At 39.6% G+C, this 62,892-nt stretch overlaps 3 protein-coding genes across 7 annotated transcripts; 1 reads left to right on the top strand and 2 right to left on the bottom strand.

Annotated features, from left to right (window-relative positions):
* The first annotated feature begins 846 nt into the window (after positions 1–846).
* Positions 847–15,211, top strand: LOC131235543 (phosphatidylinositol/phosphatidylcholine transfer protein SFH3-like). Its single transcript, XM_058232735.1, has 15 exons — positions 847–1,016; positions 2,972–3,092; positions 3,515–3,764; positions 4,055–4,154; positions 4,978–5,244; positions 5,555–5,632; positions 5,742–5,843; positions 5,925–5,974; positions 6,410–6,509; positions 6,636–6,725; positions 6,932–7,045; positions 9,903–10,029; positions 12,252–12,640; positions 13,610–13,687; positions 15,045–15,211. The coding sequence occupies exons 2-15, from the start codon at positions 3,047–3,049 to the stop codon at positions 15,060–15,062; spliced, it is 1,809 nt and encodes a 602-aa protein (XP_058088718.1). The 5' UTR covers positions 847–1,016; positions 2,972–3,046; the 3' UTR covers positions 15,063–15,211.
* Positions 15,212–17,434: 2,223 nt separating this feature from the next.
* Positions 17,435–26,681, bottom strand: LOC131235542 (phosphatidylinositol/phosphatidylcholine transfer protein SFH6-like). Of its 2 annotated transcripts, none has more exons than XM_058232733.1 (14): positions 26,389–26,681; positions 24,561–24,861; positions 22,912–23,011; positions 22,516–22,782; positions 22,316–22,393; positions 22,080–22,181; positions 21,908–21,957; positions 21,690–21,789; positions 21,448–21,543; positions 21,216–21,365; positions 20,612–20,732; positions 19,502–19,902; positions 17,700–17,774; positions 17,435–17,573 (listed from the first exon to the last, which is right to left on the bottom strand). In XM_058232733.1, the coding sequence occupies exons 1-14, from the start codon at positions 26,420–26,422 to the stop codon at positions 17,553–17,555; spliced, it is 1,896 nt and encodes a 631-aa protein (XP_058088716.1). In that variant the 5' UTR covers positions 26,423–26,681; the 3' UTR covers positions 17,435–17,552. The 2 variants fall into 2 exon arrangements, with proteins under 2 accessions (XP_058088716.1, XP_058088717.1); XM_058232734.1 differs by having other exon boundaries at positions 21,216–21,332; positions 26,389–26,678.
* A 9,051-nt stretch (positions 26,682–35,732) lies between these two features.
* Positions 35,733–48,842, bottom strand: LOC131235681 (bifunctional nuclease 1-like). 4 transcript variants are annotated; one of them, XM_058232967.1, is made up of 11 exons: positions 48,380–48,841; positions 46,546–46,857; positions 46,066–46,236; positions 45,889–45,938; positions 45,701–45,757; positions 45,552–45,617; positions 43,410–43,484; positions 39,533–39,651; positions 37,730–37,821; positions 36,694–36,752; positions 35,733–35,952 (listed from the first exon to the last, which is right to left on the bottom strand). In XM_058232967.1, the coding sequence occupies exons 2-10, from the start codon at positions 46,844–46,846 to the stop codon at positions 36,697–36,699; spliced, it is 987 nt and encodes a 328-aa protein (XP_058088950.1). In that variant the 5' UTR covers positions 46,847–46,857; positions 48,380–48,841; the 3' UTR covers positions 35,733–35,952; positions 36,694–36,696. The 4 variants fall into 4 exon arrangements, with proteins under 4 accessions (XP_058088950.1, XP_058088949.1, XP_058088952.1 ...); XM_058232966.1 differs by having other exon boundaries at positions 46,546–46,854; positions 48,380–48,840; XM_058232969.1 differs by lacking the exon at positions 43,410–43,484 and having other exon boundaries at positions 46,546–46,854; positions 48,380–48,842.
* Between the last annotated feature and the right edge of the window lie 14,050 nt (positions 48,843–62,892).

Raw genomic sequence — 62,892 nt, forward strand, 5'->3', positions numbered from 1 at the left:
GTTGGGCAGTTGGGCTGGACACTTCTCGGGGAAAGAATGCTAATTCCAGGCGCCTCATTTCCAAGCGCGAAATACAAACGCACAACACATGTCAACCTGACACGTGTACAGCACACTTGATATTGATAGGGTGGGTCCAATTGGTTTATGCGTTACATCCCCAAAATCCTGATGGCTCGTTCATTTAGGCGAGTCACGTATTGCACACTGAGTTTGAAAGTTGTTTATAACCGTCCATTTATTTGTTCATACGTGGCCATTTAAACCAACAGATCGACCCTTTTTTGGGTTAAATGATAGCAAACCATGGGGTCCAGCTTATCAACGTATCCGATCCCATACAAGAAAGCCTCATAGGCACATGTGGACGTTCGTTTTTGGCGCGAGGTTGAGGCGTCTGTTACTGTTACCAGGATTTTCTCGTCTGTGATTTGTGCTGGATCAAACCGCATGTGTAGCACACACGTGTTTTTAATTCCAAGAAATAGATCCCATATTTAGATAATCAAGACCGTTGATCAGTTTTCTCGAACATTGACGGGACCATATACCAAATCTAGTTCAAATTAGAATTTTCTACCGATCAACCTTGAAACTTTTGTGAACCATTCCGTAGAATTCATCTAAAACGTCTAAATGCCGAAACAAATTAATTTTTGGTAATTAATCCATATAAAGTGGGCCTCAGCAGACCAATGGACTAGATCATCTAGTAATGGGCCCCACTCATCAAAATTCAACGAAGACGCGCGCGTCGCACATCACTAAAATTTGATAGGTGGCATATTCTAATTTTTGAATGGAGTGGCCTGCATAACGGGCTTCCCCTTCTCTCTCTCTCTTCCCTCCGAATAGAAAGGAAAGTGAAGAAGAGCCCATGGCCAGACCCCGTCAAATCTCTCTGTCTCTCTCTCTTATTTCTCTCTCACTTGCTTTGCATTATTTTCTCCTCTCGAGAGAGGATTATTCGGTCACTTATACTCCTCCATCTCTCAAACCCCACATTTTTTTTTTCAGTGGTATGTTTCCCTCTTTCTCAGATTCCATGGTTTCTGCTTCCGATCTAGATTGCAATTGCATGCATTCCATCAAATCCGAAGCTCTTCTGTTCCAATCCCGAGCTGCTGATGGAAATGCAGAGGAATTGCCTCTTTCTGAGATTTTTAGCATTTCTGTTTTCGATCTAGATTGTAATTGCATTCATTTCATCGAATCCGAAGCTTGTTAGTTTCAATCTGTAGCTACTGATGGAAATGCGGAGGAATTTTCTCTTTCTTTTCGTGCTTTGGCTTCTGTATTTTTGGTTTTTTGTTCTCGATTCGGAATGCATGAGTTCTTTTGAATTATAGAGGTTTAAGTTTTAATCTTTTTCTGATTTCGAGGATACTAGAGCTTTATAAAAAAAAAAAAAACCTTTCTGACCATATGAAAATGTTTTTTAGGGCGTGCTTGGATACAAGGAATCCACATGGAAATGGCATTTCCACTGACCAGCAGCGTGACAAATATCACCAAGAATTTGAAAATCCCACGCGAAAAATGCACTAAATGATATTATCACGAGAATTTCAAAAAAATAGGCAGATATTAAAATTTATTGCAATATTTTGGCGATATTATTAAAAAAATAGTAAAAACCTTAGGAATTTGTTATATGATATAATATAAAGATTTTAAATATATTTATTAATACAATAAAAATATTTTTTCCCAATAATATCCCAATTAAAACCTTAAAATTTGAAAATCTCCGGAGATTTCCGGGCCAAGAAATTGCTGAGAATGAGATTACTCACTGGGCTGGCAAGCCGGTTGGGCGTTTGGATACATAGATTCCATATAGTAATCATTACTCTTATCAATGGTCAGAATTCTTTGGCACAAGAAACAAGATGGTGGTCATTTACAGGTTGTTTGGTTGATGGTAAACGGTTGTAATAGGTGGTAAATGGATGCACATGGCAAAATGGGTCGTTTGGTTGATGATAAGCAGTGGTAATTGGAGTAAATGTGAAATGGAATGCGGCCAAATTATTTGAAATGGAATCCTCTCGAAAGGCTGAGAATCAGATGATGCCAGAAACGATTGGTTTTTCGAAAGTGGGCCCATTTTTATGATCCACCCGAAGCTCAAAATTTGCTTATTTTTGGCCAAGTATATATTTTAATGGGCTTATTACAATTATTATGTCAAATGCCACGTATACTAATTTGGGATATTAAAATTGATTTACTTAATGCATTCCAATTACAGGCATTCAAATGCAATTTTTGGATTCCAGTGTATTCTAATTACAACTCTTCAAAAAATAAAAAAGAGTGTATTCTAATTACAGGCATCCAAACACAACTGAAGAGTCCAATTCACATTGATTCCATTTACCATGTGCTTTGGATTCCAGTGTATACCAATTACAAGCATCCAAATGAGCCCTTCATGAATTCGAGGATTCCCTTGCTATCCAAACATGCATCGCTTTTTTGGATCCTATTTTCTATGGTGACCATGGAAATTATCATTGGCTAATAATTACTTTATCTACAGAATCCATGTGATACACACGCTTATTGTATTGTACTATTTCCACTATGGAAATGCAAAGAATTTTTTTTTCTTTTTTTGAAATTTTCTTCTATCTTAGTTTGTCTTGTTTATTTCTTCCTTTTCGATCTCAAGCTGAAATGCATGTATTCTGTTGATTTCTGTTTGAATCTTGACCCAAAACTCATGCATTTGTTTGAATTCCATGTATTGTTTTTCTGTGAAAGATATTTGAATATATCTTCTTCTTCTTTTTCATTATATCTCTACTGCTGGAATGCAAATTGCAGAACAAAAATGCATTGATGCCATGGAACTCTGTGATTATGATATTTATATGGAATGCTTGAATAGGAATGTAGAGATAGGTAAGTTTTGTGGAATTCCCATGCCACTTGGGTTTCTGATGTTGAGCTGGTGAAAACCTAGGTGTTTGGAGCGGGCTCCTGTCCTGGTATTTTTGATATGCGAGCTTGAATCTCCTGCCCTTTGTAGTCACAGACCATGAGCGACCACATGTCAGGACCTCTCGATCGGTCCACAAGACCTGGTAATTAAATGGTCCCTTGATTTCATCTGTTTTATTTAAGCTTTTTGTTTTCCCCCTAAAAATCAGGTGAACTGTCATACTCCTTTTTTTTGTACATTTATTGAATCTTATAAGAATGCGGACGAGATCCTGTGAAGTCATTTCGTCCAATTTGTATGAAACTAAACAACTGATTAGAAAAGGTGTGTTTATTCTTGAGACTCACCAGAATCATGTGAAAGATAGAAAACATAATGGATAAGGTACAGTAAAAAGAGGTAAGTTCTGGGCTATTGGATTATCAACTTGAAAAGATTTAAGAAAAAAAAATTATGAATGCTTTCTCATTTTTCCGAAAGTACTTGTTCATCATCGGGGTAAACCAAAACATTCTTGCTTTGGTAGCTAGAGTTTAAATGACCTTTTCTATTATTTGTTTACAGGCCTCGATGGAGAGTCTGACGATGAGAGGAAGACTAAGATGGGGTGTTTGAAGAAGAAAGCAATCAATGCCTCCACAAAGTTCAGGCACTCCTTGACAAAGAAGGGTAGGAGAAACAGTAGAGTTATGTCTGTTTCCATTGATGACGTCCATGATGCCGAGGAATCACAGGCAGTCGATGCATTCCGTCAGGCACTTATTTTGGAAGAATTGCTTCCCTCAAGACATGATGATTATCATATGATGCTGAGGTTAATTTCTTTTTTCCTTTGCCGTATGATTATTTTGTATATGAACAAGGACAGAGATGTAGATGTAGGTATGGGGCAAATGGGGAATTATATGTAGATCAACTTCATTTGGCAGTCAATTGAAGTAACATGTTTGTGCAGAAAGATGTGTGCATTAGTTTGTAGCCGCTTCCATACGAGCGGATGTAAAACACCACTTCTATACATTTCCATATTGAAAACATCTATAAATGCCGTTGCTGTTGTTGTTTACCACTGGCGCCCATATTAACTTGTATCAGATGATGCAGGTTTTTGAAGGCTAGGAAATTTGATCCTGAGAAAACAAAGCAAATGTGGTCTGATATGCTTCAGTGGAGGAAGGAATTCGGTGCTGACACGATTTTGGCGGTAATAATGGTTCCTGGGGCTTGAGATCTCTGATTTTGGATTTGTTATTAGTTAATTATATCTTGTTTGCATCTGTAGCATCATACTTTTCTCATAACAGACAACTAGCCTCCTCTAGATTTTACTTTGTCTCTTTGAGGAGTCATGTAGTGATCAAACTTATGTGAACTTTTGTTGCTTTACCTGTATGTGTTTAAGATCAAAGCATGTTTGCACTTAGTACAGATTATACAGCACAACTATGCACACCAAATTTGAGTATGAACTGATATATTTTTTCTCATGTTGGTGATGGGTGCTTTAGAATAAGCAATCAGCATCACCACCAATGCAAGTTCAGGAATTAAAGGGAAGAGCTGGCATGTATTTGGAAACCTGAGTGCGATGATTTTAAACCCTAAAAAGAATGTATTGCATCCAATGCCTGTAGACATAGAAAAGGCTAAAATACCTAGATACACTATGGACTGCAAGAAATCATCATAATCATCATCATCATCATAGCCTTGTCCCAAAAATTTGTTGTTGGCTTTACTGATCTTGTTTCGCTAATGATATTTAAAACAATAACTTTGATGGTTGCTTTGCTAAACTTCTACGACCAGCTTCCCACTTGATATCAACCTTTCTCCTTTTAGCTGTTCTTTGCCTTCTCCATTTGGTTCTTAGTTTATAACTTGTAATTCTGGTATTCGGTTAAGAAGTTGGGTGTTCTTAGTTTATAACTTGTAATTCTGGTATTCGGTTAAGAAGTTGGGTCCTCTCAGTTTCTCGTGTTATTTATATGGCTGAGTTTTTATACTATTTTGTCATTGCTTTCAAGGATTTTGAATTCCAAGAAATTGATGAAGTCCGGCAACATTACCCTCAAGGCCATCATGGTGTAGATAAGGATGGAAGACCCGTTTACATCGAGACGCTAGGCAAAGTTGACGCTGTCAAATTGATGCAAGCTACAACCATGGATCGCTATGTTAAATACCATGTGCAGGAGTTCGAGAGGAACTTTGCCGTCAAGTTCCCAGCTTGTTCAATTGCAGCGAAACGACAAATTGACCAAAGCACAACAATTCTGGATGTACAAGGAGTGGTATGTGAGAACAGTTGTATTTATCATAGGGCAAATTTCCTTAAACATTAAAAAAAATTAAAAATAAATAAATAAATAGAGACATGCCCCACCATGCTTCTACTGAACTGACTAAATTTCCTCATTTGCCTTTCTAAATGGATGTGCTGGCTCCACTTTTGTCACACACATGGATGGGTGATGATCATCTAAGGGTTGTTTTGACCAATTTGAAATTTTTGGAGCAGTTTTTGTCAGTTCTCTTCCTCTTTATTATATGGCTTTTGTCTGTCCTGCTCTACTATTCATGGGATACAAAATGCTGCTTCAGGGACTTAAAAACTTCAGTAAGGCTGCAAGGGACCTTATCACACATCTTCAGAAGATTGATGGTGACAATTATCCTGAGGTATTTCTTTTCTCTTTGTTGAGTTGAATTAGCTCACACATAAATTCTTGCTTTGGTCACTTACTAGGGGTCATGGTTGTTATGATGTCATTTTCTGCTTGTACCGCAGACCTTGTGCCGCATGTTCATCATCAATGCAGGCCCTGGGTTTAGAATGCTGTGGAACACCGTAAAGTCTTTCCTTGATCCAAAAACGGCTGCAAAGATCAACGTATGCAGAAACTTTCATGTTGTCTTTGAAGTACCGTTTTAGACCAAGTCCAAATAACCACTAATAGGTTTTGTCGTTCAGGTTCTTGGGAACAAGTACCAGAGCAAGTTGCTTGAAGTAATTGATGCTAGGTGAGGTTGTGAGAAAAATATGGTTTGAGTTTGTGGTCTTATATCAATCCACAAATCAGCAGCACATTTTTTTATGGATTTAACTGTTCAAAGAAATAAGCGAAACTTAGATGAAGAAATTAGTTTTCTATTCTGAGTCTGTTTCCATTGAGTTGGTTAAAAAAAGAATATCTGATTTTATGAAAAATCGGTAAACTTGACCATTAACTCAGCCACAAAACTAAATGCCGGACTTGTACTCAGAGCTTGGTCAAAATTAAGTGGATTTGGCTGAGTTTTTGGTCGATCAACAAGTTATTTGAAACTTGATGAAGAATACTTGTGCAATGAAATTCTAATTTTCTTTAATTCAGTTAAATGCAAAAGAAATTTCTACTGTTTTTAAACCTGTATTTGAGCCTCATAACAAATGCTATTTATGTTGGGTTTTACTAGTGAATTGCCTGCATTCTTGGGAGGTACTTGTGCATGTGCAAATGAAGGTGGTTGTATGAATTCTGATAAAGGTCCTTGGAAGGATCAGGACATATTGAAGGTTTTGTATTTTTTCTCCCAGACTTCTTTTTTGTTCAATACTTCTTTTTAAGAATTGCATTTCTAGTTCACTTGCAATGTTTAGGGATTTAAATATTAATCCTTAGTTGACATTTTTAACATCCAGATGGTTCAAAATGGCGAGGCAAAATGTGTAAGGACAATCACGACTATTGATGAGAAGATGATTTCCGAGGATGAGGTAGTGCACTCAAAGGTATCATCTGGCTTGACCATATTTCCCCCCCTTTCTTCCCTTAAATCTAAGCTTTCTAAATGCCAATGTCCAGTTTTCTCAAATCAAATGCACAAGTCTGTAGAGTTTTTTTTTTTTTTTTTTTTAAATTTTTTTAAATTTTAATATTGGTGAATGACGAGCACTGTTTTCTTTTTCTTTTCTTCCATATTATGCCCAACTTAAAGGGCTGTGACTCATTCAAAGGGGAGAAGATTCTGGCACATGGCATGCATTCTCATTCACGCAAAATCCAACGGGATTACATAGAGCATCCACAAATGTCTCCTGTTCGTGAGGAAGTAGGTGCCCCTGACTTATTGAGTATTTTAGTAGTAACTGGATGATATGAATGATGATTGAAAGGCTTGGACTCAGCTTCTCACCAAGTATCTAGGCCTGGAAAGACCTTTGATAGTGCAACAACTTGACTTTGATCAGCCAGCTATTATTTGTCAAATATTTTCTTGCCTCTTTGAGTTTCAACTTGGACCACGAGTCTCCTTGAGCACACTGTCTTGGTTGATTTGCTAGCTCAGTTATATTCTAGAAATTAGAGTATGGATTAATGTTTTTTTATTTTTTTATTTTTTATTTTTTATAATCATGTTACTCTATGGACTTGTTCCTTTTTTTTTTCTTTTGATAATTAACTGTCACTTTATTACAATTTCATGGAAAGAGAAGAGTCTTCTAGATAAAAGAAAGGTAGAGGGAAGGGAAGGCATCCCTGGTACAACCTTTCAAAAAGTTAGCAATATATATATATATATATATATATATATATATATATATATATAGAGAGAGAGAGAGAGAGAGAGAGAGAGAGAGAGAGAGAGAGAGAGAGAGAGAGAGAGAGAGAGAGAGAGAGAGAGGAAGAAGAAAAAGATATCCCCAATGCACAAGGAGGTGATCTCCTCACACCATTTCTTGCTATTGCCTTGCTTCGATGTGAACAGAAGGAGATGTTGGCACTAGAACGTAGAACTTGGATGTTATGAAAAAATAAATGGAAGGAACATAGATTTTTACCATTGAAAAAGAAAAGAGAAAAAAAAAAAGGCTCACTGATTTTGTACATGATATGACATTTTTAAAGTCATTACATCATTTAAGATCAGGGAATTTGGTAAGAAACCAACCCAAAAAAATCCAGCCAATCCTTCGTTTTATTTCAAAATTCAGATTTAAAAACTAATTACTATGATAGGTAATAGGTTAAGTGGGTTTTATATAATCCCAACTAATCAAGGCGATTGGGACCTAAAGATTACCCCATTAGCACTAAATTTTAACTAAGCATAAGAAAATTACAAACTACCCTTCAAATCATGCCCAAAATATTTTTTAAAAAATCTTGCACCATCAAGACAAGGGGTTTCCTGTCTGGCGGAAATGGGATTTCCACTAGACATGGACATTCCAGAAATAACAAAAGAGACCACTGGTTGGTGGAATTGGAAATGGGATTTGCACCAACAGAGACTGTTGGTCGGCAGAAATTTGTTCTTGCTAACCAAAAACTACACCTTCTCATTTATTTATTTGTGTGGTCCACCAATCGATCGCCCCAACCACTCTATCTTGATATTCGAGGTATTGCAGGGCCGTTGCTTTGGCATCACTAATCTCATGTAGAAATCCATGAATTCCTTCTTTTGGACAACCTCGTTCCTACATAAATCAAGTCCCATTATTTTGAACAAGGAAGGCATGTTTACAACTCTAAAATAGACTGTACTTCTTTAACATCATCGACATATGATCATCACCTAAGCCTTATCCCAACTAATTGGCTACACATCCTGTTCTGGCATTCAACTCTATCAAGGTTTAAATGTTGAATTATTAGGATTCAAGAGAAAAATTTGTATCCAATTAGCCAAAGTTTGATGCCGTCTGCCAACCTGACACAACCCTCCTTGGGGCTTGGGACCGGCAATGAGTGCGCATAACTCCCACTGGCAGATTTGCCATTTCTTTGACATAATTACAAGAAATGACCCTTCTATTTAGATGCTTCATGAACTTTATAACAACTTGCAGAAACCTATTATAAAGAATTTTTTGGAAATAACTAAAATTGGAAGAATGTAAAAAAACTGGTTGAATGACCAATTGACGCCTTTGTACTTTCTAAATTAAGAAGGTTCATTTACGCCCTGATGGATGGTAATACACCAACTGCCTCTAGCACTCATACCAAGAGGTCACATTTACACAACATCTGATGTCACGCCCCAAACTCGGAAACCGGGCTCACAAAATTTCCGATCGCTGAATTCGGCGCCGACAGCCTCCGTAATACCTCATTCTCGGCTCCCGACACTCATATACCAGGTTCTGATCCTGGGATCCTACAGTGAGGATTTTCAAAATAAATTTGTTTCATAATGAGCATAACCACAAGCATAACCCACGAACAATAACCAGAACACCATCACAAAATCCACTATTATCAAAAATTTTAAGTACAAAGCATAAAAGGAAATACAAAACAAAATTCCCGATTGCCGAATCCGGTATCGACAACCTCCATAGTGCCCCATTCTTGGCTCCCAGCATCCATACGCCAGATTCCGATCCTGGGATCTTATAAGGAGGATTCGGTGATCAGGAATTTTGTGAGCCTGGTTTCCGAGTTTGGAGCGTGACATCTGAGCCATTCAAAAGGTAAGTCCTGCCTTGAAGATCACCTTGCACAAAAGTTGGAAAAAAAAAAAGATGGCTTGAATCAGACCTAACACCTTTCAGTACAGGTTTGAGCCTGTATCTTAATGGTAGATAGATTGCATATCAACATTACGGACTTGGGCTTAAGCCTAGCTTACCTATGAAAAGAAAAAGGTGGGGGCTACCTTTGTCAATTTTATTGAGTTGTTTATTTCTCAGTTATAGCCTTTTGCAATTTCTGAGGAATCTGTGGAAAATTGAAGGTGCTTCTTGTTCTGAGCTATCTTGGGGATAGTATGATTATTCTCTGATTTGTATTTGGTTAAGCTCTAGCTTTCTTTCTTTCTTTGTTGGCAAGTAATAAAATCATACAGTATTGGGGACATAAAAGCTTATCGTCTTATTCCATCTTGTACCCTATCGAGGAAATTTGCTATAAATTTTAATAATTTTCTTGTTGCATGGTTCTTTATGAATTATCTGCAGGTTCCAATTAGAAATGCAGAATCGCTTGGTTATGCGTACGATGATTATATTCCAATGGTTGATAAGGTTGTGGATGCAAGTTGGAAGAAACAAGTACAAGATGAAAAGCTTCAAGCCATCTGTAAAGGTATGCAGCTTGTTGTTTTTTTACGTTACCCCATAAAGTCTTTTTTTAGGGTTAATGGAAACTTTATTTCAGGACCGCTAGCAAAGCTATGCGGTACAAGAATATAATAGAGAAAAAGATTCGCATCCTGAGGAATTGCAAATATACCTTCAGAATTTATTAGCATGACCAAGACATTTTTTCCTAATTGTAAAACTGCTTTCCCTCTTCAGCTTTACTTTTCAAATTTTAAAACTAACATTGTTAGCAACAACATGAAGTCTACTTGAGAAACGAAGGGATTTGAACTTTCATCTATTTTGGGTAAACTTTGGTTTAATTTTTGTCATATGCAAGAAGATGCAACAAGATTATTTGTATTTGCACTTGGACTTTAAAGTGCCATTCTAATTTCCATAGGGGCGCGCTCTAGCAGTACTAGTACCAACATATGCTATGGTGTTACTAGGTAGATATGGGGTCCACGTGATTCATGCATGAAATCCAACCCATCCATCAGATGCAACAGCGAATGTTACCACCACATCCCGTAAATCAGGCTGATCCATGAATTAGGTGGGACAGTACACAGGGAACAACTTGGAAGGGAACGTCCACCCTTGATTTGCGTGGAGGTCCCATCATCTTGTTCATATGTAATCCATGCCATTCAGAACATCTGGCCTGCATGAAGGGTCAGGACCATGGTATTCTGTATCGGTCATGGTGGTTGTAACAGTCACCACCATTACCAATATGGGGCAAAACGATTGTTACGATTCCTATAACGGTTGATTTTTTTCTTGCCCGAAAAAATCTGAAAAAAATATCTAGAAGATCCAGAATAATATAAATATTACGAATATTTATTCCTTTTTTTTTTTTTTTTAAAGCATGTTTATGGTAGCATAATGGTCCACTCTTCAATGAGAGTGTGTATCGGGCTATCTGGTGAATTTATGAACATGGTTATATGTATCTAATGTTTACACATCACAATCACACATTCAAACTAAAAATCGGAAATTTTTTTTGCATAAATACCACTTTTTTCAATTTTTTTTTGAAAAAATGGCCTTCGGATATTCTATTTGCTCAAATTGCTTCCATCTATGGTTTCAATCCTAAAAACTATAGTAAGAGTGGTTGAAATCTGCTGTAGAATGATTCAGGAGAGTTTCTAGAATAAGAAAAGTAGAAAAATAAGGAGAAAGTGGATTTAAATTATAAAAAAAAAATTGTAGTTTTTGACCATTACGAGGTTAACTGTCAATACAGTCCAAAAAAACCAGCTACCCTATTTCACCCCCATATAATGAAATGGTCACGGCCGTTACCTACATGTATCTGCCTTTATGGTTGTATCATATAAAATGCCTTGGTTAGGACAAACATCCAGCTGTTTTGCAATTCAGGTGGGCCCTTGTGCAAATCGAAGTTGGGCATCTCCTCTGTGTTGTGGTTCACTTGAGTGTTGGATCGAACTGATGTTTTGCTTCTGGGGGTGATATGAGGTGATGAAACCGATGGACAGGTTGGATGGCCTGCAAACATTGCGTGGGGCCCACTTCTCCCTTGTACCACCCTAAGCTTACTGTGGTACCAGTACCATTGGATTGCACCTCATTTCCATACACCATTGAAAAGAGTACTTTGAAATCTTTGAAAACAAATGGACCGTTACACATCACATTGCACAATGAAAAGAAAAGGATAACTTGGACAGAGGTAATTTTCAGCAAATTTAAAAAACGTCCCGCTATTTTGGCCAACTCTCCAAAATAAATCCTTTCTATCCATCAGGCCATCACTCATAGATTGGATTAGATATCTCCCTTTAAGCTCTTTCAGATTTTTTTAAAAAAGAATTGAGAATTTTATTAAAAGTAAAAAAGCAAAAGACAACAAGACGAAAAAGGAAAAAGAACAACAGAAACAAAAACAGGAAAAGAAGAAACTAAAATACAACACCAGAACCCTGACCGGCAGCAAAACCCAATACCCAAAACCCCGACTGAGATTTTTTATGCTGGGAAAAGGTTAATGAATTCATTAAGAAACATCAATAAGGAGGTATCAAAGTTCTAATACTGAGGATCAGCCCGGTGAGATGATATTTGGCAATTGTTTCTAGTGTTTGAAAGATCAAAAGATGTCTCTTTCTATTAATGTGATGTTTTAAACATTTTAGCATGCCTATGAAGCTGTAATATCTTGCAAAATTTAATTCCTGGGTGGTGCAGGCATGATATCTATGCCAGAAACTTACAAGGCTTCAGAAGGGGCTTCAGAAGGGGCTAAGTTTGGTGGAGTCATGGCCTTCGTCATGGGCATTGTCACTATGTTGCGGGTAACGCGCAGCATGCCAAAGAAGGATTCTGCCATGGATTGTGCTTATCCTGCTTATTCTGTTGACAAGATGATTAAAGGCCAGACACTTCATCACCAGTTCCCCATCACGACAATTTCCACCACTGATTACGCCTCTGTTATGAAGCGCCTCGGTGAGTTGGAAGAGAAGGTGACTGTTCTCAGCATGCAACCTCAGATGCCAATTGAGAAGGAGGAAATGTTGAATGCTGCTGTAAGCCGTGTTGATGCATTGGAAGCAGAGCTGGAGTCAACAAAGAAGGTAAGTCTGCTGATGCTCAGTGTCCTGTGAATGCAGTTGGCACTTCTAGTGAAACTGAGTAAATTTTGTTTATGCATGTGTGCTGGAGATCTTATTGAGGATACAGGTGTATGTTCATGTGCTTCAGTATTCTGGCGTGTTCATGCACTTGTACATGTTTGTGTGTGTGGTTTAAACTATCAGTAGGAGCATTTATCATCCATCTCCAAACCATTACATGTATGATCAAATATCTAACTTTTGACCCATTTTAGTATCATATCGGTGTACAGTGTCATGACAAAGAAAAAGAAAAAGAAAAAGAAAAGTGTGTATTGAGTGATATGATATGTAGTGGATGGTAATGTTAAATCATGGAGCGAGGGTGCACGCACATGTTGTTTGCATGTGTAAAGTCACTTTTCTAGACACGTCCTAAACCTCACAGACACATCATTGCTCTCTCTCTCTCTCTCTCTCTCTCTCTCTCTCTCTCTCTCATTAAAAAAATGTGCTGTTGAAAATTTGTAGTTGAAATGCCCAACTGTGCACATTGAAGTCAAGTCATGTCCTTGTTTTTAATATTGTCCAATAACTCTACAAATAGCTGCGAAAAGGCTATAATAATGATTCCACAGGCATGTTCAGTGCGGTATATCGGGTTCTCCATACTGTCTAATGCCTCGCATTTGTATGAAATGAAGACACCAACCCTTGTATAGGTCACCCACGTGTTAAAATCTCCAGTTAAACTATTTGTTTTTTTGCAGTTATAATAGGCAAATATATTCTTGAGCATCCTGTATTATAATGTTCGGTTCTCCCGTTACGCGACTATAGTCTTTTTTAGCTTCTTTCAAAACCAGAATATGATATTGGTCACATCCTCGTCTGTTTTTATTTTTTCCCATTACTGAAACTCTTATGTTATCATTTAGTTCTGAATTCTGTTTGATTATCTATTGGTTATAATTTTTCTTGTTCTTGCAGGTTTTGGAGGAAGCCCTTGCGCGACAGGAGGAATTCCTTGCTTACCTCGATAAGAAGAAGAAGAAGAAGACAAAGATGGTAAGCCCAAAATTTACTTTAAAAAAGGCTTAAAAACTAGTCAGATTCGATTGGACCCTAGTAAGTCCACTCAATACTTGTTTGGTTGCTTGATAAAAAATTACACGTTGGAAAATATTTTCGACAGCATCTTTCTTCTTCTTTTCCTTCTCTTTTCGAGGTCTCAAGTACTCACTCATGCTTTTTAGGACTCAACAGAACCATTTTCGAGTACTTGATGCAGTTATTCTCTTGGTACCTGAGCATATATAATGTTTGGTTCTGTCTGTAGTCTCCAAATCCGCATGTGTTAAAAAGTTTTTCCTTTGTCAGACTCCGCTCAAAATCATGGTTTTTGTCAACAATCAAAGTCAATCAACTTGAGGGAATTTTCACAAAATTGGATTTTGGTTTTGGTACTTTGGGCCAAGACAACTGAATACTTTGGCTGTGGAGTGTGATTGTTTAGTTATTATATTTATTTTGACTTACAGATTGCAAGACATGATGAAGAAAATGCTAGTGTTTCCTTTTCCAAAGCCTTTTCCCCCTTTCTCGAATGCCCTCTATACGATTCTACTCCTTATCATCTGAGTTTAATCTTTTCACACACACTCCGTAGTGGGATTTCACCACCTATGGGTACTTGAACCCTTGACCTGGTGTTGAAACTCTTGTGAGTCTACCACCAGGGCAAGAGTAAGGGTCAAGGACCCTTATCATCTGAGCTAAATTTCACAGCACTCATCTTTCATCCTGTATATTTATCGATCCCACTTTCGTCCTTGCTGCAAAAGTTCATTTTCATCCTTCCAGAAACACCCTTCCTCAAGAAATGCTACTCTTGCCTTTCCTGGAATCATTTGATTTGTATCTGTCCCCCATCTCCCAATTTAGTCACAATTGTGCTTGAAAGGTTGCCATTTTGGTTATTTCTGTCGTGTCAAGCTTTTCTCCTGGATTGCCCTTAATTTCCAAATTACTAAAAAGCCAATTCTTCATGGGATGCAGATTGCTTGGGGACCCAAACTCCATGTAGCTCGGCATTGTTGAGACTTGACGGGATTTGATCAAGCCATGTGCCAATGTCAGAGCGTGTTAGAGATGGGCGCCATTTGAGTATGTACTTGACCTAACAACTTTCAAACATGTTTTCCGTGGGCCCCATCTTTGACGGTGGCACATGGCCCAATCAAATCCCGCCATGTACCAACACCACCAAACTACATAGTGTTGGGGTCACCACGCAATCTGATCCCTTCTTTTTAGAGCCATTTCCAGACTATCTAACCTAATCTCAAAATCCCCTTCTTTCTTGTTATTTCAATTGCCTTTTTTTTTGTCCTAACATTATGGACCTTTGCTTCTTGTGACACAGAACCCATTCTGCTGGTAAAGAGAGGAGCTGTAAAAGACATTCCACTGCTAGTAATTAAGCTGTGAATTTGGTGCTGGAGCCTATGGCGATTTTCCGTCCTCCAAACCCAACTGAATGTAATTTGCCATGTTTGAATAACCAAACTAATATAGAGGGTTTTGGTTGAACATGCAAATTTTCCATTGTTTCATTCTTATATAATCTGAGGTTGCATTTTGGATGCACAAAGCAAATTGAGTTGTGAACCTTCAATCTAAACAAGAGGAAATGATCAAATTACAACACGCTTCCTCTCTATTCATAATGTGGAAGGACCCCCAAAGAAAGCAATGTGATTGTGATTTGGAGCTATTACATTCATTTCACTAGTCCCACAAGAAAGCAATGTGCTTGTGATTTGGATCTATATGGCAGTTATCATCTGATCATTTGCACTAACATGCAAATAATCGTAATTCAATAGGGCGGCGATGGGTTGCTTTGACACGCAGGTCAACTGGCCCAACCTGCTTGTGAGGCGGATTTTGGCCAAGATGAATGGGTACAGGGTCAGGCTTGGGTTAGAAGTGTGGCTAAGTAATGGCTTGGGCTTGGGTTGAATGCCATCCTACCTGCCCTGCCCATAGACCTTATAGCATTATCAATGGGATGGACCAGATGACCCAACCTGACTCAAAACCTGAAACAAATTAATAGATGATCAGCAATAGGTACATCCTCATGATGTATGTTTGCATTGCATGTATTCACTAGCTGGGATGGCTCGGCTGGGGATACCTTGTTACCTATTCCTTTCTTAAACTCAAGTGGGGCCATGCTAGGTTGCAGTCAGGGCGTACTGAATTTTGAGGATCGTGCTGGGTCAGTTTGGTTGAGCCCGACAAGGAGAATTGATCACATACGGGCTGTCTGCATCACAAGTGATACTTTGCATTTTCAACCACTAAAAAAGAGAAAATTAATAATTTTTAATCCCCAAATGATTTTTAGTTGCTGAAAATGCACGGCATCACAAGAGTGATGCGGGCAGCTAGTAGGTGATTAGATGGGTTGTGTCGGGTTGGGCCCATGCATTGGGAATTTTAAGTGGGTCATGCTGGGTCAGGTTGGTCGAGTCTCACCAGAGATTACACCAGAGATTATAATTAAATGGGTCAGGTCAGGTCGGGCTCAGGCATAAAGACTTTTAAGCCAGTCAGGTTGGGCTCAGGCAGAACCAATTTTAAATTGGTCCAGTCAGGTTGGGCTAATGCAGAACCAATTTTAAGTCGGGTTCAGGCTCAAATTCCTGGACCATTTAGTAAATGAGTCAGGCCGGGGCTAACATCAACCCAACCCAAATTACACCCATTGCCACCCCTAATTCAGTATGATAATGCTTACAAGCTAGGGTGAGGGCGTGGAAGCCAGTCTCCAAGCTAGGGAAAACTGGCCCTTTATCAAGGGTGAGGTTTGATTGTGTGACGTGCATGCAGACCCCCTACCCCTCCTTAGGGTGCACACATGCAGATATGGCATACCGCTATATCTGAGCTTTGCATCAGGTGGGCCACGCTGTTGAGATTTCTGGCCTGGAAATTATTTTTAAAAAAAAATAGGCCATACCATTCAGGTGGGCCAATGCACAAATCAAATGAATGGCTCATGAAAATATTGGTTTAGGTGAGTGTTTGTTTTGTATGCTGCACCCACCTGAAGACTGCTGATGGTCTGATCTTTTAGACCTATCTAAACAGTGTGACATACCTGATGGAAAACTTGGATCTCAGACAACTTCGACATAATGACGTGTGCTGGCGTGTGGATGGGCCCCACTTTATATCTATCAGAACTTACATTCCTGGGCAAAAACCAAATCAGAATTAGGAAGCCTTTTGTTATGAACCGCGCTAACCTACCTCGGGTAGGTACCTCTGCTCTAACCTCAAGTCATACCTACTGCCAACTAAGTGCCGCGTGGGTGGAACTTCATGAGACTTAACACCGTCCAGCACCAGCAGGTATGTTGCCTCATGCTCACCTAGGACCCAAAAATCACGATGATCCAAAACTCAGGTAGGCAACACCACAGTAAACAGCCGTACAAGACATCCACCATTAGTTGTGCAGGGACCACTGGTGTTTATGGGCCATCCAATCCATTCATCTGACATGCCTCTTCGGGAGGCAAGGATTACCTGAAAATCACAGCATTCCAAAACACAGGTGGGCCATGCCATGAGAATACAGAGGTTTTTTTGTATAATTTTGAAGTTTGTGAGTGCTGAATCAGCCTGATTTTGACTTCAACGCCAAACAAGGAGTGGCATATCTGATGGATGGGGTGGATTTCATGCACATCGAATCGTTTCCCTATGTTAGAGAATGTTACCCCCACTAAACACACAAGGTACAGAAAAGTTTATTTTTTCTAATTCACAAATTAGAATTTCTAGTATCTTTTCATTACAGAATTTGAAACAAATTACATAACAAAAATGGGAAACCACATTTTTGATATCCCCTCTTTCACCAACAAAATTTCCTCCTCTGCAGAACACGACAAAATCTCACATCAATCTCACTGCCAACACGAATGAAGGACAAACAAAAGAGAGTTTTGAAAATCGAATAAAAAGCTTTACAGATAGTGAAGTTGCAACATCTTTAACTTACCCGGAATTTAGCATCGTGTTGACGGTCTATAAATGCAAGCACTTCCTCTTCCCTCATCAATGCTTCATGTAGAGCCTAATCAAAGAAGAAGAAGAAAGTGAAAGAGGAGATATTTGATAAACTGGCAGACTGTGATGCTCTACATACGCCTGGACACATTATACCTAAAACTAGACTGCCAAATGGTGGGACCACCAATGGAGATGGGCTCGGATGACCACATATACCGAGATACAAGCACAATGCATTGGATGAATTCTTGCATGCAAACACAAGGGACTTCCCTAGACGTGCAACGATACAAAAAACGTAGATGGAAGGATGCATGCATATGTTCAAATATACAGTTGCAAGCAGTGTGACAAATATCACCAAGATTTTCAAAATGTCGCAATAATAGCGCAAGAAATACACCAAAGATATTATCGAGCAATTTTCTAAATCACTATTGTAACCATCATCATCATCTAAGCCTTCTGCCATTCCACTCCATCAGGGCGATATTTTCAAAATCTTGGAAGATCTTAAAATAATGCATGCATCATGATATTAACTTGAAAAACAGTAAAAACATTAAGATTTTGTTATATAGATATATATATTTAAAATGTAAATTTATTTAATAATTTACAAAAAACATTTTAAAATATTTTTATTTTTGGCGAGATTTTCTGGATAATATCTTGAGAAAAAAACCTCAAAATTTGAAAATCACCAGAGAATTTTCCAGGCCAAGAAAGAGATCAGTCACTATGGTTGCATGGATGGAACAACATATATAGAGGTGCATGCATAGGGGGGTGGGTGGGTTTGGGCTGGGGCCGGCCGACATGCAAACATTTTTACGCAATGCACATGCATTCAATGAAACAGTAGCTGTCACTTGAGAATGTTATATAAAGATATATGGATGTTTTAGCAAGAAAGGCCAATGCTGATCCCAAGTGAAGGGTATGAGCCATCAGGCTCTTTGCATTGGCTTCCCCTCTTATAATGCTTCTGTTTGCTTTCTAAGAAGATTTGTTACCTGCTAAAAAGAAAAGGACAATATCGGGTCCTGAGCTTCTGATGCATCCCATCTGCAGGGCTGTCAATGGGCTGGGCTCGGGCCAGGCAAAATCAAAATTTTGAATAGGCGCAGCCCATCAAGCCTGTCCTGAACAGTTAAAAAACCAGGCTGAAGCCAACCCCCGGCCCAGCCCATTGACAGCCCTAACCGTGGTTCATTAACCAGACTGTCGACCTGATGGGCGGGCCTCATGGTGGAAGGTGGTTCCCAATAACCTCCTAGATCAGAAGACCCTATCCATCCAATATTTTGTCCTTCTTGGAGATGGTTGCTGTGTGTGTGTGTGTGTGTGTGTGTGTGTGTATTCCTTCTTCTTAGTCATCTATTCTTAGACCACCAATCGTGAGGAAAGTATCTTCAGTGCAGGAGATTTTTTGGAGAATCATCCATGATGGGGCAAGACTTCTGTCGCTCCATCCCCGCAGGGGCAGAGAACCCGTCGCTGTCTCGGCTGTGCTACTGGAGGCTCTGGATGTTAGACCAATGATGTAAGTTCCGAACCATGGGCCTCACATGCATGGACAGGGTGCATCAGGACACTATTCACATCTTGGTGCATCAAGACTCCGAAATGTTTCATCAGTCAGATTTCAGAATTCACTTCATGATTGACGCCAAGCAAAGGGCTCTGGTGTATGTTGGACGATGACAAAGTTACATGATAATGAATGAGGGTGCAAAAATGCAAATTTCATTCTTGAAGGAAGAAATAAGTGAGTATGCAAAACTATACCTTTTTCGTAGCAATAAGCTCAGCCTCTAAAGCATCCACACGGCAAATGGCAGCATTTAGCAACTCCTCTTTCTCAGTTGGCATCTCAGATGGCTTTGTCTGAAGTGTTTCGACCTTTTCCTCCAGTTCGGCCAGCCTTTTAAGGACAGAAAAGGGGAGGTCCGACTCTGTGAATCCGGGAGATGGTGAAGGCGTGCAGAGTTCTTTGGGCACTGGATTGAGCATGACAACTGGATATTCATGATCTGATTCAGATAATCTGTCATGCAGCTTTTGTTTCACATGGCAGGTGATCGAACGGACAAGGGCAAAGAAGGTCATGAAGAATGCCAAAAATGCTGTGAGAATTCGAGAAAGAATTCCCTCTCGAGGCTTATTCAATTCCGATGGAGGAAGCGGCCCTGGATCAAGGATATTAATGAGAACTTTCTGAGCATACCAAGAACTTGGAAAATAAAAGAAAAAAATTGAATGACTATTGGATCGCAATGGCAAAGAAAGAGGAACAATGAGAATCCAAGAAAACTACTAACTATGAGATTTAACAGTCCAATAAACCTACTAAGTTGGTCCTAACCTACTCAAATACACATTCTTATCATGTTTGAATTTGAAAACATTTAAAAGAAAGGAAAAAGGGAAAAAAGAAGAAGAAGAAGAAGATTTTGGCAATTCAAATTAGCATTACTGTTATAGATACATCAACATCACTAACGTGTAGCTGCAAGAGCTGAATAGTTTTATGGAAAAGAAACATGCAGAATGAATTGATTTCAGGAGAAAGTTTGAAATCAAAACATATAGCCATTCAGGACCACCATGTAAGCTAGTGATTTTAGAAAGGGACGAAAACCAAGGGTGAATCTTCAGGACATCCTTAAGAGAGATTTTTGTAAAAACCCACCAAAGATTTAAAAGAGATGGCCGGTTTTCTTTAATTAACAAAAGCGTAGAACTCAATTTTGTTTTCACTTCTTTTGAAGTCATTATCCTTTGTTATATATCTTAAAACTAATTTGGGTGACAAGAATGATAATGCAAGAGCAATCACATACAATAACTAAATAAAAATCATTAAAAAGTTTTTTTACAAACCCAAAAAATTCTGACCTTTGGGAGACGGGAGCCTTTGATAGGGCACTTCTTTTTTCCATCCGGCATCCACTGCTTTATCCACCATGGGAACATACTCATCAAGCTCCGAGAATTCCACCTTTCCAGCCACTTTGGCCTGATTAATTATCAAATATATCATAAAATAGAAGCTACCTCAACTAGGGGTGTCAATGGGCCAGGTTAGGGCTGGGCCAACCTCTATCTAAGCCCGGCCTGCAATATTTGACACAGGCCAAACCTAGCCCAGGCCCATGACGGGCCAAAAATCCAGCCCGAAGTGTTTAAGCTGGCTCAAGCCCAAGCCCCTTCCATCACGAGAGGTTGGTGGTGGATTTTTTCAAAAAATTTCTCATCCATGCCCTCAAGGGTCGGGCCGGGCTGACGGGCTCTTTTACATAGTCCAAGCCCAGCCCGTTTAAAACATAGAGGCGTGACTTTTAAGTCTGGGCCCAGTCCTCAGACTTGATACTCCAGACCAACCCCAGCCTGAAAGCCCAACAGGCCAGCCTGGCCCATTGACAGCCCTGACCTCAACCCTTGTATACCATAGTGTCCCATGACTGGATATGGAAGTCCAAAATACCATGACAAGACCTACTTCTTCACGAACAGGAGTCAACTGAGGATTAGGAGTGTAGCTCCTAAAAGCTTTGGGGGAAGAGATGTCCTCAGCTTCTGAGCCAGACTCTGCAGTAGATGTATCACCGCCCTTAATCTGATCCACCTGGAGGAAAAATAACACCCAAAACTGAATAGGACAATCTTAACTGAAATAAGATGTATTGAAAGTGAAGTTCGGTCCATGAAGTAATTGAGAAAGATGGTCTCACTGTTGGATATTGTGGCTTAACATAAGTCATCTTCCCATCACTGTTTGAAATTGTCACGATTTGCTGGGCACATCGTGCTTCACCATCAAGAACCATCTGTGGGCCAATACACACATGATCATTAGATTTGGTCCATCAGGTTAGGAGATATCACATTGAGTAAAGATAGTATAAGACTAACTTTACAGCATACACAATAAACACAAGTAATAGATATGAAGTTCTAAAAGATAGTAGAAAACCTTCAAAATGTTTGGGTCCTTCCAAGGACCTTTATCTGACCTAAGGCAACCCCCTTGATCTGCACAGGTACAAGCACCACCAAGAAATTCTGGCAACTCACTAGAGGAATCCAAACCATGCCACAGGTATTAAAAGGGTTGGTATATGAGTTTTAAGGAGAATATACATGCCCATGATCAATAAATCCTACACCAGAACTGAAGGCAGGTATAGTTACCTAGCATCAATCATTTCAAGCAACCTGCTCTGGTACTTGTTTCCGAGAACCTGAATAAAAGGAAAAGAAAAGAAACACATCAACAATTCAAACTTCATACGATTTTGCAGCATCTCAGAATAATAGACAATAATCACTCAAAAAAGAAAGTAAGGAAAGCATCCTTGCATACGTGAATCTTTGAAGTGGTTTTGGGATCGATGAAGGACTTCACAGTGTTCCACAGCAGCCTAAAACCAGGGCCAGCATTGATTATAAACATTCGGCACAGTGTCTGCAACAGTGTAATTCCCATGTCATTGGAAAGTAATAGACATATACACACTTCTGATGAGGAAAGGAACCCATATTTATATTTGAGCCTCGAGCCAAATAATTACAATCATGTATTGTGTTAAGACTAAATACCTCAGGATAGTTGTCACCATCAATTTTCTGCAGCCGCGTGATGAGTTCACGTGCAGTCTTGCTGAAGTTTTTTAAACCCTGAATAACAAATACATAGTCGGGAAATTTCTACAAAGAGAAGTACAATGTACTAAACCTCTGAAAAAAAAGGACGGAAAACCTGCATTTCAGGTTTCGGAGAAAGTGAATAGATAACATACCACACCCTGAACATCTAGAATTGTTGTACTTGAATCAATGTGTCGTTTTGCAGCAATGGAGCAAGCTGGAAACTTAACGGCGAAAGTCTTCTCAAACCCTTGCACGTGGTATTTTATGTACCGATCCATGGTGGTCACTTGCATGAGTTTGTTGGGTTCAACCTTCCCCAGTCTTTCAATGTAAACAGGTCTTCCTTCCTTGTCCACGCCATGATAACCATGAGGGTAGTATTGTAAAACTTCATCCAACTCTTTGAACTCAAAATCCTGTTGAAAGTGACAACATCGATGAGCATGCTAATCAATCAAGAAGTAAGCAGGCAAACCAAAGCAAAGATTCCCAAGTAATACTTTGAGAGATGGGATGCATGTGTGAGTATCAACAAATGATTATACCTCAAAAATAGTATCCGTACCAAAGTCCTTCCTCCATTGAAGCATTTCAGCCCACATGTGTTTTGCTTTCTCAATGTCAAATTTCCTTGCTTTCAAAAATCTGCATGGGGAAAATATTTGAGCACGTAATTTTCCAGGCAATCATGAGAAGCTAAACAAGCTAAAGAACATTAAGCAACATCAAAGAAAAATTGCTTTGACCATGAAAATATCACTGGAAAGTTACTCAACAGCATATAGTATGAAGTTGGTTAGTTCGAAAGGCAGAGATAGGAAAAAATAAGGGCATTTTTTAATTTATTTGGGACACTTCATTTGTAGGTGGTAATCAATACAAAAAGAACAAGAAATAATAAATAAGTATGCAAGGATGATGGGAATCCAGAGGTATTCTATTCCATTGTATGTTAGCAACAATTTAAGCATACCAGGTGCCCTGGTTATTGCTAAGTGAAAGAAGAACACATGATCAAGTAGAAGAAACTTCACACCAACTATAGCAACATTGACCATGACATTCCTAAAAAAAGATGTGTGCGTGTGCGTGCCCGCCATGGGTTTGGGTGAACAGCTTCGGTCGTGGGTTTGCTCCACATAGACATGAGTTAGATTCCCCTCCCCGTGGATTACCCGATGCACGTGGTTGGTGGGTGATTGTGTGCATCTGCAAGGAATAGTCTCACCTTAGGGGCGGGGACACCTTGTCATCATCATCATCATCATCACACACACACACACACACACACACACACACACACACACACTCGTGGGAGAGTGGGTGCAAACTATTGCTTTGCATGGATGATCAACTCATTTATCTGAATTGTCCATTAGGTCCAACTCACTTTCCATGGGACGCCATGAAAAATTCACACCAATCAGAGAAAATTTTCCATCCGATTAATGCCATACAAATTAGATGGCTTGGATTAAAGATCTAATGATAAGAATGAACAGTCTGTTCTATTGAGTCACTTTTTATGGCATCTATCTTCAAGGGAGGACCATGGTCACCCTATCCATGGCTATGCAAATTTTATATCAAGAGAGGTCAATGTTTGGGAGGTTAGCATCCTATGATGACCATGAGTTTTCATGGTGGCCCACAAATAGTGGGGCCAACCCAATGGCATGTTATGCAGTCTCAGAGTGCATCAATAGCATTACTGCATGCGTAGCATCACATGAGCTTTCCTATATGTTATATGTAATAATGTCATCTTTTGCCTGCAATTTGTGCTCATCAGCAACCTCTAGTAAGAACATAGTAAAATTATTGAAGGAAAAAAAGAAAAAGAAAAAAAGAAAAAAGAAAAAGAAAAATTAACCTGCGTAACCAAATTGTTGGAGAAAGACAAAATGGTATTCATTTATGGATTGAAAAATGGATTACATCTGAATCCATTTATCAGTAATTCACATGATATTGGGTATTTTTAAATCTAAAAAAGAAGTTCAATCAAATTATCTTAGAGAAAATATGGCGCAGAAGTGAGCTTGATGAGAAGTCTTTTCACATCAGTAACTAGATTAAGTTCAAAAACATTTCCATATGGAGTTGACTTTACAAAGAAACAAGTTATGTACTCGTAGAAAGATGCACAATTGATAGGCACATAAAAGTGAACATCAACACAAAGTTAAGGTACCTTAACATCATATGATAATCATCATGCCTTTCAGGCAACATTTCATCCAAAATCAATGCTTGGCGAAACACATCGACAGCTTGTAATTCCTCAACATCCCGTACATCTTCAATCGAGACAGAAATGACTCGACTATCACTCTTCCTTCTACTTTTTTTCTTAAGAGAATGCCTGAATTTATTAGATGCATTTATTGCCTTCTTCTTCAGTGATCCAATTCTCGTCCTCCTTTCATCTTCAGAAATTTCGAAGTCAGATTTCCTTTCTCTTCTCTCATCATGACTAGAGAACCCCTCAAAGCCTGTAATATGTTACAAAGCCAATCATTGACCATAAAATTGCAAATAGATCATTTAATTTCTAAACAGAGGGTAATTAAATCTCAGTTTTATCAAGCTATGAGAATAATGAAATATCAGTTTCATCTAACTATGTCATTGTTCCTAATCTACCTGTTGATCAAATGGGCCATATATGCACAAAGAAATAGACATTTTTGAGGAATGAACCAACAGTCTACATTCAAGATGGATGGGTTGCCTAACCAAGGATTGGAATTGCATATTTGTAGGATATAAAACATGTACATAGAAAGTCGGGTTGGGCAAAAATGACTGGAGACCAATCCTAGCCTAAAAATTGATCAGGGACATGCATCAGGGACATGCATGCAAGGGCCAACCTGGCCCATGGACCAATCTGTCAGTCCAAGTCCAACCCAAAGTTGGGTCGAGCTCATCAGGTCAGGTGGGCTACTTGGCCCAAGGCCACCCTTAGAGGTCATTGAAAAGCCACGACCTAGTCCAGCCCGGCCCATTCACACCTCCAGTCATGGAAATCTTACAAAATTGGAACACGCCGTGCTGGTCAGATCCAGATGATTTGCCAAAACCAATATTAGAACCATGGCCATGTTAACACAGCATGGGAATGGGTATTGAGAACGCCAACGATTACAGTGATCCTCTAAACCTTGAACTTTACAATTCACACATATAAACTGTACTGAAATATTCTCCAAACATATCCACAGGCTGAACTTGTAGCAAACAGCTGCTACTGTCAATAGCACGGCTTTAAAATATCGGTTTCAGAGCATGACCCTCCCAGTCCCAGAGACTGAACCTGGTACACACCCCGACTTCCTAGTTCATGCTCACCACAACTCATTATGGGAGGTCAACAATCAACCCGACTCGGTCTGGTTTTGGAGCATGACTCACCTGCTGACTTGTTCCATTCACCACTGATATGGGGTGGACTAAGTTTCAAAAGATATCCTGATCATGGTTCAAAAATGCAAAGTTCCTTGAATTTTTAGAAAATCACAATTCGCGAATTATCTAACAATTCACTAATTGCTATCTATTTGCAAATTACTAACCAAAAATTCAATATTTCAAACAAAACCCGAAAAATCAAGAAAAAATCGCATTTCCTCTTTTAAGAGAAGAAATCCGGGTTGCTTTTCAGATTTATTTCTACCCTGGATAATCTAGCCTTGTGAATTTTTCCCGAACATAAACTCCTAGAACGATGCTACGGTTTGGTCGAAATTCTACATCACTAGCAACTCTAGTTCCAAAGCTATATACACGGGTGCGTTTGATTTCACCAAATTTCATGAAAATATGCACCAGATTAAACTGATTAGTCATGAATAACATGAAATTTCTTGATATTTGGTACAACCAAACGCACCCGAATTATAAAAAAAAATCCCCCAATTTCGCATATTACCAGCTGAAAATAAATAAATAAATAAAAACATCTAGAATCATCACAGAGAAAAACAGAAGAAAAGAGGATTTCGGTCAGATATACTCACAAGGCCGGGCAAATCGATCAAGCGGACCGGACATCTCTGTGCTTCCGAGCAGAAAAGCAAAATTCAGGTCGATATGATCACCAGAACAACTAAAACCCTAGAAACGATCGAATTGAACTAAACAAATCCAAACCACTGGAGGTGTCGATCGAACCGTTTATCCGCGAGGAGAGAACTTGAGATCAACGGTGGATGATGGGTTCTAACAGCGTTTCGCATATGATTTTGTAAACTGAGAGAGAGAGAGAGAGAGAGAGAGAGAGAGAGATTGGGGAGGGAGCAGTAGAGATTTTTATTTTATATAACTTTTTTCTTTTTTTCTTTTCTGGCGAGTTAATCGAAGGAAATTGATTGTCCTCGGCAGAGGGAAGCAGATTGCCTGTTGATATTCATGGTGGCTGGTGCTGTGGGCCCACCTTGATGCATGTGTTTTATCCACACCGTCCATCCGTTCTTTCGGATCATTTTAGGTGAAAAAAATGAAGCAAATATAAAACTCAAGTGGACCACACTACAAGAAAAGGCTGTAATTGAAAGTCCACCATTCAAGCATACTTGTGGCCATGAAAGTTTTGGATCAAGCTGATATTTGTGTCTGTCTGACAGGTTTGATGGTAAGTAAACATCATCGGTGGCCCTGGAAAGGTTTTTAAGCGGTGATGGGTGTCGTTATCCCAGTCTTTTATGTGGTGTGTGGTCCACTTGAGCTTAAGATCTGATTGATTTTGAAACCGTAAAAACTGATGTACCGTGTGGATATAAAAAATATACATAAGCACCTGCAATTAGGATATAAGTCAAAAAATTAATAATAATTGGAAGTAGACTCAAGACTGGGATCGACCTCAGGAAGTTATCGCAGGCAATCCACGTGCGTCCAAAACGTTAGCCTTCGGCAGTTGAACCTTTAAAAGCACGGGCCCCACATCCTACTGAAGGCGGGAGGAGTTGAGATGTCGTCATCAAAGCAAATGCACACCATCCACCCCTCGATTACGGTGAATGCTTGAGACGTATACGATATCCAAGTAGTTGAAAAGGTTGGCCCTGCAACGGAAAATAGGCCGATCCACGGACACGCATTGTGTCCTGCCCCCTGCCTGGATGGACCCGGCCAGGCAGAGGCTATGTGGGGTCCACCGTGATGTATGTATTCTGCGGGCCTGGTTAATCGCCCGAGAAAGGGGCTAGATTCAAGTAGACCACATGCCCACCAATAAAGACTTCTTGGGAGCCGTAGGTTTTGATCAATATAAATAAGTTGGATGGCAAAACATTATGGTGGGCCCTAAGAAGGTTCTAATGGTGAGTATCACTGTCACAACTGCTTCCTTTGGTGTGGTCCAATTGAGCTTTGGATCCACCTGCATTTTGGGATTATGCCATAAAATGATCTGTTAAAATGAACGGACGGTGTGGATAAAACACATACATCACACATCACGGTGGGCCCCACAGAGCCGCTACGTGGACCAACTCCGTCCAGGGGGGCAGGACGAAATCCGCGTGCCCCTGATCCACAAGTCATGTCGGCCGGCACATGGACATTGAGTGGACCGTCCATTGTTTTCTGTGGTTTAACGCTTCCTCGTGAATCTATCTGCCTTGATTTTTGTGATCCATAATCTTTAAGGTGGGGCCAGCTTTTTGAACGGCTCAGATTCAATACTTGGGTGGATGGTTAGTAAACGGTCATTCCTTGGGAATGATCAGGTGCGTCCATCTAACTTTGTTAATTAGCTAACGTTCAAGCCGTGTGAGGCTGACCGTGATGTCTGACTAAATCCAACCCGTCCGTTAAATGCGTCCTCAAATGATAGTCCTATTTATTAAAATCCACCCTGATTGTTCACTGAAATGCGCCACACTAAAAGAAATGCTCACCGTAGAAACTCCCGATGGATCTGGTCCAGAGTGTCGTTTCTATCTCATCCAACCCATTGATCAGGTGCGTCCCACCTGAAATAAAGGATCCACCTAAACTCAAATTTTGTTTGGGCTACAATAAGTGAATATATATATGTTTTAGCCATGATCGTACATTTCTCTGTCGTGTGTCCCTGAGTTTTTATTAAGGATGACTATAGGAATGTACGGTAATCATGTTGAGGCACACTAGGTGAACTGTCCGGATTCCCCATACACATCATGTATGGGGCCCACATGGCTCGGACGTATGATAATCAACATAGGTTGGATCGCATGTGATCATTCCCCATTATTACTAGTTAATTATTATTATTATTATTATTATTATTATTTTTGTGTGTGGGATGGTTAGACAGGGTGGATGTGGACCCTACATCAACGTCCAAGTCACATTAGTACTACACTATTTAATATAGAAAGTGATAATTCAACAATGAGCCGTCTGACTCTGATCCGTCGCCGCTGGATCAGGAAGGACTGTTCTTTGTTCTACATATGAAAATTACCAGGTCTGTAGATGGATCTAGTCCGTCCATCTAAGCTTGTCATTTGTATAGATGGCCATAGTCCAAATTCACACTGAAGAGATCATCCTAACCATCAGATTCTCGTAATAAATTCACTTCCATCTTGATTGTCCAGTAGAAGCCCACCTTCCATATGGATAGTACCGTTTATTTAATTCGATTCTCAAAAATAAGCAATCTATTAGAAGGACCACAAGATGGACGGCCTATATTCACTGTACGACCTAACATGTGACAGTTATTGGGCGATGAAAATGGCTTCCTTATCCAGCAGGCCCGAGGCAGTGGATGCGTTTCATATGCGTCACTAGCCATTAACAGCCCTGTCGGCAAGTAATAATCGGACGGTTAAAATTTTCATTGTGGCTCAGATTTGATAAATTGCGCCAATCCAGACCATCCAACTTGTAATCCCATACTGGATCTAGCGTATCTCAAATATTCACACTGATCAGATGACCGTAGAATCTGGTTTCACCCACTGGATTCAAACCGCTATCCATATTCCTTTATACCGTCAATTTCGATGTCCACCAATCCCATGAATGGGATGTTCAAATCAATCAGGATTTGTGAATTATTCATCCATGGTACGGCCCAGGAGTTGGACGGTCTGGACTGGTATACACGTATGTCAGTAGTGGACAGGTCGCCACAAATTAGGAAAAATAAAATAAAATAAAACGTGATAAACGCACAACAAAGACTCACGTAGCCGAGCCGCCAAAGAATCGTTCCATACAATGCAGGTCTACGATCTGTATGGACCCGGTCCACGTGCCATGGCAGGCTCATGCTTCAACTGGACCCCATCAGTGGGCCCTGTCATTTATGGCTAGTGTGTTAAAACTCAACCGTGATGGTTAACTAGTAGTTTTCTACGGTTGATTTGGTGGCCACCGATCAGACGGATATATGATCGCCGATTTCATTCCTATTCTTTACCATTTTCAATCCACATTAGGAAAATGTAGATGGAAAGTCGGATATTACAAAATAACCTGACATGTGTACGGTGGGATATGGGTCTATCATCTCTCAGTTCTACTGGCTCTACTACCGTATGGACACCTACTGCGTACTACCCCACCAGGACCTGGCTAGAGACAGGGGTTCTGTGGGTCCCGTCGTAATGTATATGTTTTATCCACACCATCCATCTATATTTACAGATCATTTCAGTGCATGAACCCGAAAAAGGAAGCAGATTGAAGCTTCAAGTGGACTACACCATAGGAAGCAGCGTGTATTGAACTCGTACCGTTGATAACTTCGTATAGCCCACCGTGATTTTTATTGGCCATCCAACCCGTTCATAAGATAAAATATACCTGTATTCATAAATATCAGTTTGATCCAAAATTTCCGTGGCCCCAAGAAGTTTTCAAAGGCAAGCTTTCAATCCCCACTGCTTCTTGTGGTGTGGTCCTCTTGATCATTCAATCTGCCTTTATTTTTTGGGTTAATGGTCTAAAATCATCTTCCAAAATGGATGGACGGAGTGGATAAAATATATACATCACGGTGGGCCCCACAGAAACCCCGACAGGACCGTCCGTCTTTAGTTGGGTCCCGGGGCGGGCAGTACCCAATCCGCGCCCCTAACGGCAACGGATCATCTTTCCCGCGGAAAAAAAACGTTGGTGCGCTAACTGTACTAGGTGGAAACTCTCATGCACATAGTTTCATTTGGATTCACTGGCATTCGCATCGCCTATCTAGACCGTCCATTTAGGCTAGTAATCATTTTCTACCAATAATATTTCCAATACAGCCTGTAAAGAGTAGATTGGAACTGATGGACGGTGCAGATATTTGATGGGGATGCCAACGAGTCCATATGGAGCATTACTCAAGGACCGGAATCTTCTTCAACACCTGTTTTACCCTGCTCCTAAAACACCCAAGTTTCTAGGGCCCACAGTCCACTCCATCCATCAGGTTCGATACAAAGTGAGCAAGATCCACAACTCAGGTACTGTGGGTTCACAATTCACTGTTAGCCACCCCCACTATGGATCGATACCAAGACCTCAGCGCTGAGACGGGGTATCTTTCACTCAATCTATCACTTGAGCTATAGATCAGGATGTGGGCGCATTTTTCTTCTAATCCGGATGGAATTCACCGGATTAATTGAAAATATAAAAATAAGCATTATCCATATATTAGGAGCAGTTGTACATTTTTTCCGTTGGTGTGGCCGACCAGAGCTTTTTATCAATCTGATCTTTTTTGCATATAGATATACATACAAAACAGTCGGCCCCACAAAGCCTGGCTATGATTAAAATCTGTTAGGCCTACCTTAAAAGTAGTTTGCCTATGCTGCCCATCAGTTTTTCTAACTCATTTTAGGAGTTAATCCAAAAATTGAAGTACATCCAAAGCTCAAGTGAACCACATCTTAGCAAATAGTGGGAGTAATGATTTCCACTGTTGAAACCTTTCTAAGCCAACGATGATGTTTAATCACATAGACATGGATGTAAGGAAAATAAAAAAATAAATATAAGCCTCTGATCCATGAGTTCACAACAGTCTCAGATGAAGCTGATATTTGTGTTTTCTCTTTATCTAAGTCTAATAGATTCTACGCAAATAAGCAAAACTATGGACCCTTTGAAAAGTTTCAACCGTGAGAATCATTATGTCCAAGGTGAGAATTACTATCACCGCTGCATCCTGTGATGTAGCCTACTTGAACCTTGAATCTACTTCACTTTTCTGACTCATATCCTGAAATGTTATTAAAAAAAACAGATGGACGGCATTTATAATCCCCATAACGGTGGCCAGTCGAAGCTCTGCCCGTTCCCAGCTGGAGAGGGCGCTGTAGTACGCAATCCGCGTCCGGATAAAATAAATAAATTACGACAGACACCGTATAGTCGAAGCTCCGCCCATTCCCTAGAAAGCTAGGTGGGGCCCACCCATGATGCTTGTGAGTCCATCCGTATTTTCCAGCTCATGTTCGGACGGGCGCGAATTAGGTGTTGCCTGGGTAACAGCTAGTGGGCGCTACCCCTGACGTAGGGCCCACCTTGATGATGTGTTGTATATCAACGCCGTCCATATATTTTTACAGCCCATTTTAAGATGGAGTACCAAAATTTATGGAGATCCAATTATCAGGTAGACCACACCACCAGAAACAGCGGTGATTGAGTGCCTCACCATTAAAAAATCCAAAGGGCCCATCGTAAGGTTTCTGTTATGTTTATTTGCTATCCTACCTGTTGATAATGTAAAAAATATCCGGATGAATGGAAAATAAAAATATCAGATTCATCCAAAACTTTTGTGGCCCGTAAAAATATTTAATAGTTATTCATCACTGTTTTTATTGATATGGTCCACCAGCGATCTGGATTTTCATCTGATCTGGGATCGCAAACTAAAATAAGATGGAAAAACAGATGGACGGAATGGATATACATCCAGAAAAAAAAACCATCAAGGCGGACCCGACACGGTTAGGGTAACACCCCGGATAACAGCCAATCCGCTCCTGTTCGGACATGAGACCGAAAATAGGAGTGTTCAAAATTTAAGTGGGCCACAAGACACGAAAAAGTGGGGATTGAACGACCACTGTTGAAAGATTAATATTTCTGTGTTTTCTGTTCATCTGACCTTATGAATGGTTTGGATGGCATATAAACATCACGATGGACCCCAGCAATGTTCCACGGTAGACATTTCCCTACATCTCTACCTTTTCCTATCGTGTGGCCCATAGAGTTTTGAATCTGCCTCCTTTTTGGGCTTATTACCTAACACGAGCTGCGAAAATGGACGGACCGGGTGGATTCCTAACTAACAACACGTTGGGCCAAACTAACTTTCGACCGGGTCGTAGGCAGGCGTCCGTTTTGGACCCTGATACTCAAAAGCATAGCCGACAATTCGGTCTTCGAATCCTGCCGGTAATCCAACCTCATCAAATCCGTACTTGCAATTCTCGTGTACAAGATCTTGACCTTTCATCTGCTGGGTTCTACTATGTATGGAAGGTATCCCGAAAATCAAACACGTCAGCTGGTCCTAGCCACTGATGAATGAACGTATAAGCTCATTTGATGTGTGGACCGACCTGACTTTTGGTCAACTGCTCAACCATTCATCGCGTCGTATAGCGTTTTATCCACGGCCACGTGTTGCCCGGGTAACAGGTTAGTGAGCGTTTCCCTGAAAGTGGAGCACACCTTGATGTATGTGTTGTATATCCAGGCCGTCCATCAGTTTTTCCAGCTTTTTTTTTGGGCATGGTCCGAAACTGAAGGAGATCTAAATCTCGGAAGACATCACAGGAAACAGTGGACATTGAAGGCCCACCAATAAAAACTTCCTAGGCCCCACCGTAATGTTTATTTGTCATCCAACCTGTTGATAAGGTCACCGACCTGGATGGGTTCCAGTCCTTTCCTCAATGGTAGACTTTGAGGAGTTTCAACACAATGTCTTGGGTTCCAAACCCACAGGTGGTGAAATTCCACTGCGGCGTACGTGGGTGTGTAAAAAAAATAATAAATAAAAAAAAGTGTCTCCCACAAACGTGTTACCCGGGCAACCACTAATCCGCTCCCAATTGGGTGGGAACATGTACTGTCCTGATCCACCCATTCCGTACATCTGGGACCCATTGGCTTAATGACCCAGACCAGAATATTAGACCCAAGGCAGACCCGGAGTCCATTGGAAGATCCTAACCCTTCAATCAGAGAGCCCAACTGCACAGTAAAGGAAAGAATATGGCAATGATCGAGAAAGGGCCAAAGATTGGATGGATGGCAAGGATCATCTGATCTGGAACAACCTCATCTGCGCTTTGGATGAACAAAGCACGGCACGTGTGTATCGTCTCATCAGGACAGCATCATGTACAATAGACAATAGTACTGGCCCATTGATTCCTCAACAGATAGTCGCAAGCACATAAGCGTGATCTGGTCATCATAGGGACTTTATGCTTCGAGACGTGTAGGGAACTACGAATTTGATGGATTTATTATTATTATTTTTATTAATGACAATAGGAAATGTTAACATGACGGGGTGGGAAGTTACCTTCCAACTGAAAATGACAGGATTACCTTCATTTCTTGACAAAGCTGACTTGACTTGTCTGCGTTTGCCGTCTTTCATGAGTTTTCTAGAAGATATGCTACTCGCCAATCAAGCTCCCCGGATGCTCGGGAGCGGATTAGGTGCGGGCCCCGGCCTCATTCAAGATGGTGAGGCCCTTACCATAGGGCGAACCTTCATACATGCATTCTATATCCACGCTCTCTATCCCTTTTTCAGATCATTTTGGAGCATGAGCCCAAAAATGAAGCTGATCCAATTCTTGGGTGGACCATACCATAGGAAACAGTGGTGATTGACTATTAATGGGCCACAGAAGTTACCTTATCAACAGTTTGGATGGCAAATAAATATTAAGAAAACATTACGGTGGGGCCTACGAAGTTTTTAATGATAAAGCGTTCCCATATTATGGTCCACCAGAGGTTTGGATCTTCTTCATTTTTGGGTTCATGCCATTCCCTAAAATAATCTGGCAAAAGGGGTATAAATATAGAATGTATACATCAAGGTGGGGCCCATGGTAAGGCGGCACCTTATTGGGTGAGGCCGGGGCCACACCCATTTGGCTCTCTGCTGCCATGTGATGATCCATCCAGCCCATTCATCTAGAAGCATCCACCTTAGATTGTCCACATGTAAAAGGATCTCTCACCAGAGATCTCATTCGCACACACAAGTGACTTTTCTGGCCCCCAGTCTGATCGATGGTGATGATCTCCATTCAATAAGAGAGCCTCTTCGTTGGTCATGCTGGACGAGCCACTAGCAAACTATAACAGCATGCTATACCCACCGCTGCTAGCTTATTTCCTCAGGCAGGAAACGAAGGGGGGAGCAATTGGGGAAACTTGATATCGGTGCACGGTTCAGATATGCAATGAGATTGAGAGTATTTTGGTGTGCCCATCAACACCTTAGGTGTCATGGAGCATCTTCATTATTGAAATTCCCCACCATAACTGAATCCAACCATGGGAGAGACTAGTGGTAGAAGTTCTCATTGTTCAGGGCCCTCCATTAATAATCGCCACTTCCCTAAACTCACATTTATTGGATGATCCAAACCATGAAAAATGTTGCATTACTTCCCTTAGTTGAACAGTTGAAGAATATAATATTACCAAGGTTGTGTACTCTTTGCACGGTTTGGAGCATCCAAAATTGGTAGTACGCATAATAGTGCTAATGAACGGCCTGCATTAATGATCACCTTCATCAATTGAGAGTTCTACGACACTTCATCCATGCAGCAAGGACGTGGTATCAACAAGATGTGGGGTTCACATGGTGTGTGTATGGCATCCAACCCATCCATCAAATGGCATTACCATTAGGTTTCCACCAGCTCGAATTGTCCACTATTTTGTGGCCCACCTGATTTTCAGGTTTTGGCTGATTTTCGTACTCCTGTGGTGACACAAGCCAATGCAACTGATGGATGGATCGGGTGTCATGAATACATCAGATGGGCCCTACTTACGTGCAGAACCACTGTATCTCACCCATACAACTGAAGTGCACCCGAAAAGCTTACACAAGAAGAAAGAAAGTTTACACAGTAAAACAGAGGCGAACCCAGTGCCTCTGGAGGCATCGGATGTATCATGGCACCATGTCATTGCTGCACGGGGCATACATGGATGAGAAAGGAACTGAACCGGCATACATGGATGAGAAAGGAACCGTTCGTTCAGTATGCCAAATGGGAAATGGGCCAAAGACCAAATGATTCCAATGGCATTTCACATTCCATTCAAAAGCAGCAAGACGGCACTTGAACTTGTCAAACAACTAGCAAACGATTAACAGGTTTCGCATGGAATTATGATAAAACCAAAAGAAGCTGCACAAGCTCCAACACGTCACATTAACAGTTGCATCTGTACAGTTATTCACAAATTTACTAACTAGACTAGGTAGACATGTATATAGATTATATATATATGACTATGCGGAAGCTGACCTCATCCTCATCCGCTTTCCATAATAGCTTTATCTACACCTGTGCATAAGGTCACTGCAATAGAGCATTTTTCCAGTAAGGAAAATAAAAAAGATGAATTAGGAGAGGAAGGCTAGTCCTTAGCAGTGAGTGTGCATGTGGGACCCATGTGCACATTGGCCACATGTGCCTCAATTGGTTCACATAGGCTGTGGAACCCCGGAAATGACACCCTTCAGCATTCATAATGATTTCGAACCCATTACAGCACGTGTACCATTTTAGCATTCCTCTTTGCTGGATTCCAACAAAACCATGTCCCGGCTATTCAGACAGAAGGGTCAAACCATTGTGAGTCACAGGGCCAATCCAATATGAAAATGGAAAGTATTAATATGTTAAGAACCTAACCAATAGGCCTAAAGCTCCACGACTAATGGAATGTAAAGTTAGGTGCTTTAAACCCTCGGTATCATAACATTCCACCACGCTTTGCGGGGGGCCCACTTTGTGGCTGCACTCACTCTGACTTCTTTTCCAGGTAGCCCTTTCCAAGGCATGGCAGCTGCACTCTGGTTATCCAGGTAGCCCTTCCCACTTGGCAGCTGCACTCCAGTTGCCTAAGTAGCCCTTTCCACGATGTGGTAGATTTCACTTTGGTCCAGGTTGCACTTTCCATAGGTCACCCCTTCCGTGACTTTAAGGCAAGACATGGTGTTGGCTTTGATACCAATTATTAAGAACCTAACTAATACGCCAAAAGCCCAGGACTGATGGAACGTGTAAAGTTAGACCCTTGGGATCGTAACATCATACCTGTCATGTCCATTTCTTTTTCTTAGATCGGAGTTGGCTGAGCTCGTCTCTCCATTGAGCTGCAACACAACGTCAAAAGACGTGAATTTTCATGGTTCCAATATCGGAGAAAGGAAAAGGCACTCCAGTGGAAATACGAGGTTTAAGGGAAAAAGGAAAAGGACTATGACACGATGGGCATCTGAACTTGGTTAATCTATGGTGAGACTAGTGAGTTCCTAGTAGCTATGGGTCATTGAAAAAGGAAAAGGACTATGACACGATGGGCATCTGAACTTGGTTAATCTATGGTGAGACTAGTGAGTTCCTAGTAGCTATGGGTCATTGGTCTCCATCGGGGTTCAACATTACACTTCACCTTTTTCCGCTCATTATAAAGAATTAACCACCGAGTGAGGTCACCGAAGCAGCATATTGTTTGGGGATAGGATATTGACCAATGGAACTAGAGAGTGGGACATGCTGCACCAGAGGTTTAGAGGAAGGCTCTTAGAGTCCAGAGGCTCAGAAATTAGCAGAACTAAGATGGGAGTATTTGGAATTCAACTTATCTAACCAATTATAAAGGATGAACAGTTCTAATCATTAAGGATGGAATAAGGGCACAATCTCAATACACAATGCACAATGAGATCCCGCGTGCATGTTATCTTTCAACATTTCAAGATTATTGGATCTCACAGCATTCCAAAACTATAAAAATTTAAAACTCCATTTTGAAACTCATGTTAAGACTTAAGATTCCCATCTACACGTGCAACAACTGATTCTTGATGTGTGCAAGAAATTTTTGCAATGCCCAGTGGTGGGAAGTCAAGACCATGGGTCCATTTTGCCAGATATCCAATATTTGCGGGACACATGGTAAGTAGCTTCACGCAAGGTGCAGAGGATGGATTGGGCCTAGATTTTATAAGATCTTAAACCAGTTTCAAGTTTAGAGATTCAGAAAATAACAATATTTTCATTATCCTGTGAAACAAAATATGGAGAAATCTTTCGAAAGAAAATTATTGCAAGTGATAAGAGATCTCACCTGCATCTCCATAGCGTTCTTCAATAGCAGCTATCAGCATGTTACGCACCAGATTAAATTCTTTGGCTTCAACGCATGGCTGACCATCGGGTCTGCAAAAAAAAAAATTTGCATTGGAGTCCAATGTACAATAGGCATGCTGCATATGCACCGTTTGTCAGATAAGAACGTGATGTGTCAGACAGCAATTATGACCTTGCCTGGGTAGGATTGGGCCTTCATTTGCAACTGTTAGGGTGTTTGATTTTTCAAATCCTTGGTAAATACCCATAAATGGGTCAATATTAATTCTTACATGCATTTGCAAAGAGATGGAATTCTTCCATGAAAACCAGTCCAGAAAGGGCCCCATTAAAATAGTGGCCCCACCGTGATTTATGTGACCTATCCATGCCGTCCATCCATTTTACAACAACATTTTCGAGCATGACCCGAAAAACCAAGCAGATCCAAAGCTCTCCATACCACAAGAAACAGTGGTCCATTAAACGTCCACCATTGAAAGCTGTTTCATTCCTTTGGCCCACAATGATGTTTATTTCTCATCTAACCCATTAATAAGGTGACACAGACATGGATAATGGGGCAAACACAAATATCAGCTTGATCCAAAACTTCCGGGGCCCTCAAGAACTTTTCGCTAGTAGATGTTTAATTTCCACTGTTTCCTGTGGTGTGATCCACTTGAGCTTTTGATCCTCTTTTTTTTTTTTTGCTCATGCCCTAAAATGAGCTGGCCGAAGGGATGAACGGCGTGGATAAGTCACATACATCATGGTGGGCCCAACAGTTTTTACCCTCAGGTTTGGAGAGGATAATTTCTAACAACACCTGTCACCATCACAATGGTAAAGGTGCAGGAATTACCAAAGGAAATAATAATTACTTATTTACAATGATTTTACAGGGGAAATTGAAAACCATACAGGCCCTTTGGGGGCTTGCTAAAAGTTTGAACTTTGCTCAGCCAGGGTCCAGCCATTTACCAGGATGACCACAGTGAACCAGCAAATCCAATGTGCCCGCATGTTTGTGGATTCAATACATAGAAGACTATTGTATAAATAATGATCACATCAGAATACAGCAAAGAAAAGCATATCAAAACAAACATGCGTACTCTAATAATGGGTTTGTCAAAGGATACCCACATCTATGGATACCAAAAGTATCTGATTTAATTGGATCTGGATCCAGATCTCATTACAGATTAAACATCCGGAAGTGTTTGGGTCCACTAATTGGATTTGAATTGAAATACATGAATATACATCCTTTTTAAAAAAAAAAAAAAAAAAATCCTTCACTTAATTATCTGTTATTTAAAACCATAGAAAATGCATGCTTCTAGTAAAAACCTGAATCAGCCCCAAACATGAGTTCGGACCATTCCGGATCCAAAGCCCATTCCTAATTTCATATATGGACCATGGTACCCAAATTGGTCGGATTCAGATTCGGATCTCGTAACTCATATACAGTACCTGAATCCAATTACCTGAGTCCGGTCCAGTTACAGACGGATAAAGTAGTACCCAACCGTTGACAGCCCTATCTAATAATTATAGTAGTACATAAATAATAGCTGTAAACACAATAAAATTTTATGCTTATTAATAATAGCTGAAAATACAATAAGATTCGATCTAACAGCCTGCTGACACATGCATGACACGTATTCTATATGCGTGTTAGATAAAGGAATTTTCTTTTTGTCTTCTTGATCCATATATGTTTCCATCTCTTTGCATTCCATTTGGAAACTGCGACAGTAAATGCAATGCACTTGTCAAGAGGATTTACCTGTCCAGTTCTGTGAACAACAAGCCATCTGAGAGTGGGGCCTGGATTGCCACCTTTGCAGGCTCAACAACTCTCATTCCATCACTATAAGCAAGATGTTTGTTGACTTGAATCGGCACCTGCATCGATACAGCATCGATACAATTATAAACATAAACTTCAAGGTATTATGGTATTATAGTACTAGTAAAGTGCACAAATGCACATGGAAACGTATTTGTATCTTATAATTATACACATTAACTAGTCACCCACAAGGCCAAAGTGTACAAAATAGAGGAATGGCTATAACATTTCCTCCAGCACTAAGGCCCACCTGAGTGAGAAAATGCCCAACTTTTAGGCTGGAAGACTGTGTAGCATGGCCATTGATGGAAAGATTAGACACTTCACACGAATGCCAATACTACATTGGCAGTCATGTTTGCATGTGGCTAGGCAGGGCTCCACAGGCATGTGGGTAGAGCAAAAAAATGGGCTTCATGCATATTGTACTGTTGTTACTTTATTAGATGTGTTTTAAAAGTTGAAAGCAGCTTCGGGTCAAAAGGGGCTCTGCTCTCCCATTTTTTTTCCAGCAAGTGGTTGGGGGTGGGCAGCAGATTTGGTGCAACATTCCAGAGAAACTTGAAGGGGTGAAATTTTCAGTTTGTGCTCCATATTTTCAGTATGGGCATAGACAGAAGGTTTTGGATGCTAGAAGCTAATGGAAATTCCCTGTCAATTCAATGGCCAGCGTGCTGATTATATTACAGCTGCTGTATCCAGTGCATTTTCAACGATTTGGGAGGGCTCTGGTGCCTCGGAAAGTGAGGGCCTTCTCTTGAACATCATGTCCTGACTAATTATCAGCTTATATCATCTGAAAAATTGGGGATTAGCAATGGTAATTAGATGCAGATTATGTTTCAAGTAGGAAGAAACAGTCGACCATCTCCTACACTGTTGTGTTTTGGGTGTGATTTAGGCTGCTATTTTTTCCAAGTTTGGTATGAAGTTAGTCGCTCCATTTGCGAATGTTCAATGATCCTGGTGTGGGATCCCATGGCAAATAGTTTTGTTCACTGTTTTGTGGTCTATTTGGCTAGGGCAAAACAACAGAGTTTTTAATGATTAAAAGTGGCAGTGCAGCTGATGGTCCAGAACATATTCAGTCTCATATTCTCTTGGGCAAAGGTGCATAATCTATTCAGTGGCATTTCAACCCAGACGATGCATTGTAGGGAGGTTCTTCATTGCAGAAGGTGCATAATCTATTCAGTGGCATTTCACCCAGTTGATGCATAGGAGGGAGGTTCTTCGTTGCAATGAGGGAGATTCACACAACGCACTCTCTTGGGGCAGTGGTGGTGTGTTCCATTGGAGCGCGACTGACATGGTTGAAGAAACCCATGACTTTTCCATGGTCAGATTGTTTATTTCTCCCAAGCACTGAAAGGATAATGCAATCGAGGATTCTCTAGCCAAGGCCAGAGCCAGCTTGGATCATCTGAATGCTGTTGTTTTTTAGGACTTTTTCGTATTACTCTATTACAGAAATCATAAAGGAGATCACCAATCGTAAAGAGCATTATCAATGAAAAGGAATATATATATATATATATATATATATATATATATATATATATATATATATATATATATATATATATATATATATATATATAGTGGGTTGCTTGCATTAAAAGAGAGGGTGTGAATGCGAGTTTCCTTGCATTAAAGATAAGGAAAACAAGGTTGAAAATGAATATAAAGAAAAGAGGTTGCAAGTTTGCACCAAAAACGTGGATTAAATTTGTATGGATTTGCATTAGATGGAATCAACACCATTATTGCACAATGATTGCATGTTTGGAAAAACCATGGTATTTTGACCATCCAATCCCCACGTTTGGGATCAAATTCTTCGTATGGGAAAAACAGTATTAAGCAAAACCCACATTTGGAGGACCATGGAATTGTAATCAACAGACCAGATTCACAACTGATGTCGGTCACTTGTACGCATATGCAACTCGAATGTCACATGTAAAGGGCGCTTATGGATGGACAGTGTGGATAAAACGCATGCATCAATGTGGGCCCATAGATGTAGTTGATATCAAAATCCACCAGAAATCCCGCATGGGACCAAATGCAATTTCATCCCACCTAAAATCCCAATCCTTCCAGTCAATTCCAAATGCTGGATGGAATTTGCATGGGACCAAATGCAATTCCATTCCACCTACCAAACAGGCCTGAATTAGACAATAACAAATGCTCTGGATCTGACATTTTGGAGGGCAACTCTAACACATATACACCTATCCATGCAATCTAGAAATCAATCTGATACATGCAATCATGAGAATAGGAATTGCCGTACAACACATTTGGCTACAAAGTAGGTATGTTTACACCCATATATGATCAGTCAAACAGCTGTCCAAGGACTCTATACAGCCAACAACCAGACCAATAAAATTAGTGTATACATGTATGGTCCAGACTGTAGACATGTTTCACTCTTAACATGTGTGAGATCTAGACCACTGATTGGATGCACTGTGCATGGATGTAAGATAACTAAATAGCAAAGACAGCACACCTCTAGCTGTTCCATTGGATGCACTTTTACATGTGCATCAAGAACACAGAAGTTAAATCCATTTCCTTAAAGACAAGGATATGGCTCGATACGCTCTGACGCAATATGGCTCAATGAAGATTCCAGGTTCATGGACACCGAAGTTGACACACATGTTCCTATAGCCCATAATGTCGTGATCCAAACCGTTGATGTGATAGGGCCTACCATGGATGGGGATGCCTAAAAAATATCCCATATTAGAATATCCAAACCTCTGATCAATAACCTAGAAATAGATTGTTACGGAGAAAATACAACAAAAAATCTACATTCAATGCAATATAGTTGCAGTAATCAAAGGGTTCAAACGTTCCAGTTTATGATATTTTCAGCATATCCCCAATCCACAGTGGAGCCATACATTAATGCCCACATCTCCAAATCATGGCACCTAAACAAGACCTTAAAATTCCCCATGGCTCCATAGCTCCTGTGGCAGTCTCGTAACAATAAATATATGTACATTTCTAGAAGGTGTTATACAATGCACAGCCCCGAGATTCATAGTACCTTACAGGTTTTCAATTTGAAACAATGGTAGTACCTATCGCTTGGCAATCCAAACCATTGATATGGGTACCAATCTGAGTGGTCCATGCATGGATTTGGAGCCCATAAGATCAATGATACAATGGCCATTTGACAGTGCATCGCCATTTTTTTGGTGTGTGGGCCACTCTAGCCAGTTAGTGATAGGTTTACGAATGGATGGTCTACACAAGGATTAACTTAGGTGTGTCTCATCCCCTCATTGCTATTACGGTTATGTAAGAAATCAAGTGTGAGCATAGCAAACCTTAGTTTCGAGAGAATAGTTGTTGGGACCTTAAAGGGGCATTTCACACTTAAACACCATTCAGATCCAGACCAGAGTTCGTGTCGTGCATTTGGATGCACTTCTACAAACCCTATCTAAGCCCCTACTTGTCGACTTACGCTAAAAAGCCAAGCTGACTGACAATGTAGGGAGAAACCCCTGTTTACATAGTTGCATCCAAATGGGAACTAAATTAGTCAGGTTACTTTGGTCACGTAAAGTCATAAACAGGCTGTTATGCCTTTTATGATAGTATGTGTATGGGCACACATGCTTTTGTGTGCAATAGTAGTACATGTGTTTGCATGCATGCCTGCATGTTTGTGTATGCAAAACACATCTTATCTATATATCTAACTTTCCACTATATGCAACAGCATTGTCATGTAGTAACAAACACTTGGCTAAAAAGAGGGTAAAAGAAATACCTTGCATCTCACTGCAATATTTATGGCATCTGAAGGCCGGAGATCAAAGCTTACTCTCTCGGTTTCATCGCCAACCTATATTCAACCAAAGAACATTAGCAGCTCTCCATTTTCTCTGCTTGGGATTTCCATATACTTTATGAAGACTAAGAGGAGCATTTATCCCACATAAAAATGCATATGTTCTGCTTTTTCGTAATGTTCTCACAATTTTCTCTATTTTACAATTTTTCTGTATTTTTTTTTAATATTATTGTATTTTTGTGATTCTACATAAAAATTGCAAAGTATGCATCTGATCCTCTTTTTCCTAGTTTTTCAGAAATTTCTCTATTTTCCTCATTTTCACTAATATTTAAGAGAAATGCTCCAATGCTCTCAAAGCCCTGTAAGTTATAGGGTTCCCAGTTGTATGGGGACAATTAGACAATCCGATCTGTTGATCTAGACTGTTGATTAGGTACAACACTCATTTAATGGGCTACCACACAAACATCACACCGATCCGACAATCTTACCACCTGATCGGTAGCATTTAATAATGATGGTTAGGATCATTCACATAAATAAAAAAATAAAAATAAAAAAAAAGGTCCAATCAACAATTTGATCCCTATATTTCTTAGGGATCATCATGGATTGCCTATGATTGTAAAGAATAGCTTTTGTTAGGCAATTGGGCTTATAAAAAGGAAGGCTACAAAAAGGGACCAAATTAAGGATTGATAGGATCGTCCAATCAGTGGGATTTTCTCATGGTAGCCCATGAAATGTGTCCTAGACTTAATGGACAGTTCAGATCAATCAATTGGACTGCCCTAATAACCCAGTGGAACTGAAGCACTGTGACTTATAGTGCTCCAAGAGCACTGGAGCATTTCTCTTCTTCCTATAGTTTAGAGAGAGATTTCCTCACACTAGAGAGAGATTTGGCAATTTGTATAGAGGGGCAGAATAGTTTACATCACCTATCGTGCATCATATAAAACAGCCAAGCACTGCGGGCCTTTCGTAGGTTTGACATCTAATTCGTTAATCATGTGGTAACCCTTCACTGTACATAAGATCAGCACAATAAAACACTGAGATGGGTCACACCACAAGAAAAACGTAGAATTATGTGCCTAAACCCTCCTTCAGACGACGTGGTGTGACCTGAGTTCTATACCAGGAACTATTCTATCTTTATCCTGGTTAGTCACATCTGATTAATGGTTGGCACGAAATATAAACACCATGGTGGCCCCAATACAAACATATGCAACCATCCCATCCCCATTGTTCTCTGCAGTGTGACCCGCCTGAGTTGTGGATCTAGATGATTTTATTCCATATGACCTGGAATCGACAGGTGCAGCTGATGAACGCAGTTGATGTCACAAAGTAATCATGGTGGTCCCACGTAGCTATGCATGAACAGGCATAAGATCTTCGTGTATGAAGAGAGTATCAAGGATGCATAAGGTGGATGAGTTTTGTTAATCTCATTTGCCTTTATACCATTACCTTCTGAAAACGTCTAACCTTATAATGGTACCATAAGGTTTTTTTTTTTTTCAAAGGTGAATGAAATTATTAGGCAGAGCCAAAGAAGCACAACAAAAACAAAAACAAACAAGCACAACCAACACGCAAGAGACAAAAGAAAAACCAAACAAAGGGAAACTTGAGAACCTAAGATACAACAAGCTGGCCCCGTGGCTGGATTCTCCCGGGCCTCCGCTAAGGGGCCCAATCTCTAAACAAACTTATTGCTCTATAGAAAACCATAAGGTTAATTATTTTCCTTCATAAAAATTACATCCGAGGAGTAATAATTTATTATATCGCAATAAGAAATGTGTTCACCTCATTATTGTAACTCTTGAAACGTAAGGTCTTCATTCTAGATATAAAACATCACCTATTTAAATTACTTAAACACTCTTCAAAATTATGGTTTATAAAGGGTATATTTATAATTTGATGGGTGCAAGAGAAAAATACTGTAATGCTCTTCACGTGTTAAGTGTAAATCACTTCATAGAGATAGTTCTGTAATTTTGTAAGGACAGTTATGTAAATTCATGAGGGCCACAAAAATAGAGAGACTTGCCGTTTAGGAGTGGTATAGATTAGGACTAGGAAGAAATTGGGAGTCACCTTTGCAAGGTACAACTGAGCAAAATATGCCTCATTTACTCTTTTAGTCACTCGAACTAACTGCACCTGAAAAGGAAGTCCCACTAAAGTTCGTAAAATGTAAAAGCAATAATCGGAATTGACTAGGTGATATAAACAGTGGAACTTACAGAATATCCCATTTTCTCAATCATTTCCTTTATTATTTGATATAAAGTGGGCCTAGCCTGAAGTACAAATGAAGGGTTAGTTCTCTTTCTCACAGTAAATGATAAAAGAAGACATAATATTAGAAACTAAAGTCAAAATTTTAAGTGTAAATGGGGTTGAAAAAAGCCATGACTGGAGAAGCACATACAATGTGAACATTGCGGACAGCAGCCATAAGCAACACGCTTGGCATCTCCACTGCAATTAAACAGGGAAAAGCACTGGTTAGAAAGACAATAAATTAGGTAGAATACATTCCTGAAGCAGAGTTTTTACTAGTTTCATTCTGAAATAGCTAACCCCAACTCGCGAAATATACACTTACAGACAATGATAGGAAGAAGAAGATCGCTTCCATCTTCCATCTTCAGAACAATAGCAGGATGTGGAGCATAATCTGGCAGATGTCCACCCTGAGGGTTGTTATGAACACATCTTAAATGCCTGCCATCTCGCATTTTAATTAGGAAGCCGTCGGCACCACTTTTCACCTCAACTGCATGGGAGGCGGGAAAAAATGCCCATCATATATGACAGTTCCCATCGTTTCCTTGAAAGTTTGGAACCATAAATATTTCTTAACAAATAAATCTTGCACCCAAAAGCAGGTTTTCTAATGAAGATAAAGAAATGTATATATTATTTTAATCAACTGTACCAAAGGTCAATACTATCACAAAACTAGCAAATAAATAAGACCCACAAAAACATATGAATCATTTACAGCAACAAAGGCAACCCACATTATAAAGGAATACAGACGCACAAGAGAAGGATATAATGATTGATGGCCAGACAAGCATACCAGCCTCAACTACACTGGAGTTCACATATTCTTCGTCATTCTCACCGAAGTTCTCTGCCTTGCTTCCATTACCATTCGATGATGAACTGAAAGTGCAGTGGATTCTCCTATGCACTCCTATGTATGGATGAGGAGATGGAGCCTTGACCTGAGTTCGATTTCGGCAGCTCCCTTTAGATCCCCAAAATTCACTTCTAAGAACCTTAGACTTCATGAAAGGCCCATTCACCGGCACAGTACTAAGTCCAGTTTGTTTCACACGGACAGAGGGGCAGATAACTGGTCCATGTAAAGCTCCCATCTCGCCTCCTACTTCACCAACATAAAACACATGAAGATAAGAGGTCCCAACTATGCCAAAAATAAATGAAGGAATAAAATGGTGGTTCATGGAGAGTAACAAAAGAAACAGAATAGGAAAGCATAGTAGCCAATTCAACATGAGAGAGAGCAACAGGCATGTGTGCAAGGAACGAATTTCCATAACATTACCCCAAGCCATATCATGAAATCAAAATCAGATTGGTATCTCCTAAAAGAATGTTTGGTTGGCAAACCAAAAGCAAGCAATTATCTAAATGATCTTCATCGACTATGAATGTGGGCCATTGTATGCATTTTATTATTTCAACAGAATTCAGTTGAATTCCAGACAACTAAAAATTAGTCAGTGAAATAAATCAAGGTTTGCAATAATAATAATAATAATAATCATTCGAATTCTCCACCTATGAATGAAAAAAGACTGATTTCATGCCAGTGTTCCATTCCCCTGGGGACCACCCTCCACTGATCCAGACCATTCATCTGATCAATCCCACTATAAGTGAGTGATGCCGCAAGTACACACGTCTGGCAATCCTAGCCATCCTATGCAGCGTGCAAATCGACTGTCACAAGGCAAGGGGGGAAAATACAGCCAACAGTGACATGCAACAAGATTGATCTCATGCCAACATTCTATTCCCCTGGGACCTTTTACTGATCCAAAACAATTTATGCGGTCAACTACATTGTAAATAAGAAATGCTACAAAAAAAAAAAACCTCTGGCAATCCTAGCCATCCTCTTCTTTTTTGTTTTTCTTTTTTTTTTCTTTTTTTTTTTTTTTTTGTGAACAAGATCCTAGCCATCCCATTGCAGCATGCAAATGGATTGTTAGAAAAACGGGGGAAAATGCAGCCACCAATCCTCAGGCAGTGGCTAAAAAACCACCAATCAATGGATGTATTGTTTGATAGTGATCCCCAATTCATCACCTCTCCATGGTGGCTCACCAGATGAACTTTCCATTACACCGGCATCCACCCCAACCTGTTCAGAATGCTGGTCCCAATCAAAAACATTCTTAATTCTTCCAGACCATTGAGTTATAACACTAGTAAAATCTACCAGAATCTCAACCTACAAACAGGTATATATAGTCAATAAAAATGTCTGGAGATTAATCTTTCAGAACATTTTTCCAATCCGATTATCAACGAACACGACTCGCATGTGAATTATGCTTAATCGCAAACACAACAAGCTCTATTTACGAGTTCACACAATCTAACACAAACTAACATGTAAATTACATACGATCGCAAGCGTAACAAGTTCTGTTTTTAAGAATCCCCGATACATTAAAAACAGTCGTAACTGCAAACATCACAAAGAAAGCATGGAAATGGAACTGTTTCAACAACCGCAAATGATGATTCTCAAGCAAAAAATTTAACTGCTCACGACTTCTCAGCAGATTTGCCGCAAAACGCATAGATGATCGAAACCACAACTTTCTAGAAACTCCAACAAATCAAAGCATTAAAAAAAAAACTACAAAACCCCTCACCTTAACCTCTTCCGACCTCGAATCTCCGTAACCTTACGAGATTCTTCAAAATCCGTAATTTTTGCGAGAAACCAAAAATTCGTCAGGAAATCTAAAATTTTGCGAGGCAAATCCGATCTGCAGGCGGGGAAACGCTAGAAAAGGGCCTTTCGAAAGCAAAAACGCCACCGATCAGCAGTTTTTGTTTTTTTGTTTTTTAAGAATCTAGCCGATCTTGGCGAGGAAAACGCCTATCTGCGACGATTAAAAGGAAGAATCGACCCGATCTGTGTCAGATAGCGTGAAATGCACGGATTTACAGCGATTACAGAAAATCAGAAAAAGGAAGAAAAAAAATAAATAGAAAAGCTTAGAGAGAAAGGAATCGGATTCCAGAGATTGGAAGCAACTAAAACGTGAGAGAGGAATTGTTATATAAAAAGAGAACCGGAGTCGAGAGAGAGAGAGAGAGGCGAAAAATCTGAAGTGGATGAGGATTAGAGTTCTGCGGATGTAAAAGAGGAGTTATACGATACGCGGCTTGCGTATGACGCTTGATACGCTGGCACTCAGAAATTGTTCACTTGGCACATATTTACTCAAATACAACCGACTAGATTGTGCATCCGACTATTTAAAACTATTAAATATCAATTTCATACTGATTTAACAACCCTTACTTCAGATTTGTGCTCACTTTTTTTCTAGAAGTAAGACCGTTGAATATTTCCATTTTTAACCGTCCAATAAATTGTCTATCAATACGATAGTAAGATGGTCAAATAAGATTAATTTATTTTTCGTATGATAAATCTACATTGGATTCTATAATTGAACCATTCGATTTGACTAACTATGTGCCACGTACAACTTTTAAGTTATTTTTCTACGATCGTGTGTATCGTCCATCATACTCTGCCAGAGTATCAAAGTTTTTATCATATTAACATGCCCCTGTTGATCCTATCCATCTCAATGCACTGAACAATTACCATTCATTGAGCACAAAAGACCACCGTTTCAAGTGTATAACGAAAACTGAGCCGTTGAAAAAGTTGGCCACATCCTCAAAATCGTTGGATCAAAAAGATCTCCCTTATCCATTCATAACGTGGGCCACACCAATAAAACGACGGATGTCAATTGTTCTACTTAACTTAGATTTGTGGCCCAAATAATACTTTAATTGGAATTATTATTGTTCACACTCATCATCAAGGTGGATCTTATCTTTTGAACGGCTGAGATTTTTTTTTTTCATGTAAATTTGGCCGAATGTTCTCAATGAACAGTCCTTTAGAGTCCGTCGAAATGTATTTGAACATTGTCAGAAGATGCAGACAGGGCGCCTTACGGTTACTTTCCCAGTAGTATCCAATCCTCGGGTCGAGGGATCGTATACGGGTTTTCAGTTCGTCCTGGTGGAGTGTCCTGTTCACTAATCCAAGCCGTTAATATTACGAGGCCCACCTAACTTCTTGGGTTCCAAAAATTTATCCAATGGAAAAAACCTTAATCTTTGAAAAGTAGACCAACAAAGAAACGGCTAAAAGGGAAGTGCAACAACCGTTTCCATACATTTAATAAAAGGGAAAGTATTCTACATCTAAGATCTTAGAATCTGGCGATATATTGAGCCCTCTACAGTGATTCCATCATATCAACGTTATGGATCACTAAACCATTGCCCATTTCCACAAAAATAAAGTACGGACGTACTGTACAGTGCATAGACGTTCGTCACGACCAGCGTATAATAAATATCTACTTTATTCCCAATCTCATCCGGTATGAGTCATTTCATGGCAGACGGAGATGGGCGTGAATTGGCTGTGCCCCCGCCCACAGGAAGTTCATGTTGTCGGCTTCGGTTTTGGTAGGGACCCCTCCTGTATCGAATCGGGTGCTGTAAAAGCTATGTAGTGTTTCATCCGTACCGTTCACTAATTTTTTCGGCTGATTTTATAACATGGACTCAAAAATAAAGTAGATCCAAATATTACGTGGACCACACTATAGGAAACATCAATGCTGAAACGCCCACTATTAAAAACTTATTAGGGCACACTGTTTATTTGCCATCCAACCAGTTGGTTAGGTACGTAGTGAAAACACAAATATCAGCCCTATCTAAAACTTTCTTGGCCTCTGAGAAGTTTTCAAGTGTGGGCCTTCCATATCCACTGTTTCTTGTGGGGCACACCTAATTCCCTAAAATGAGCCGGAAAAAAATACATAAAATGGACAGCATAAATAGGTACTGGAGGGGTCACTACCGAATTCGAGTCTCGGAAGCTATGTGGGGTCACGGAAATGGCCGTGAGATATCCACTCCGTCCATCATCAGTTCTCAAGATCACAATAGGACATGAGTACAAATCATGGGTGGACCGCGCTACACCGAAAAGAGGATTGAACGTCCAGCATTGGAAACTTTGTGGGGGCCACAGAAGTTTTGGATCAGGATTTTTCACGGGCATATCTGTGGGCCCCACGTAGGACTTCGTGGGCTCGAAGCAAGCACAGGAAATTCGCATATGAAGGAGATGGTTCGTAAACACTGGGGCCAGCTTTAGATACATCACAATCCTGAAATCAGATCAATCATAAGAGTCTTAACCTTTGGACATCCATACATTGAATTTGAACCGTGGATCAATTTTCATTTTTAACTGCCATCAGATACACACGAATGAACCAATCAGGACATTATTTCAGCCTAATGTTGTCTTATGTCCCATTTAAAGTGGGCCCCACTAATTGGACGGTTTAACTTTGAGTAACATGAAAACCATCTCTACAACTACTGGTGCATGTGTACGAACCCCTTTGAGGCACTGGTATCTCAAAGTTTCTTTTCTTTATTGATTCAATATAGATAGGCACTTGGAAATTGTACATGTGGCACAAATCAATTTCAATTAAACAGTCCAAATTATAGGTATCATACTAGATATATCATAAATTAAAAAATATAACTTAATTGATTATCCAACCAGTGGATTTATATGCCATTCATTGGACGGTTGAAATGAATGTGATCCAACGGTCCTATTTAAGTAGACAAGTGTCCACGAAAAAGGCAGTTGGAATCCTTCAAACAATTTAATTTGAGATATTAAAATATAAAAAATGGGTTCCGTGTGTTTTGACGGTTCAATTCGAGTTAATATGTGATCGATGGACACCTTCCGACTTCCGAGTGCCTGCGTATCAAGCATCATCCACTGACAGAGTACAGATGACCCCACAATTGATTCACTTGACAAAAGCTGAGGCGCGATAAGAGACTATATCCGTCGCGCAGAGAACGAGACTCGTGGCAAAGTGGCACACGTGCCTTGTCTCAAATATCCCTGTTGTCATCGTAGTATTTTCGTGATATTTCCATCAGGCGATAATATCCTCAAAATATCGTTTTTGCCATTTTTTTACATATAGCCTCCTTTTTGCCACACGCCAAATAAACCCCTAATTTTCATTATTGCTAAATACCTCTTCTCATTTTTATATAGTTGCATAAATCATCGTTGCTGATGCCTAACTTCTCCCAAGATTAACTGTTAAAGGGACCATTGACCTCTAAAATTGACTATTGACTCTATAAAATAATGTTTTTGCCTTTGCCCCTATGTAAATATTAAAAGATTATCTATGGCATTTTAATAATTTTGAGCAATCACTTAAATGGCCTTAGATATCTAATGTAAATGTTACGTAAGATTATCTACAACATTTTGATAATTTTGACCGATCCTTTAGATGGTTCTGGATCTAATGTCATGGATAGCTCACCATTAGATGATCTGGATCATGTAGCTGTGTTAGGGTCACATAATCAAACAATTTGGATCTTGCCCAAAATGAAAATCACCACCTCTACAAAGTCAGGGTAAGCTAAAGACAGTGAAGCCAAAAGGTTTTTTGTATTTGAGACAATTCAATGGGGTTGAATATATACAGATTACAACCATCTATACAAGGAAAACAATAAACTTAGAATCCTCTACTTATGGAAACAAACTATACAAGGTATACTAGTTATACAAGATATGTGAGCTGTCTAACATTCCCCTCAAACTGATGTTGGTCATCTACAAATAATAGTTTGCCAACTAAAAAAGAGTGACGTGCAGAAGTGAGGGACTTGGTGAGATGTTGGCAATCTGATCATGGGATGCAACATGTGGAAGAGAAATGAGCCCAAACTGAAATTTCTCGCGGATAAAGTGACGGTCAACTTCAATATGCTTCGTCCGTTCATGAAAAGCCGGGTTAGAGACAATCTGAATTGCACTGAGATTATCGACATGGAGTGGAGTAGGATTCTATAGAGGAATGCCCAAGTCTGAAAGAAGTCCACGTAACCAGATGAGCTCACTACACGCAGCGGATATCGCCCGATACTCGGCTTCTGTGCTCGATTTGAAAACAGTGTCCTACTTCTTTCACTTTCAAGAGATGAGAGAAGTGCCGAAAAAAACACAATAGCTAGTGGTAGATTTTCGTGTGCGAGCGCAACCGGCTCAATCAACATCCGAATAAGCACGAAGGTTCAAAGTCGCCGTGGAGGAGAAGAACAGGGATCGATCTAAAGTTTCACGAAGGTACCGTAGGATGTGCAATATCACAGTCATATGAAGAGTTCGAGGAGTAAAAATAAACTGACTGACGACTTGAACAGTATAGACAATATCAAGGTGAGTCATAATTAAGTAAACCAGACTCTCAACCAAACGGCGGTATAAATCGGGCTGTGCAAGTAGATCACCATCGTCATGGCCATAGTGAACATTAAGTTCTAAGGGAGTCTGAACTGTCTTATGATCCGTCAATGATGCCAAGAATTCAAGTCCAATAAAGTATGTTAAATGGCTGAAGTCTTTCATCTTGAAGGATGATTGTAGTACTTCCTTTAAAGCCGAAATGTCAGTAGCATTGCTACCAGTCAGGAGGAGGTCGTCAACATACACCAGAACAATGACAATTCCGTGAGTAGTGGTGCGCAAAAATAAAGATGGGTCATGACCACTTTGAGTAAAGCCAGCACCCATAACAACATCATGAAAGCGTTGGAACTATGCCCGAGGTGCTTGTTTGAGGCCGAACAAGGCTTTCTTTAGGCGACATACCTTATTATTAGGGATTAAAGAACTAGGAGAATGTTTCAAATATACGGTTTATTGGAGGTCTTCATGAAGAGAAGCATTTTTCACATCCATTTGAACGAGTGGCCATGAGCAAACAGAAGATAAAGACAGAAGAGTACGAACAGTTTTCATCTTGGCCACTGGGGCGAATGTCTCATCATAATCAATTCTGTATTCCAGTTTATATCTCTGAGCGACAAGTCAAGCCTTGTATCGATCCAATGATCCATCAGACTTAAGCTTTACACAATAAATCCATTTGCTACCAATTAGCTATTAGTCAGCGGGTCGAGTGACAATGTCTCACGTATGATTATCATTCAATGTCGCAAGTTCTTCTGCCATAGCATTCTTCCAACGATCATGAGTAGCTGCCTGAGAGTATAAAGTAGGAATAGAAACAGTATCCATAGTAGTATTCATGGCAGACATAGAGCATATCAAGCGATCAGGCGCTCGATGTTTACGAGCGTAACGACGTATCGAGGTAGGTTTAGGATCTACAACAGGTACAATATGTTCATTTTGATGTGTTTGATGGTTGAGTTTAATAGTCAACGGTATTCATTAATGATTGACCATAACAAAAGCACTGATAATTTTATGGCCATGTATGAAAACTGGAAAGAATTATTTAGTAATATTAAATAAAGAGGGCTTTATTTTTTTGGTTTTGATGTATAGCAAAAAGGGATGATGATATGTGTCAAAAGCTTCTTGTTTTTTACCTTTCCTTTTTAGTTTTTAATACCAATATAAAGGCATATTGTTTGTAAATAACCATATTGTTAATTTATTGTTTTACAGAGCAAAGAAATCCCATACCTCTTGCTATGTAAATAACCATATTCCATTAATTTTTCATAACTTATGTTAACAACCATTAGAAAATGACAAAAATGTCTATGTGAAATATATTACAAATTTTTTTTCCATAGAACATAAGTTATTTAATTTTTCTCTATATAGAACATATCAAAAATAATTTTAATTCATGTTGTTTTTTGTTGTAGAGAGAGAGAGAGAGAGAGAGAGATCTTAAAGTTAACGATGATTTCATCATTTTCCCATATCAAGCTAATAGACTGAACGACAGTTAGGAAAAACTTTAGTAAATTGAGTGTTTGCAATAAATTTAAAAAAAAGTTATGGATATTCTAAAATATTTTATTAATTTAGGTAGATATTTATTAAAACCCCATTTTTCAAAAAAATAATATTGGAATTTTCATTGCTATTACCTTTATATAAAAGGACTATGCTCACACAATCACATTGCACAAACCCAACCTACCAAGGCCCACGTTGCACTTGTATCACAACCTTCCAAAAAGTTCAACCCACCATGATGTGAACCAAGGCGAAAAGTAAGCAGACTCTTCATCATGTGGACCACATTGTACATAGAAAATAATTTATGACATCTCCTCCAGTAAATGCATACTAATTAAGCTCCAAGGATCAGGTCCGCTCAATCATCAGGTGGGTCTCATCGATTGAATTTGGAGGTTCTCGAGCAACTGTGCACTTTTTTCGATGGATCCTTATTTTTAGGATGATGATCATAACGGTGGGGCGCACTTGTTGGATAGGTCACATGTCATGTACAATACATTAGCTTTTTTTAAAACTAAATTGGTAGCAATAATAAGATATATCAATTAAAAGACACCTTTAATGGTATTTTTATAAGAGAATTCCTTATAAATTTCAAATTTACAAATAAATCCCCCACTAACCAAAGTACCAGGTAGAGGTTGGCATCGAGTCGAATCGGACCGGATTAGGTCCAACTCAACTCGATCCGATTTTTCAAAAACCTGACCTGAACTCGATCGGATCTAGGACCGAGTCCAGTAGGGCTGACTCGATCCGATCCGAACCCTTGCTGGCCCGACCCGAACCGAGTTCGACTCGGTCTGGGAAACCGAATCGAGTCGGATCGAGTTGAGTCTAGGGAGAGAGAGGGAGAGAAAGGATGAGAGAACAAGGAGATGTAGAAAACCGGGAGAGAAAGGAGGAGATAAGGAAGGAGAAGAGGGAAATCGGGAGAGAAAGGAGGAAAGATGGGTGGGTGCGGCGCCTCCTTCGGATAGAGAAAGATGGGTTAGGGTTCGTTCGAATTTCAGATCGGATCGGTCCAGATTGACCACGATTCAAACTCGATGTACGATCGGATCTGAGTGGTCTTACTCAATCCGCATCGATCTAAGCCTTTGGTTCGGTTTGGATCCACCAGATCGAGTCAGATTTTGCCCATCTCTAGTACCAAGTACCGCTTTTTTAGAAGAAAAATTATTAAAGAATCCCCACACATTATTTTTCTTTAAAAAGTAACAAGGTCATAGCACATGTGTATGACATCTAACCTAGCAAATATATACATCTACCCATAATAATCATACTAACCCAAAGTCTTTCGGATCATCATCAGATGGGTTACATGTGTTTTTTGATATTTTTAAATGGTACATATTATTTTTTATGGTGTGACTCTAATTATACTTAGATCTAAGTATTTTGTTTTGAACGTTATGGATTACGTTCATTGAATGAGTTGAATATCATAAAAATAATGATGTGGTCCCATAATTCTTTGCTTTACTACTTTTTTAAAGGAAAAGTATACCTTGATCATTATAATAATTTCATTACATACAAAATGTTCCTACCATTTTGGTTAGTAGAGGCGTTATTTAATAAAATTTTAATTTTGAGGGAATTTTAGTGTAAAAGTTTCTTTTTTTAATCCTTGTCATCAATTTGACTAGGGATGATGAGGTTTTTTTTTGTTTTTTTTTTTGGGGGTTAGTACACACCCATGATAGTACACACACTCCATGTTAGCCACCCCCGCTATGGATTGATACCAAGACCTCAAGAGTTAAAATGAGGTATCTCCACTCAGTCTGTCAGTTGAGATATGGATCTAGGTGTGGATGATGAGTTATTGCACAGGATAAGTTCCTAACCTGTTCCTACCGTTTTTGCCAATTTTTTTTTTCATATAGTCCCCTCCTTTTTGCCACATGCCAAATAAATCCCTAATATTCATTATTGGTAAATAACCCCTCTTATTTTTATATAGTTGCATAAATCATCATTGCTGATGCCCAACTTCTCCCAAGATTAATTGTTAAAGGGACCATTGACCACTAAAATTGACTATTGACTCTATAAAATAATGTTTTTGCCTTTGCCCCTATGTAAATATTAAAAGATTATCTATGGCATTTTAATAATTTTTAGCAATCATTTAAATGGCCTTAGATATCTAATGTAAATGTTACAAGATTATCTACAACATTTTGATGATTTTGACCAATCCTTTAGATGGTCCTGGATCTAATGCCATAGATAGCTCACCATTAGATGGTCTGGATCATGTAGTTATGTTAGGGTCACATAACCAAATAATTTGGATCTCGCCCAAAATGAAAATCACCATCTCTACAAAGTCGGGGCAAGCATCACTTCATGCGTTTGATGGTTGAGTTTAATAGTCAACTGTCTTCATTAAAGATTGATTATTTAGTATTATTAAAAAGAGGGCCTTTTTTTATCATTTTAATATATAGCAAAAAAGGAGGATAATATATGTCAAAAGCTTCTATTTTTATTTTTTTTTTCCTTCTTAATTTTTAATACCAACATAAATGCATATTATTTGTAAATAACCATATTATTAATTTATTGTTTGAGGGAGCAAAGAAATCCCATACCTCACGATATGTAAAAAAGCCATATTTCATTAATTTTTTATAACTTCCATTAGCAACCATTAGAAAATGACAAAAATACCTATGTGAAATATATCACAAATTATTTTCCACAGAACATAAGTTAAGTTAATGATGATTTCATCATTTTCCCATATCAGGCTAATAAATTGAATGACCGTTAGCAAAAACTATAGTAATTTAAGTGTTTGCAATAACTAAAAAAAAGTAATTGATATTCTCAAATATTTTATTAATTTAGGTAGATATTTATTAACACCCCATTTTTCAAAAAAATAAGATTGAAATTTTCATTGCTATTACCTTTATATAAAATGACTATGCTCACACAATCACATGGCACAAACCCAACCTACCAAGGCCCATGTTGTACTTGTATAACAACCTTAATGATATTTTTATAAGAGAATTCCTTATAAATTTTAAATTTGCAAATAAATCCCCCACCAACTAAAGTATGCTTTTTAGAAGAAAAATAACTAAAGAACCCCCAAACATTGTTTTTCTATAAAAAGTAACAAGGTCATAAACTTTTAGGAGGCACATACGTATGACATAAATATATACATCTACCCATAATAATCATACTAACCCAAAGTCTTCCCGGACATCATCAGATGGGTTGCATGTGTATTTAGATCAAAATAGTTTGTCTTGAACGCCATAGATTACGTTCATTGAATGAATTGAATATCATAAAAATAGTGATATGGTCCCATAATTCTTTGCTTTACTACTTTTTTAAAGAAAAAGTATACTGTGATCGTTATAATAATTTCTTTGCATACAAAATGTTCCTACTATTTTGGTAAGTAGAGGCATCATTTAATAAAATTTTAATTTTGAAGGAAATTTAGTATAAAAGTTCATTTTTTTAATGCTTGTCATCAATTTGACCAGGGATGATGAGCTATTGTACAGGATAAGTTCCTAAAGGGGTGTTTGGAGCATGGGATTAGACAGGTTTAAGTGAGATGGATTTACCAAAATGTAATGATTACACTGTGTAGGGATTGTCGTCTAATCCCATGACTCAGATGCCATCCCACTTCATGTTTGGAAACCGGATTGACTACTTATCTTGCTACTACCCCTCAGTGCTCTATGACTGTACTATGATGTATGTGTTTCATCCATGCCATCCACTCATTCTTCCATGTCATTTTATGGCATGAGCCCAAAAATGAATTTGATCCAAATCTCAAGTGGACGGCACAATTGGCCCTAGGAGGTTTTTAATGGTATAATTCAATTACTATTGTTTTCCCATGGTGTGGTCCACCTGAGATTTATATCTACCTTATTTTTGGGATCAAGCCCTAAAATTATATTTCAAAATGGATGGACGGCATAGATAAAACATATACATTATGGTGTGGTCCACATGGCACCAACCATTAGCCACACGAAACCCAAAATAGGATTACAAAAACCCTTGCCCTGGTGCGCTGATTCCAAAAAGGGGCACTTTATAACCCATACCTTACGTGAGTCTTAGACAGGACATTACAACCATCCATGGTATCTTAAAACCCACTCTCACCTAATTCCATTTAAACCCATGCGCTAAACACCCCCTAACCTGTTGTGAGCGTGAAAGATCCATCTCATCCAGCTGGTTGGCTGTGCCATAAGGACCGTCTAATGTAAAAGTAGCCCAATCCAGTTTTCTGATAGACCAGACCATAGAAGACAATGAATTTTGTAAATATAAGAATAACATAGGTGTGACCCACCTGATGAGAGAATCTAGTTGATCTTGATGGTGACCCTAGTAGTGGGGCCAACTAATTAATTGGGTTGGTCATTGCACAGATGATAAGATGGAAAGTATCCACTGGTTGGAAAATCAAATAGCGGTCCAACCAGCTGTAGATGAGCATCTCTTGACTTAAATATAACCCGCCGGCTAAAAGGCCTTCTTATTAATAAGAGAGGCTTTTAAGGTACAGATGAGTGTACAAGATGGTTAACATACATACCACAATAGATGCCAGCTTGGCAAAGGGGTATGAAATCTAAACCATCCATCATGAAAGTTCCACCACATACAAATCATTTCCCGAAAATGAAACTTATTCATTAGTTGAACGGCTTTGAAGAAGTTAAATAGAAGTTTCCTGAGCCATTCATTTTTCTTTGTGCATTGTGGCCCAAATTTTGATCTGAACAGCCCAGTTTTTATGCGCCAGTGAAAAAAAACAATGTGACACGCCTTATGGAAGGCTCAGATCTAGTGATTGTCTCCCATATGGACACATGAGATGGCTTGTAGATAAGATGTCTAGTATATACTTGCCTCTTTTGCATGATCCTAATTAAACAAGGAGAAATTTACGACTGTACGACCCATTTATGGCCCAATTAGGAGACTAAGCCCACCTTATTTTCCCTTGCGAGAATACGCCCCAGCTGTACGGATGGCTTGCCAAAGGTCGAAAATGCCCCTGCTTGCTCCTTCAAGCGATCGGCCGCTGCCCGAAAACGAGCGCTGACGCTCCTCGAACTCCGGGTTACACGAACGGTTCAAAAGAGATCAACGTGACATGGGCCGCACAGTTATGTATTTATTATATCCACAACGTTCATCCATATTTCGATATCATTTCGGAGCATGATCCAAACAAAAAAATCATATCCAAAGAGCAACTGGACCACACCACAAAGAGCAGCAGAAAATTGATTTTCACCGTCGAAACTTTTGTAGGGCCCACCATAACATTTATTTTCCATCCAATCTATTCATAATGTCACAAAGACCTGGATGAAGAGGAAAAACAAATTTCGTAATGATCCAAAACTTCTGGGACCCACGTTCAATCTTCCACTGCCTTTTACAGTGTGGTCCACTTGATAGCTAAATCTATCTTATTTTTCTTCCCAAGCATTAGTACGAGTTCGCCAAATAGATGGACGGTTTGGATATAACACATACCTCATAAAAGGACCCACAAAGGCGATGGGGATTACAACAGGGAAAAAAAAAAAAAAGCCTTGCATCTATAGCTACGGATTATAACCATAGCGATAACCGCAGCCAATGCTTTTTCAATACGTCCTCTACTATGCATCGAAGGTCTTTCGATATATACTTCGATATATCGAATGTCTTTCGATTAATCCAAAAGGGTTCAAAACTATCCAGTAAGTTTGCATAAAAAATCCTGCAATTTTCGATTAATCGAAGTGTATTCGATATGTATCGAAGATATAGCTACAGATTATAGCCGTAGCCATAACTGCAGTCCGTAAAAGTCTATACAAATTTTTTTATTTTTTTATTTTTTATTTTTTATTTTTTATTTTTTACATGGAGAACTTTATTCTGCCTACAATTCTCTAATACATATTTATATAAATATGTATATATAAGCATATAAAAAAAATTCTCTCTTTTTTTCATTTATTTCTCTATTCATTTAACGAGAATATCTTCTAAACCAAAATTAGTTACTTGATGTACCCTATATGATTTTGGGGTAGGAGAAGCTACTTTAGCCAACTAACCTAGTTATTTTCTAAGATTCCATCAGTTCGATGGTCGAAAATCCATTTCATTCACTTTGCGGTCAATTTCAATCAGTTCGTGGTCATTTCCATGCATTTCACCGTCAATTCCCTCCACTTCACAGACAATTTCATGCATTTCACGGTCATCCCAAACTATTCCGTGTTGATTCACGGTCACTGAGAGGCATTTCACGGTCAATTCCCTTCACTTCACGGTCATTTACATGCATTTCGCGGTCAATTCGCTTCAATTCATGGTTTGAAGTGAATTGACCGCGAAATGCATGCAAATGACCGTGAAGTGAAGGGAATTGACCGCGAAATGCCTCGAAACGACCGTGAATCAACACAGAATTGTTTGGGATGACCGCGAAATGCATGGGAATGATCATGGTTTGAAGCAATTTGACTAAGAAATGCATGCAAATGATCGTGAAGTGAGGGGAATTGACAGCGAAATGCCTCGAAACGACCATGAATTAACACGGAATTGTTTGGGATGACCGTGAAATGCATGGGAATGATCATGGTTTGAAGCAATTTGAGCCTGAAATGCATGCAAATGACCGTGAAGTGAGGGGAATTGACCGAGAAATGCCTCGAAACGACCGTGAATCAACACGGAATTGTTTGGGATGACCTTGAAAAGCATGGGAATGATCATGGTTTGAAGCGATTTGAGAGCGAAATGCATGCAAATGACCGTGAAGTGAAGGGAATTGACCGCGAAATGCCTCGAAACGACCGCAAATCAACACGGAATTGTTTTGGATGACTGCGAAATGCATGGAAATGATCATGGTTTGAAGCGATTTGAGCCTGAAATGCATGCAAATGACCGTGAAGTGAAGGGAATTGACCGCAAAATGCCTCAAAACGATCGTGAATCAACACGGAATTGTTTGGGATGACCGTGAAATGCATGGGAATGATCATGGTTTGAAGCGATTTGACCGCGAAATGCATGCAAATGACCATGGAGTGAGGGGAATTGACAGTGAAATGCCTTGAAACGACCGTGAATCAACACGGAATTGTTTGGGATGACCGTGAAATGCATGGGAATGATCATGGTTTGAAGCAATTTGAGCGCGAAATGCATGCAAATGACCGTGAAGTGAGGGGAATTGACCGCGAAATGCCTCGAAACGACCGTGAATCAACACGGAATTGTTTGGGATGACCGTGAAATGCATGGGAATGATCATGGTTTGAAGCGATTTGAGCGTGAAATGCATGCAAATGACCGTGAAGTGAGGGAAATTGACCGCGAAATGCCTCGAAACGACCGTGAATCAACACGGAATTGTTTTGGATGACCGCGAAATGCATGGGAATGATCATGGTTTGAAGCGATTTGAGCGTGAAATGCATGCAAATGACCGTGAAGTGAAGGGAATTGACCGCGAAATACCTCGAAAAGATCGTGAATCAAGACGGAATTGTTTGGAATGACCATGAAATGCATGGGAATGATCATGGTTTGAAGCGATTTGACCGCGAAATGCATGCAAATGACCGTGGAGTGAGGGGAATTGACTGCGAAATGCCTCGAAACGACCGTGAATCAACACGGAAATGTTTGGGATGACCGTGAAATTCATGGGAATGATCATGGTTTGAAGCGATTTGACCGCGAAATGCATGCAAATGACCGTGAAGTGAGGGGAATTGACCGCGAAATGCCTCGAAACGACCGTGAATCAACACGGAATTGTTTGGGATGACAGTGAAATGCATGGGAATGATCATGGTTTGAAGCGATTTGATCACGAAATGCATGCAAATGACCGTGAAGTGAGGGGAATTGACCGCGAAATGCCTCGAAACGACCGTGAATCAACACGAAATTGTTTGGGATGACCGCAAAATGCATGGGAATGATCATGGTTTGAAGTGATTTGATCGCGAAATGCATGCAAATGACCGTGGAATGAAGGGAATTGACCGCGAAATGCCTCGAAACGACCGTGAATCAACACGGAATTGTTTGGTATGACCGTGAAATGCATGGGAATGATCATGGTTTGAAGCGAATTGACCGCGAAATGCATGCAACTGACCGTGAAGTGAGGGGAATTGACCGCGAAATGCCTCGAAACGACCGTGAATCAATACAAAATAGTTTGGAATG

This window comes from Magnolia sinica, chromosome 19, assembly GCF_029962835.1.
Source record: "Magnolia sinica isolate HGM2019 chromosome 19, MsV1, whole genome shotgun sequence".
Taxonomy (NCBI): domain Eukaryota; kingdom Viridiplantae; phylum Streptophyta; class Magnoliopsida; order Magnoliales; family Magnoliaceae; genus Magnolia; species Magnolia sinica.

Coding starts and splice junctions, on each gene's coding strand:
- LOC131235543 (XM_058232735.1), top strand. CDS start 3,047: ATGAGCGACCACATGTCAGGACCTCTCGATCGGTCCACAAGACCTG. Junction 4,155..4,977: donor GTGCTGACACGATTTTGGCG/GTAATAATGGTT, acceptor ATTGCTTTCAAG/GATTTTGAATTCCAAGAAAT. Junction 6,726..6,931: donor ATGAGGTAGTGCACTCAAAG/GTATCATCTGGC, acceptor CCCAACTTAAAG/GGCTGTGACTCATTCAAAGG.
- LOC131235542 (XM_058232733.1), bottom strand. CDS start 26,422: ATGTCCGGTCCGCTTGATCGATTTGCCCGGCCTT. Junction 24,862..26,388: donor TGATCGATTTGCCCGGCCTT/GTGAGTATATCT, acceptor AACATATTACAG/GCTTTGAGGGGTTCTCTAGT. Junction 17,775..19,501: donor AGCTTATTGCTACGAAAAAG/GTATAGTTTTGC, acceptor TTCTTTGATTAG/GCTCTACATGAAGCATTGAT.
- LOC131235681 (XM_058232967.1), bottom strand. CDS start 46,846: ATGGGAGCTTTACATGGACCAGTTATCTGCCCCTCTGTCCGTGTGAAA. Junction 46,237..46,545: donor CTCCAGTGTAGTTGAGGCTG/GTATGCTTGTCT, acceptor CCTCCCATGCAG/TTGAGGTGAAAAGTGGTGCC. Junction 37,822..39,532: donor TTGTTCACAGAACTGGACAG/GTAAATCCTCTT, acceptor TTTTTTTTGCAG/ACCCGATGGTCAGCCATGCG.